General features: G+C 40.8%; 2 protein-coding genes across 4 annotated transcripts; one reads left to right on the forward strand and one right to left on the reverse strand.

Moving 5' to 3' along the window:
- Window positions 1-18723: 18723 nt before the first annotated feature.
- Window positions 18724-26125, reverse strand: HNRNPDL (heterogeneous nuclear ribonucleoprotein D like). Of its 3 annotated transcripts, none has more exons than XM_060113828.1 (8): window positions 24920-26121; window positions 23960-24128; window positions 23699-23860; window positions 23079-23210; window positions 22814-22928; window positions 22117-22287; window positions 21684-21776; window positions 18724-20528 (listed from the first exon to the last, which is right to left on the reverse strand). In XM_060113828.1, exons 1-7 carry the CDS (start codon window positions 25360-25362, stop codon window positions 21706-21708), a joined length of 1263 nt encoding a protein of 420 aa, XP_059969811.1. In that variant the 5' UTR covers window positions 25363-26121; the 3' UTR covers window positions 18724-20528; window positions 21684-21705. The 3 variants fall into 3 exon arrangements, with proteins under 3 accessions (XP_059969811.1, XP_059969801.1, XP_059969821.1); XM_060113818.1 differs by lacking the exon at window positions 18724-20528 and adding an exon at window positions 20535-21311; XM_060113838.1 differs by lacking the exons at window positions 18724-20528; window positions 22117-22287 and having other exon boundaries at window positions 20535-21776; window positions 24920-26125.
- Window positions 26126-26243: 118 nt separating this feature from the next.
- ENOPH1 (enolase-phosphatase 1) lies at window positions 26244-60013 on the forward strand. The gene is made up of 6 exons (XM_060113847.1): window positions 26244-26587; window positions 47036-47137; window positions 48579-48781; window positions 51083-51215; window positions 53134-53257; window positions 58900-60013. The coding sequence occupies exons 1-6, from the start codon at window positions 26504-26506 to the stop codon at window positions 59037-59039; spliced, it is 786 nt and encodes a 261-aa protein (XP_059969830.1). The 5' UTR covers window positions 26244-26503; the 3' UTR covers window positions 59040-60013.
- Window positions 60014-60948: the final 935 nt, after the last annotated feature.

A 60948-nucleotide genomic window follows, 5' to 3' on the forward strand; every position in this document is an offset into this window, starting at 1 on the left:
TCGCAAGCTCTACAGTGCAGGCTCAGTAGTTGTGGCGCATGGGCTTAGTTGCTCTGTGGAACGTGGGATCTTCCCGGACCAGGGCTCGAACCTGTGTCCCCTGCATTGGCAGACAGATTCTTAACCACTGCACCACCAGGGAAGATCCGATGATGAAGTGTTGATATTTTTTTCTTTCAGAAAATATTTTTATTTCACCTCCAATCTTGAAAAATTTTTGGCTGATAGAGAATTCTCAGTTGTGGTTATTCTCTTTTAGCATTTTTAAATATACCATTCCACTATTAGCTGGCTTCCATTGTTTCTTTTTTTTTTTTTTTTTGTGGTATGGGGGTCTCTCACTGTTGTGGCCCCTCCCATTGTGGAGCACAGGCTCCGCACACGCAGGCTCAGAGGCCATGGCTCACGGGCCCAGCCGCTCCGCGGCATGTGGGATCTTCCCTGACCGGGGCACGATCCCGTGTCCCCTGCACGGGCAAGCGGACTCTCAACCACTGCGCCACCAGGGAAGCCCTCCATTGTTTCTTTTTTAAAAAAAATTATTTGCTTTATTTATTTATTTTTGGCTGCGTTGGGTCTTCGTTGCTACATGTGGCCTTTCTCTAGCTGCCGCGAGCGGGGGCTACTCTTCGTTTTGGTGCTCAGGCTTCTCATTGCGGTGGCTTCTCTTGTTGTGGAGCATGGGCTCTAGGCACGTGGGCTCAGTAGCTGTGGTTCTCGGGCTCCAGAACGCAGGCTCAGTAGTTGTGGCTCATGGGCTTAGTTGCTCCGCGGCATGTGGGATCTTCCCCCACCAGGGCTCGAACTCGTGTCCTGGCAGATTCTTAACTACTGCACCACTGGGGAAGCCCACTTCCATTGTTTCTATTCAGAAGTCAGCAATAAGCCTTACTACACCTTTGGAAATAATGCTTCTCTCCCCAGCTGCCTGTTATCTTACTCTCTTATTAGTTATTTTTCATACTTTTAAGTGGAACTTTGCAACATACACTAACTAAATAAGAAATAATCGTATTTTGAACTCATGTACTCACTACCCAATTAAAAAATTATCAGTGTCATTCTGTTACTTTTAAGTGGAAATTTCCAATATACACTAAATTAGAAATAATTTTATTATGAACTCATGTACCCACTACCCAATTAAAAAATTATCAGTGTCATTCCAAACTTGTTTTATTCTACCTCTTTCTTTTTATGCTGTAAGTACCATATACCATATCATTTTAGCATAAATATTTTTGTATGTATCTCTAACAGGTAAGAACTTTCTTTAAAAGATAACTAAATACCATTGTCATGTCCATGTTTAAATTTCCCTTAATGTGTTTAAAAACTGTCTTGTCAGAGTTGATAGTTCAAATCTGTTTTCAGTCAAGGTGTATACTTTGTATTGGATTGATGTACCTTCTTTTAGTCACAACTTTAAAGAGATATAATTCACATAACATAAAATTTATTTTTTAAATGTACAATTCAGTGGTTTGTAGTAAGTTTACAGAGCTGTATAGTCATCACCACTTTAGAATTTTTTCTTCAAAAAAGGCTTCCCTGGTGGTGCAGTGGTTGAGAGTCCGCCTGTCGATGCAGCGGACACAGGTTTGTGCCCCGGTCTGGGAAGATCCCACATGCCGCAGAGCGGCTGGGCCCGTGAGCCATGGCCGCTGAGTCTGCGCGTCCGGAGCCTGTGCTCCGCAACGGGAGAGGCCACAACAGTGAGAAGCCCATGTACTGAAAAAAAAAAAAATTAAAAAAAGGAATCCCATACACATCAGCAGTCATTTTCTACTGTGTCTTCTTCTAGCCCCTGGGCAAGTATTAATCTATTTTCTGTCTTTATGGATTTACGTATTTTGGACATTTCATATAACTGGGCATATAATGTCATATAACTGGGCATATAATATCATATAACATTTTCATATTAATATTTATATAACATGTGACCTTTTGTGTCTAGCTACTTTCACTTGGCATGTTTTCAAATATCATCCATGTTGTATTATGTGTCAGTACTTTATTACTTTTGTGGCTAAATAATATTCTATTGCACAGATATACAACATTTTGTTTATCCATTCATCAGTTGTTGAACATTTGGATTGTTTCCATTTTCAGCTATTATAAATAATGTTGCTATGAACATTTGTGTACAAGTTTTTGTGTGGACATGTTTTCATTTTTCTTGGTATTTACCTAAGAGTAAAATTGCTGGGTCATAAGATAACTCTATGTTTAACTTTTTGAGGAAATGTCACATTGTTTTCTAAAGTGGCGCCACAATTTTACATTCCAACCAGAAAAGTATGAGGATCGATTTCTCCACGTTCTCACCAAAACTTGTTATTGTCTGTCTTTTTGATTTGGCCATACTAGTATGTTCAAAGCAGTATCTCATTGCACTTTTGATATTTGCATTTCCCTAATGACCACTGATATTCAGCATCTTTTCATGTACTTTTTTTTTTTTTTTTTGGCCACTCCGGGTGACTTGCAGGATTTTAGTTCCCTGACCAGGGATTGAACCCAGGCCCTTGGCAATGGACGTGTGGAGTCCTAACCACTGGACCACCAGGGAATTCCCTTATGTACCTTTCGACCATTTGTATATCTTTTTTGGAGAAATGTCTATTTGGATTCTTTGTCCATTTTATAATTTGTCTTTTTTTGTCTTTTTGTCTTTTTTTTCTTAGTTGTGTTTCTTTTATATTCTAGTTATAAGTCTTTCATCAGATGTATGTTTTCCAATATTTTCTCCCATTCTGTGGATTGTCTTCACTTACTTGATGGTGTACTTCGAAGCACAAATGTTTTTAATTTCGATGAAATCCTATTTATCTGTTTTTTTTGTTTTTTGGTTTTTTTGCACTTGTGATTTTGGAAAACATTGCCTAATCCAAGATGGCAAAGATTTACTCCAATGCTTCTATATTTTCTTCTAAGAATTTTAGTTTTAGCTATTACATTTAGATCTTTCACCATTTGCATATTTGCATACAATTTTTGTATATGTTATAAAGTAGGTGTCCAACTTCATTTTTTTGCATGTAGATATCAAATTGTCCCAATACTGTTTGTTGAAAATTCCACTCTTTCCCCATTGCATTGTGTTGGCAACCTTATCAAAACTCAATTGATCATAAATTTAATAATTTATTTCTGGACACTCAAGTCTATTCCATGGATCTATGTCTGTCTTTATGCCAGTACAACACTGCCCTGATTACTGCAGCTTGTAGGAAATTTTGAAATCAGGAAGTGTGAATACTCCAACTTTCTTCTTTTTTCCCCAAGATAGTTGGGCTATTCTGGGTCCCTTAAATTTCCATAAAAATTTTAAGCTCAGCTTGCCAATATCTGCAAAATGTCCAGCTGAAATTTTGATAGTGATTACATTAAATTTCTAGATCAGTTTGGAGACTACTGCCATTTTAATGATATTAAGCCAAATCCATGAACATGGGCTGTATTTCCATTTATTTAAGTCTTCTTTCACTACTTCTATCAGTGTCTTATAGTTAGCTATTTACAAGTCTTACATTTCTTTTCTTAAATTTATTCCTAAGCATTTCATTCTGTTTTGATGCTATTGCAAAAAGAATGCTGTCTTAATTTCAGTTTTGGATTGTTCATTGCTAGTGAATAGAAATAAAACTGATTTTTGTACATTGATCTTGTATCCTGCAACCCTGCTGAACTAATTTATTCTAATATTTTTGTGGATTTTCCATATACAAGATCATGTCATCTGCAAATATAGTTTTATTGATACTTCTTCCTTTTCAACGTGGATAAATTTTACTTCTCTTTCTTGCCTAGCTGGCCTGGCTAGAATCTTCAGTACAAGTTTGAATAGGAGTAACAAGAGCTGACATCCTTGTCTAGTACTTCATCTCAGGTGGAAAACATTCAGTCTCTTACCATTAAGTACGATATTAGCTATGCGGTGTTTTAGACAGTCTATCAGGTTGAGGAAGTTCCCCTCTAAATTAGCCTGCTTAGGCTGCTATAACAAAATACTAAAGACTGGGTGGTTTAAACATTAGGCATTTAGGGACTTCCCTGGCAGTCCAGTGTGTAAGACTCTGTGCCTCTGATGTAGGGGGCCCGGGTTAGATCCCTGGTCAGGGAACTAGATCCCGCATGCATTCTGCAACTAAGAGTCCGCATGCCATAACTAAGAAGTCTGCATGCCACAACGAAAAGATCTTGTATGCTGCAACGAAGTTCTTGTGTGCCCCAACTAAGATGTGGTGCAGCCAAAATAAATAAATAAATATTAAAAAAATAAACAATAGGCATTTATTTTCTCATATTTCTGGAGACTAGAAACCTAAGATCAAGGTGCCAGCAAGATTGGGTTCTGGTGAGGCCTCTTTTCCTGGCTTGCAGGTGACCTCCTTCTTGCTGTGTCCTGACATGGCCATTTCTGTGTGTGTGTGTGTGTGTGTGTGTATGTGTGTGTGTGTATGTGCATTTAGAGGGAGGGAGAGATTGATCTCTGGTGTCTCTTCCTTTTCTTATAAAGACATCAGATTAGGGTACTATCCTATGACTTCATTTAACATTAGTTACCTCCTTAAAGGCCCTATTTCCAAATACAGTTACATTGGGTGTTAGGGCTTCAACATGAAAATTTTTTTTGGTGGGAGGGGACACAATTTAGTCCATAACACCTGTTATTCCTAGTTTGTTTAATTTTTTTTTAATCATGAAAGTGTATTGGATTTTGTCAAGTGCTTTTTCTGGTGCATTGAGGTTATTATCTAGTTTTTGTTCTTTTGTATATTAATATGGTGTGTTACATTGGGATTGATTTTTAGCTGTTAAACCAACCTTACATTCCTGGGATAAATCCCACTTAGTCATAGTGTATAATCCTTTTTACATGTTACTGGGTTCTGTTTCCTAGGGTTTTGATTTTTTTCTTTTTTTTTCTTTTTGAAAGAATGTGTGTGGGGAATTTCCTGGCATTCCTGTGGTTAGGACTCCATGCTCTCACTGCTGAGGGCCCAGATTCAATCCCTGGTCAGGAAACTAAGATCCCACAAGCTGCGTGGTGTGGCCAAAAAACGAACAAACAAACAAAAAAAAACCATAAAATAAAGAATGTGTGTGTATATATTTATAAGAATTATTGGTCTGTAGTTTTCTTGTTATATCTTTGTCAGGTTTTGATATCAGGGCAATATTGGCCTCATAGAATGAGTTAGAACGTGTTCCCTTCTCTTTTGTTTTTTGGAAGATTTTGTGAAGGGTTAGTGTTAATTCTTTAAATGTTTGGTAAAATTCACCAGTGAAGCCTATAGTTCTAGGGTTTTCTTCATGGAAAGTTGTTTTTTTAAATTATTAATTCAATAGCTTTATTTGTTCCGTTTTTCTGTTTCTTCTTGAGGTAGTTTCAGTAGTTTTTGTCTTTCTAGGAATTTGCCTATTTCAACTAGGTTATCTAATTTGTTCATTGTATTTCCTCATTGGGAAGTTACAATGTCACAAAGCTTAGTGTTCTGAGATTCAGTCATTAAAAAAAAAAAAAAGCTCCTTGGACTGTTGCAAAACTTTATTTCCAGAGTTATGAAAAAGTTGATTTTGACAATTTTTTTGCCACTGTCCTCATTCCTTTTATGGAGTAGTGAAATTTTGGATGTCCTCAGTCTGCTATTCTGGCACTTGCTCTGATTAATTCATCTATTATGTATCCATTCCTCACCCTCTTGAGGTTTTTTTTTTGAGCTAAAAATGAATTTAATAAAGACTATTTTAGTACCTTAGCCTCTCCAGGAGAGTTGGAGAACCACACTTGGGAACTCTCATCCAGGAACCATTTCCAAAATCACACCACAGAACTGGCTCCATAAAGCCACACTGTTTCTACTGCTTCTGCTCCTGCTATCCACAGATCCTGCTGCTTTCAGCACTGACATCATCAATGCTAGATACTGGATGCTGCTGCTAGAACATAACTGCTCCTTTGGAAAAGTAGCTACCACCGTGGCTGCCACCTGCCCTAGCACTGATTCCACTAAATCAATTTGATTCACTAGTGTTTGTCTCAAAGTCTAATGTAGGAGAATTCTGATTGATAGAGCTGTGGTCATGTATCTGTGCTTTGGCTGTAAGAAAGGCTGAGTAAGTTGATTTTTAAAATATTATGTTGGGTGGTACTCTTTGCTCCTTACCAAGACTCGTATGATGGGAATTTCCCAAACATGGGATGGTAGTCTCCATTTTCCATAAAATACTTGCTATGTCATAATTAAAGAAAGAATAGTGACTTGCACTTTAAATGCTTGCTTACCATAAGTCTTTTAATCTTAAACCACCTCCACTCCCCACTTATTTCATGTCATTTATTTTTTGAAGAAGTGGGACATTCTAATAGTTGAATTTTCCACATTCTACATTTGGATTGTTGCATCCTCATGGTAGTTTAACATATGTCTCTATTTCTTGTATTTCCTGCTTATTTGTGGTTGGATATCTAGATTTAGCTCCTTTAAAGATTTTGTCTTTGTGGTTGAATATTTCGGTTTCACCATGATGTATTTTTGTAAAGATTTCTCTGTATTTTTCCTACTTGCAGTTTGTTGGTATACTGAATCTGCAGATTGTCTTCCATCGCTTCTGAAAAAATTTCAGCCATTATCTCTTCAAATATTGTCTCTTATTCTGCCTCTTCTTCTAAACCTCTAATTAAATATGTTATATCTACCCACTGTATCCTTTATGTCACTGGTTCTCTATGGCAATTTTCATGTTTTTACCTTTTCATGCTGCATTTTGGATAGTTTCTTCTCATTTTTCCTTCAGTTCTGCAATTCTTAAGTTGTGTCCAATCTGTTGTTAGACCCACCTATCTTTTGTTTTTAATTTCATTTATTGTATTGTTTTATTTGTATAAGTTCTGTTTGATTTTTTATCAGATCTGCTATGTTGCTTTTATAGTTTCCTCTTCCCTGGAGATATTTTCAAGCTTATATATTATTTCAACATAATAAGCATGGAGACTTCCCTGGTGCACAGTGGTTAATAATCCACCTGCCAATGCAGGGGACACGGGTTCGATCCCTGGTCTGGGAAGATCCCACATACCATGGAGTAACAAAGCTGAGAGCTACAACTACTGAAGCCCTCGTGCCAAAAGCCTGTGCTCCACAACAAGAGAAGCCACTGCAATGAGAAGCCTGCACACTGCAACGAAGAGTAGCCCCAGCTCGCCGCAACTAGAGAAAGCCTGTGCACAGCAACAAAGACCCAAGGCAGCCAAAAAAACCCCAAAAAACATAATAAGCATGGAGGCCTGATATCTCCTGGAACTGTTCATCGTGTGTGTTGATTCTCACTTGTGTTGGCTTTAATTTATTTATGTGCTGGTCATCATGTTTTAAAAAATATCTGTAGAAACAATCAGAAACCTAAGATGAAATAATGATTTTCATCTGATTCTTCCAGGCACTTGAGGCCCTTTACCTTTCTAGGACTATCTTAATCTAAATTCTGAGATTGAAGTTGCCTTAACCGCCCAGGTGAGGAATCTGGGTTATCTCTTGTCTTGAGAGTGTAGCCCTTTGCAAGACCTTAGTTTAATGGAGTAATGAGGTATGAGAGTTTCCGCCTGGGGTTGGACCTATGTTTTTGGCTTCTGTGCCCTTTGTCCAGTAAGTCCATTAAACCCAGCTAGGTTTGCTTCTCCAGGTTTTGACCTTCTCTCAGATTTTAGCCAGGTAAATTTCTCATTATCTTTTAAACTCTTTCAGTTCTTTTAAGAAGATTTTAAAAAATATTTCATCCTGCTTAATTTTCTTCAGAAGGATTGGTTTGAATTATTTAGGCCATAGTTGCTGGATGCAGAGGCAAGTAAATATATTTTGAAAAATTATACAGGAATACCTCATTTTATTGCACTTCACTTTATTGTGCTGCCAAGATGTTACTTTTTTTTACAAATTGAAAGTCTGTGGCAACCCTGCATTGAGCAAGTCTATTGGCACCATTTTTCCAATAGCATTTGCTCACTTAATGTCTCTGCAACACATTTTGGTAATTCTCAAAATATAGCAAACTTTTAAGTTATTATTATATTTGTTATGGTGATCTGTAATTAGTGATCTTTGATTTACTACTGTAATTGTTTTGGGGCACCGTGAACCATGCCCATTTAAGAAGGCAAACTTAATCGATAAATGTGTGTGTTCTGACTGCTCCCCTGTCTCTCTCCATCTCCTCAGGCCTTTCTACTCCTTGAGACACAACAATATTGAAATTAGTCTAATTAATAACTCTACAATTGTCTCTCAGTTTTCAGGTGAAAGAGTCACATATGTCTCACTTTAAATCAAAAGCTAAAAATGATTAAGCTTAGTGAGGAAGGCATGTGCAAAGCTGAGATAGGTTGAAAGCTGGGCCTCTTTCACCAGGTAGTTAGCCAAGTTGTGAATGCAACAGAAAAGTTCTTGAAGGAAATTAAAACTGCTCCTCCAGTGAATATATGAATGATAAAGTGAAACAGCCTTATTGCTGATATGGAGAAAGTTTTAGTGGTCTGGACAGAAGATTAAACCAGCCACAACATTCTCTCAAGCCAAAGCCTAATCCAGAGCAAGACCCTAACTTCCTTCAATTTTATGAAGGCTGAGAGAGGTGAGGAAGCCACAGCAGAAAAGTTTGAAGCTAGCAGAGGCTGGTTCTTGAGGTTTAAGAAGCCCTCTCCAAAACATAAAAGTGCAAGGTGAAGCAGCAAGAGCTGATGTAGAAGCTGCAGCAAGTTATCCAGAAGATCTAGCTAAGGTAATTAATGAAGGTGGCTACAGTAAACAACAGATTTTCAGTGTGGATGAAACAGCCTTCTACTGGAAGATGCCATCTAGGCTTTCATAACTAGAGAGAAGTTAATGCCTGGATTCAAAGCTACAAAGGACAGGCTGACTCTCTTGATAGGGGCTAATGCAGCTGGTGACTTGAAGTTGAAGCCAATGCTCATTTACCATTCCAAAAATTCTAGGGCCCTTAAAAATTATGCTAAATCTACTCCACTTGTGCTCTATAAGTGGCACAAAGCCTGGATGACAGCACATCTGTTTACAACATGGTTTGCTGAATATTTTAAGCCCACTTTCAGAACTACTCCTCAGAAAAAAAGATTACTTTCAAAATACTACTGCTCATTGAAAATGTGCCTGGCCACCCAAGAGCGCTGATGGAGATATACAATGAGATTTATGTTATTTTCATGCCTGCTAACACAATGCCCATTCTGCAGCCCATGGATCAAGGAATAATTTTGACTGTCAAGTCTTATCAAAGAAATACATTTCGTAAGGTTATAGCTGCCATACATTGTGATTCCTTTGATGGATCTGGGCAAAGTCAATTGAAAACCTTCTAGAAAGGATCCACCATTCTAGATGCCATTAGGAACGTTTGTGATTTGTGAGAAGAGGTCAAAATATCAAATATCAGTTTGGAAGAAGTTGATTCCAACTCTCATGGATGACTTTGAGGGGTTCAAGATTTCAGTTGGGAGATGTGGTGGAAATGGCAAGAGATTTAGAATTAGAAGTGAAGTCTGTTATTTGTTTCTATGTGTCTGAATTGCTGCAATCTCATGATAAAACTTTAATGGATGAGGAATTGCTTCTTATGGATGAGCAAAGAAAGTGGTTTCTTGAGATGGAAACTACTCCTGTTGAAGATTCTGTGAAGATTGCCGAAATGACAACAAAGAATTTATTTTTAAAATTTTATTATTATTTTTTATTGGAGTATAGCTGCTTTACAATGCTGTGTTAGTTTGTGCTGTACAATGAAGTGAATTCACCAGCTATACGTATACATATATCCCCTCCCTCTTGGACCTCCCTCCCACCCCCACCCCCATCCTATCCATCTAAGTCATCACAGAGCACTGAGCTGAGCTCCTTGTGTTATACAGCAGGTTCCCACTAGCTAGCTATTTTAACATGGCAGTGTATAAATGTTAATCCTAATCTCCCAGTTAGTTCCACCCTTCACTTCCCCCACTGTATCCACATGTCTTTTCTCTAGGTCTGTGTCTCTATTCCTGCCCTGCAAATAGGTTCATCTGTACCATTTTTCTAGATTCCACATATATGCATTAATATACGGTATTTGTTTTTCTCTTTCTTACTTACTTCACTCTGTATGACAGACTCTAGGTCCATCCACATCTCTACAAATGACCCAATTTTGTTCCTTTTTATGGCTGAGCAATATTCCATTGTATATATGTACCACATATTCTTTATCCATTCATCTGTAGATGGACATTTAGGTTGTTTCCATGTCCTGGCTATTGTAAATAGTGCTGCAATGAACACTGGGGTACATGTGTCTTTTTGAATTATGGTTTTCTCAGGGTATATGCCCAGTAGTGGGACTGCTGGGTCATATGGTAGTTCTATTTTTAGTTTTTGAAGGAACCTCCAGACTGTTCTCTATAGTGGCTGTCTCAATTCACATTCTCACCAACAGTGCAAGAGGGTTCCCTTTTCTCCACACCCTCTCCAGCATTTATTGTTTGTAGATTTTTTTGTTGATGGCCATTCTGACTGGTGTGAGGTGATACTTCAGTGTAGTCTTGATTTGCATTTCTCTAGTAATTAGTGATGTTGAGAATCTTTTCATATTATTTGTGATTGGTCTGTTTATATTTTCTAATTCTTCCTCATTCAGTCTTGGAAAGTTGTACCTTTCTAAGAATCTGTCCATTTCTTCCAGGTTGTCTATTTTATTGTCATATAATTGCTTGTAGTATTCTCTTATGATCCTTATATTGCTGCAATGTCAAGTGTAATTTCTCCTTTTTCATTTATAATTTTATTGATTTGAATCCTCTCCCTTTTTTCTTGATGAGTCTGGCTAAAGGTTTATCAATTTTGTTTATCTTCTCAAAGAACCAACTTTTAGTTTTATTGATCTTTGCTATTGTTTACTTCATTTCTATTTCATTTATTTCTGCTCTCATCTTTATAATTTCTTTCCTTCTACTAACATCTTTGTTTTTTGTTCTTTTTCTTTCTCTAGTTGCTTTAGGTGTAAGGTTAAATTGTTCATTCGAGATTTTTCTTGTTTCTTGAGGGGAGATAGAATTGCTATAAACTTCCCTCTTAGAACTGCTTTTGCTACATCCCTTTAGGTTTTGGGTTGTCATGTTTTCGTTATTTGTTTCTATGTATTTTTAAAATTTCCTCTTTGATTTCTTTAGTGATCTCTTGGTTATTGAGTAGCATATTGTTTAGCCTTCATGTGTTTTTGTATTTTTCCTGTAATTGATTTCTAATCTCATAGCATTGTGGTTGGAAAATATGCTGGATACAATTTCAATTTTCTTAAATTTTCCAAGGCTTGATTTGTGACCCAAGATGTGATTTATCCTGGAGAATGTTCTGTGTGCACTTGAGAAGAAAATGTATTCTGCTGCTTTCGGGCGGAATGTCTTATGAATATCAATTAAATCTATCTGGTTTATTGTGTCATTTAGAGCTTGTGTTTATTTATTTTCTGTCTGGATGATCTGTCCATTGGTGCAAGTGGGGTGTTAAAGTCCCCCCACTATTATTATGTTACTGTCGATTTCCCCTTTTATGGCTGTTAGCATTTGCTTAATGTATTGAGGTGCTCCTATGTTGGGTGCATAAATATTCATAATTGTTGTATCTTCTTGGATTGATCCCTTGATCATTATGTAGTGTCCTTCTTTATCTTTTTTTTTCCTCCACTAAAAGGATTTTTTTTTTGAATTTTATGTGAGCAAACTTTTTTTTTTTTATTAATTAATTTATTTTTGCTGTGTTGGGTCTTCATTTCTGTGCGAGGGCTTTCTCCAGTTGTGGCAAGCGGGGGCCACTCCTCATTGTGGTGCGTGGGTCTCTCACTATCGCGGCCTCTTGTTGCGGAGCACAGGCTCCAGACGCGCAGGCTCAGTAGTTGTGGCTCACGGGCCCAGCCGCTCCACGGCATGTGGGATCCTCCCAGACCAGGGCTCGAACCCGTGTACCCTGCACTAGCAGGCAGACTCTCAACCACTGCGCCACCAGGGAAGCCCCCTTCCTTATCTCTTATAACAGTCTTTATTTTAAAGTTTATTTTATCTGATATGAGTATTGCTACTCCAGCTTTCTTTTGATTTCCCATCCACTCACTTTCAGTCTGTATGTGTCCCTAGGTCTGAAGTGGGTCTCTTGTAGACAGCACATATACGGGTCTTGCTTTTGTATCCATTTATCCAGTCTTTTGGTTGGAGCATTTAATCCATTTACATTCAAGGTAATTATCAATATGTGTGTTCCTATTACCATTTTCTCAATTGTTTTGGGTTTGTTTTTGTGGTTCTTTTTCCTCTCTTGTGTTTCCCGCCTAGAGAAGTTCCTTCAGCATTTGCTGTAAAGCTGGTTTGGTGGAGCTCAATTCTTAGCTTTTGCCTGTCAGTAAAGCTTTTGATTTCTCCATTGAATCTGAATGAGATCCTTGCTGGGTAGAGCAATCTTGGTTGTAGGTTTTTCCCTTTCATCACTTTAAATATACCATGCCATTCCCTTCTGGCCTGCAGAGTTTCTGCAGAAACATCAGCTGTTAACCTTATGGGGATTCTCTTGTATGTTATTTGTTGCTTTTCCCTTGCTGTTTTTAAACATTTTTTTTTCTTTGAATTTAATTTTTGTTAGTTAGATTAACATGTGTCTTGGTGTGTTTCTCCTTGGGTTTATCCTGCCTGGGACTCTCTTCACTTCACTTCCTGGACTTGGGTGGCTATTTCCTTTCCCATGTTAGGGAAGTTCTCAACTATAATCTCTTCAAATATTTTCTCAGACCTTTTCTCTTTCTCTTCTTCTTCTGGGAACCCTATATTTCGAATGTTGGTGTGTTTAATGTCCCAGAAATCTCTGAGCCTGTCCTCATTTCTTTTCATTCTGTCTTCTTTATTCTGCTCCTCAGCAGTTATTCCCACCATTCTATCTTCCAGCTCACTTAACTATTCTTCTGCCTCAGTTATTCTGCTATTGATTCTTTCTACTGTATTTTTCATTTCAGTTGTCGCTTTGTTCATCACTGTTTGTTTGTTCTTTAGTTCTTCTAGGTCTTTGTTAAACATTTCTTGTATTTTCTCAATCCTTGCCTCCATTCTATTTCCGAGATTTTGGATCATTTTTACTATCATTACTCTGAATTCTTTTTTAGGTAGGTTTCCTATTTCCTCCTCATTTACTTGGTCTTGCAGTTTTTTACCTTGCTCTTCCGTCTGTAATGTATTTTTTTGTCATCTCATTTATTTTGATGGGTGGGGCTTTGTTCCTGTCTTACTGGCTGTTTGGCCTGAGGTGTCCAGTACTGGAGTTTACAGGCACTTGGGTACAGCTGGGTCTTGGTGCTGAGATGAGGACTTTGGGAGACCTCACTCCATTTGATATTCCCTGGGGTCTGGGGTTCTGTTAGTCCAGTGGTTTGGACTCAGTGCTCCCACCACAGGAGCTCAGGCCTGACCCCCAGCCTGGGAACCAAGTTCTTGCAAGCCATGCGGTGTGGAAAAAAAAAAAAAAGAAAAAGAAAAAGAGAGCAGAACAATAACAAAGAATAAAAAATATATTAGAAAGAAAAAAAATACGAATGAAATGACAACAAGGCAAAACAGAACCACAACAGCAAAAAAAAAAAAAAAAAAAAAAAAAAAAAGACCAGAAGCAGCCTTGGAGGTGGGGTCTAGGCTCAGGACCCTCGTGGCCAGAAAATTCCTTGTGGGTTTGGGGTCGTGGCTTAGGCTCAGCCTAGACAGTGGGGGCCACGGAGAGTGGAGGTCGAGGCCTGGGACCCCAGCAGGCTTGCTGGGCCCGAGCAGTCAGGGGAGATGCTAGCTGCGTTCCCCTCTGATCCCCCAATCCCCCAGAGGTCTCTCTCTGTCCCCACTCATCCCTGCACCATGGGTGGGCTCCCCCTCTGGTCATGGAACCCCTCCCCTCCCCCAGCCACCCCTCACAGGTGCCGGTCCCCTGCTGCCTCCACTTTCTCTCCCCCCTCCTTCCCTGCCACGTCCTACCTGGTTGTGTGGGTACTTTTCCTGTCCCTTTAGGTGTCCGATGTCCCCCACCAGAGCCTGGGAGTTGCCCTAGTTGTGTCAAGAATTTAGAATATTACATAAATGTAGTTGGTAAAGCAGTTGCAGAGTTTGAGAGGGTTGACTCCAATTCTTAAAGAAGTTCTACTGAGCAGGGTAAAGTGCCATCAAACAGCCTTGAACGCTACAGAGAAATCCTTCATGAAAGACAGACCTCCTTGCTGTCTTATTCAAGAGACTGCCTCAGCCACCCACCTTCAGCAACCACCACCCTGATCAGTCAGCAGCATCAACATCAGGGCAAGACTCCCGCCGGCAAAGATTTTGACTCACCGAAGGCTCAGATGATGGTTAGCATTATTTAGCAATAAAGTATTTTTAAATTAAGGTGTATACATTGTTTTTTAGACATAACACTATTGCACACTTAATAGACTACAGTATAGTGTAAGCATAACCTATATGTACCGGGAAAACAAAAAAAATTTGTGTGACTCACCTTATTGCTTTACTGTGATGGTCTGGAACTTTACCTGCAATATTTTTAAAGTATGCCTGTATGCCTTTTATCTTATTAGGTATATATGTACACCTGAATACTCTTACACTATATGTAGGACTGCACTAATGCACGGAAATGTAAATATGTAATGCAAATTTAAAAAACAGGGCATGATCTTAGCAGTGATTTATCGAGTAATTCTGAAAACCTTTGACATCTTCATGTAATGCTTTTTTTCCTTTCTTATGCAATAAATGGAGTTAATAAACTGTGACCGGTGTTCTTAATCAAGTTATACTAAGAGTCTGCATTCCTTTCCCAGGAGAATTGTCAAGAGAACAGTAGTTAATGCCTGTATATTTCCTGGTTAAGAGTGTCTGCTTGATTTTTTCTATTAAAGGCAGAGAGAGAAATTTACTCCTTGGTCTTTAATGAAGTAAGAGAAGAATGATTTTATTTCACCAAGTGGCAAGTATTTAACACCAGGAGAATTTTAAAAGATTCAGGTTAAAGAAAATACAAAACCAAAACCCTACCATGGTAGTATCATGAATCTTGGCTATGGGTTGGTGAAAAATCCCTGTACCTGTCACCAACACCAAGACCCTCCTCTCCTGGGGTCTGGGATATGTGGGAAAAACAAACATATAAACAAACAAAAAAACCAAACTCCACAATCAGTGAATTGGTAATGGAATGTTTTCTGAATTCGTTATTGTCTTGGATGGAGAATCAAGGGAAAATAAAAACCCTTTTGCTATGTCTATATCTTGGTGTTCTAAAGCATCATGTTAATAGCAATTAAAATAACTTTAATTAAATGAAAAAGGGAAGAGAACTTCCTGGCGGTCCAGCATTTAGGACTCCTCGCTTTCACTGCAGAGGGCCCTGGTTCAATCCCTGGTGGTCGGGGAATTAAGATCCCACAAGCTGGGTGAGTGGCGATGATAGGTCAAAGTGGAGTTATTCTTAGTTTGGACAGGCTCTTAAGTCCTATTTTTACATGGATTGTAACTAAAGAATAAATACATGAAAAAATAGACATATTTTAAATGAGATCAAAGGTGTAATTTGGGGGTCTCTTTATTTCTGATGAAGTCATTCAAATGCATAATTAAAAACTTATATCCATAAAAATATTTTAAAAATCACTTTTCCAGATTATGAAAGTAACACACACTCAAAAATGCCTTTTGTTTTTCCTTATCTCCAAATGATGTGCTAGTTATAGTTCTAAATTCCTAGGAAGAAGTAATAAAAATTCTTGGACTTTTTTTCTGTATTTTAAGTCTGACAGAAATCACACATTAAAAAAAATCTGTACAAGCTAATGAAAATATTGTTTCTTAGATTTTAGCTGGCATCATTAAGTTGATGGTACAATGCTGATTATCACTGTAGACGTTCTGATTGACAGCTATATGCCTTTGATTAATAGAAATGTCACTACATAATGAGAGCAATATATGTGATGTGTACAGCCATTCAAAATATACAGTTATGGGGAGAAAATACCTAAAGTGTTTCCTGGTAATGAAAAATATTGGAAGTACCCTAAAATACTTCAGTCCCCACTGTCACACCCTCCCTTCACCCCTCTGCCTGTATGGTGGTCTAAAGAGCTTTTATGTCCCATACGTCTCATCGTTCAAGGGTAAACAAAGTAATCACTCAATTCCATAGGACAGGGACTTCCCTGGTGGTAGAATGGCTGAGACTCCACGCTCCCAATGCAGGAGGCCCAGGTTCCATCCCTGGTCAGGGAACTAGATCGCACATGCCGCAACTAAAAGATCCTGCAAGCCACAACTAAAACAAAGAAACCCGTATGCTGCAACGAAGATTCCGCATGCTGCAACTAAGACCCGGCACGGCCAAATAAATAAAATAAATACCACAGAAAAGCTCACGGGCATGAGTAGTTGCTTCAGATTATCTAGGCTCCAGTTTCATCAGAGGAACAAGAATAAATCAATTTTTTTTAATACTTACTTGGTTGCACTGGGTCTTAGCTGTGGCAGGCGGGCTCCTCAGTTGCTGCAAGCATGTGGGATCCAGTTCCCTGACCAGGGATCGAACCCGGGCCCCCTGCATTGGGAACTCGCAGTCTTAACCACTGCACCACCAGGGAAGTCCCAAGAATGAATGAATGATAATAAAACGCTTTCCTACAAAAGACTTCAACACTCACAAATTAAAAAAGACTGTTGACCAATCTTAATGCTTAGAGATCCCTCCCAGAAGTGGCAAACACTGAATCTAGTCCTCAGAGATGCTTGATAGACTCCAAAACGTAATGAGTTACTATCAACTAGGTAACTTCCTCAATTTGAAAAATCAGGGGATTATAGTTTTCCATAATTCCTTTTATGGGGTTGGCCCTTCCTGTCTCATCCATAAAACAATCACCCTGTATTTGTTCACCAGCCAGCACTGAGAACATTTAAGAAACTCCCTTTGGGTAACCGCATCAATGATAGCAAATTCAATAAATTTTGGAAATGCCCTGACAGTCCAGTGGTTAGGACTTGGTGCTCCTTACTGCTGTGGGGCCGGGTTTGATTCTTGGTGGGGGAACTAAGATCCCACAAACTGCATGGTGTGGCCTAAATGAATGTAGTCAATCTGTCACCATAAAAGCCAACTTCGAGTCTTTTAAACTAGATAGCTTTCAAAGTAGTTTATAATTTTCTTGAGACTACATTTATGTAGACATGATTTTTTTGTCTTAAGAAAACTCGTTTTAGTCAGATTCTCAAAAGGAGATAACCATTGGAACAGTATGAGAAAACCTGTCTGCAGTACAGTGCTTCTCATATTTATAACACATGCTAGTCTTTGATAAACCAAAATCTTGAGCATTGTTATTAGAAATTTTTAGATTTAGGTAATCACAGACTGTTGAATATCCCTTCCCCAATCACACTGAGATCAAGATGTACCTCCTCAAATGGGGGTACTCCTCTTGAATGAGTAGACCAAAGAATAAGGTCAGGAATTAAACTGCCACTTAAAAGTAACAATCCTTAGGATGTTCAGCATTACCCTCTAATCCACAGAATACCACTGTATTCTTTCCTACAGTTTATAAAACAGTGGTTAAGTCAAAGTTTCCACTTTTTTCTATTCAACCAAACTCACTGAAATCCCACATCTGACTATTTCAAGACAAATAAAAACCCTCAACCAATCCTAAAGGAACAGCCCATTTTTATGGCAATACTTTTTTTTTTTTTTTTTTGCATTACGTGGGCTTCTCACCGCTGTGGCCTCTCCCGTTGCGGAGCACAGGCTGTGGACGCGCAGGCCCAGCAGCCATGGCTCACGGGCCCAGCCGCTCTGCAGCATGTGGGATCTTCCCAGACCGGGGCACGAACCCATGTCCCCTGCATCAGCAGGCGGACTCTCAACCACTGCGCCACCAGGGAAGCCCATGGCAATACACTTTTGAATGACTTTACATGAAAACAAAGTTGTATTGCTTTTGCTCAGAAAGTTGAGACCACAGTAGATGGCAATTCTGTTAAGTTGGAAAATTTGAGAGATTTTTACAGAATGACATTTCCTGACTTCGCTTAACACTAGGAGCAATTCAAATGGCAGAAACGCACATACACACACACCTTTAACTAAAAATTGCAGTTTATATAAAATCATTTAAAAATGCAATTATAATTGCAGTGTCCTTGAATCACCTTTTTAATAGGTGAAACATAGTATCCTGTGGTGGACATACTATCAAATACTTGCAACATATAGCAATTAATTTCTCAGGTTTCTTTGTATTGAAATTTGTAAGATTGGCAAAGGCTCCAGTTACTGTCACCATTACGAAAAAGATGCATGGAAGAGAATGAAATAAATGCTCTGCTTATCCAAGTTAGTATCCCAATGACATTTTAACTCTTAATCCCTAATCTTGTAAATGTAGCCATCAGACTACAGAATACTAATGTGTTAACAAAACTGCTAATTAGGTTTCTTTCAGGGTATTAACACATAGAATTTGCTCAAAACTCAGGAAGCATATTTAAGAATATACACGTTAATTATGTTTGTCATAGGTACTTCAGTTTTTCTAAAAGACCTCAGACAATAATCTCCAGATGTAGTATTTCTTCAAAGTCATGTATATCAAGACTTGACTGAAGAGTTTGGATTTTGTTTAAAAAGCCTTTATTCATTTTTGATCAGGGAAAGGACAATCTCAACTTGTCACCTAATCATAAATTTGAACTTACAGGATTCACTGTCCTAAAGACACTGCACCTACTGACTTTGACAACATAACTTAAAATGAAAATCTCCTTTCTGTTCCCTAAGGTTGCATGTTGAAAGAATCAAACAATCCCTTACAATAGCCAACATTGGTACTTGGCCTAGGTGTAAGGTCAAATAGCAAAACAGGAGCAAAAGGCCAAAAGCATTGTAACTTGATAGCCCAGCAAGTACAAACATCATTGGAACAAAGAAAGTTGCAGGCACCAAATAAAACAAGGCAGGTTCATTAGCATAAAAAAATTTACACTTGCTTTAAGGTGAGGTCAACTATTCCACATGTGAACATGTATGCCAATCCTAATGGCTAACATGGAACCACAGAAATGAAAACAAAAACCTTAAATTCAGTAACTACACTGAATGTAAAATTCAAAACTTGAATTTATCCAGGACATCCTCCAAAATCTAGAGCTAAAACTTTTTTTTTTAATGCACCAGAAGATCTGTTGTAATGACATGACTTGGTCACACTTAGATTTGCATTTACATAAGATTTAAGGGATACCTTTCCCCACTATTCCTTTTACGTTTGAACATGGATATGCTTAACTATTCAGCTCATGCACTAACTGCGCTAAAAATGATGAAACTTACTGCCATGATTTTTTCTAAGAACTCACACCACGTAACAGTTAACACCCAATACAGCTTCCTAAAAATGCCCCAACAGAAACATTTTGTTCAGTTTGGTGCTTGCTGTGACATAATACCAACAGAATAGTATACAATTAATTTAGTTACTCATCCACTACGTCATATATTTTAATGTAACTTTTGTTCAAACTTTAGTAACTTCATACCTGTTTGCCAAAATCCTTGTGTTAAATGCAATTACATCTGATCTTCTTAAACTGTGGCTCCTATAACACAGTTCAAGTGTTTTTTCCCCTGGTTATATTTAGACAGTTTAATCAAGAAAACAAAGTTATGGTATTATGATTAGCCAAAGCTCTTTCTAGCAGACCACTGAATACAGCAAGTCATAACAAATGCCTTTCCAGAGACAAGAACAAAGCAAAATATTTTCTATTCATAAAAGGAGCTACCAGCATGCTTTGTGCCATTAAAAAGTTACTTTTCAAAATATAACCAGAAGACTTATGGTCTACTAGAAAGCTTCCACTCATCACAACACTATAACTACGCCACAGAAACTTTCATGACAAAGTCTCCAGATATACAAAGAGAAAACATTACTTAAAGGTATGTGGAAGCCTCAGTTAACAGGGAAATGAAGCCTTAGAACACAGAATACATCTAACAAAAAGAGAACAGAGTAGACACTGTAGCTGGCTATTTGTAAAGGACCACAGTTTCTCCCTATGGATCAACACTCCCTACAAAATAAACTGTGCCTTAATTATTGCTTATTTAAAATTATACTTTTACAGGGCTATTTAGTACCTGACGCAGAAAAACAATCACATAAGGAAGCATTTATTTGAGGTTTAACATGAAATCATACAAATAAAATTTGTATAAACACAAATCCACGTCGAGTCGTAACACAGGTAGCAAAAGACAAAGTAAAAACAAAAACTAATTGGCGGCTATATACAGTTGGACACAGTTGTGTCTTGTACACTAGAAAGTCTTTTACAAAATAATCATCTTAGATCAACAGAAGACCAATCTTCAATGTCGTCCTGCAAGATGGATTACTTTAGCAATCTCTTCCTAAAAACAAAAACAAAATGGCAATTAGATTTGTGCAACTCTGACAAGCTTTCAAAGGTCCACTTTCATGAATTGTTTTAAGTTCTCACTTTATTCTTTTCTTCAATTAAAGATCACATGCAAATTCACTGGCAAAACGCAGTTCGGGTAATTAATAAATTCACCCTGGAGTTCCCAAATGATATTAAAGTAAAATTTACTTAGAAAATCTGGGAATGCAGTCTTCCCATATTCACAGGTTGAACTGTGCTAGGTTCAAGGTCTACTAGAAACATCTCTAGTAAGCCACGTAAAATGCTATTACAAACATGAATTTCTAATAGGCTTGTATTGCAAGAAAACAAATTTCTGTGTGCATATGATCTTTAATTTGTATCCCAGATTTTAAAGTTCTTGTTTTGGTTTGTAGATTTCACTATTAGCTATAAAAAGAAAAAGCAAGCATTAAATCTTAAAGAATGAACACTTAAAATGAGGCTCCACAATTGAAATACAACACTAAACAGAAGACCAAAATGATTAAGCTGTAAAAAGGCATTTATGTACTTTAACTCCTGTAAAAAACCATTTAAGTTAAGTTTAGACACTTAATCTTCAAAAAGATTAAAAAAGAAGCCAAAGTCTGAAGTTTTCCACTTTAATCTTTACGCTGGTACATGAAGTTGGAAGAGACCATACCACAGGACAGCGTTTTCTGGTGTATGCCTTGCGCTCTGCCCGCAACGTGCGACCCCCAGAGATAGACGTGGTCAGGGTGACACACGGCCTGCAATGAAGTTCCCGCTGGCGGGTACAAACAAGGTATAATGTCAGAGTTAGAAGACAACATTCCTGTTTTCCTTAAGTTGTACCCATTTCAGTACTTTACCTGTTAATAGTTCTAAAAAAGTTTAATTATTCCTCTAGACCACCTGGTACACAAAGCAAACAGAAAAACTCTTAAGTTTTTCTGTAATACTAAAGAAAGTGAGATAAAACTTTAAAGTTAAAGATCTATAGACACTTTAGGCAAAACAGGTTCATAAAGCAAGTAAAAAATTAACAATTTAGTAAAAACAGGCTACATGATATTTTGTTTTCACTTATTTTTCATTTGTCTATTGATCTTTAAATTAAATTAGAATTTCCACTGGTGTCTTGAACTCTTATACACACCTGTTTTCTCCAACGTCCCCTTTTAGTATGGTTGGTAATTATTTTGGTGATTGCCACCCCCTCGAGATGCCTTGCCGTAAGTGCTCTGTTGGCCTATTTTGGAAAAACAAAAAAATATGCTTAGCTTTTAATGAAATGGTTTCACTGTACATTTAAAAACCATTAAATATGCAAAATCCTCCATGGCAATTAAAATAACCAGAAACTTAAAAAGTCCTTATAAACTAGTCACATATCACATTCCAGAATGTTTGTAATGACTGAAGTCTCTGTATCAGTATAAGCCCCTATGACTATTAAATGTCTCAAAAATTTAACTCCAAACACTTCAAGAAATAGGAAACACCCACACACAGAGTCTCAGAATGGGATTGTACTTTAAACACTGAATTTTAGTACCATTGGTTTATGAAATTAAGTTAAATATTCTTACCACTGTAGTCTGTATATCCCTGTCCATATCCATAGTTCCCATAGTTATACCCAGTATAATCATAGCCGCCATAGCCACTATAGTTTTGATCACCACCATAGGCACTATTGTAATTTCCATATCCTTGATCATAATAGTTATTAAATCCTTGGTTCCAGTTTTGGCCCTGACCTGAAACAATGCACAATGATTGTTAGGAAACAACTTCTGACCCCCAATCCTAACATAAAATGATGCGTTCCTGTCCCTCACTCTGCAAATCTTAAAAAGGCAGAATGGATACCTATATTGCTATCTGACCAAGAAAGTATTATTACAGTTGGCATAAAAAAGGGGGCAGAAAGTCCAATTGTGCCAGTATCAGGCTTCCTAAATTCAATGAAAAATCAGGACAAAGGAGAAGACAAGAGTGTTTATCTTTAAAACAAGGACTCCTGCCCTAGAAAACCTATCACACCAAAGTGTTCCATGTAATCTTAATTACCTTTAATGGTGTTATTTTCCCATCAGTAATGACACTGTCAGAGTGGCCATTTTTGAAGAGGTGGAAACCAGTAAAAACAAAAGCCCACCCACTAAGCTGAGCAGTTTCCATGTTGTAACAGTTTAAATTTGGCTTCACTTTCCTATGGGCTTATTCATATTCCGCAGTTTATAGCTTACAGCATTGAGTCACTGCCCAGGAATTACGTCTCACCTCGGCCACGACCCCTAGTACCACCTCGTCCACCAGCTGCAGCACCTCTTCCTCCTTTTTGTTGTTGCTGTTGCTGCCTATATACCTCTTTGGGTTGTGCAACTTTGATTTCACACTAAAAACAAAATTTAAAAAGCAAACAGAATTATTACCAATATTCTAATGTCAAGCCATTGTTTTTCTTCTCAAAACAGGTTGAGAAATTTCACTTTAAGAAAAAAAAAAAAAGCATATTGTTCATTTACTATAATCAAAATGGCTTTACCTTCCCAGAACCAATTTGATGGTATCTGCTTTCTAACAATTTCTTTACTGGCTCTTCGTCTGTATATGTAATAAAACAAAATCCTCTTCTCTCATTTGTTTTTGTATCCATGGGAAGTTCAATATTTTCAATCTGAAATCAAGATACACACTCAAGGTCACCCACTAATGGTAAAAAGCTACCAAGATGTTTTAGAATGCCACAAGTCCTTTTCAAGCTTCAACCTAACATGTCATTCTAACAGAATAACTTCTATATAAACTACTGCTTTATTATCCACATCAAACTACAGTCATCTGTTTCATCTATGGAGCATTGAGAAGGGAGAGTAAAACCTTATTTAATACCATTTCTTACCCCACAGATGCCACTAGTTAATAAATCCAAACCCTAACCACACCAAAGCATCCATCTTTTTGCTGAATTAGTTTCCATTAGACACTAGTTTCCATTATAACACAGAAAGCACTGATTAAGGTATGGTGACTGGAAGGGACTTGAGCAATAATTTAATCCCACCCTCATCCAACCTGAGTTTGCTCTGTAAGAACTGGGCCAGGGATAAACATTATATAAACATATCAAATGAAAATACACGTAAACGTAAAAGCAGAGCGCACCTCTCCAAAGGCTCCAAAATATTCTTTAATTTGTTCTTCTGAAGTATCTGGGCTCAATCCACCCACAAAAACCTTTTTAGGGGGTTCCTTCCCTTTTAAAGCTTTGGCTCTTTTAGGGTCTATCAATTTGCCATCCAGCTTGTGTTCTTTCATTTCCAAAACCTAGAAGACAGATTTATTTAATCTGACAACATACAAGAAACCCTCTGAACAATTTGCAAGAAACACACAAAAGCACCACAATGCGAAACATGTTCCTACCTTATCAACACTAGCAGCATCTTTGAAAAGCACAAATCCAAATCCTCTTGATCTTCCAGTGACTGGATCTGTTTTAATTGTGCAGTCTACAACTTCCCCAAATCGAGACAAATATTCAGTCAGATCTTTCTTGCTTGTATCCCAGCTCAAGCCTCCAATAAACATTTTACTAGAAATAAAAGTTGTTTTTTAAGGTTAGCAGCAACTACAACGATTACTTAAATTCTGAAATTACGAAATTTACGAAATAAAACTATAAAATAAGCATGGGGAAATACATCCTTATGTACAAATAATTTAATCCGTTTACAGACACACACGAACAAAAGACCACAAAGATCCCCAAGTTCTTCACTTATTCAAAACGGTGGACACCTTGCTCTCCTCACTGCACAATGCCAAGTTTAAACGAGGCCAACAATACATGGTAAAGATTGTTCCCGACTAGAAAATCCAACTTTCTATACTGATCCCACACAACTTAGGCTCACCGACTTCCTCAACTATCAAGCCAACGTTCCACCTAAAGAACTCATCATCACACGTACTGGGGATCTGGGTACCAGTCGCCTACAGGTTCCCAAACCAGGAGTTCCCTAAATCCTCCCCCTGAAAACTGCGCGGAACCGTAACACAGACACAATGAAGAGGCGGCTGCAGCTGCAGCATGGGGTACAGCGAGGCCGGCCCCTCCCCCTCGGGCCCCACGCGCGCCTGCGCACTCGGGACACAGACGCCACCGCCCTCCGCCTCCAACCCCTCCGCCCTTCCCCCACTTTCCGCGGGCCTCTAGAGTCACCGCCCCACCTCCGTCTCCTACTTTCCTCTTCCCTCCAACCTAGTGGGGCCCAGCGGGCAATCGACTTGGGGAAAGAACAGGGGCAGCGCGCGGCCCCCGAGGGACGAAGGGGCGCATGCGGAGCGCTGGGGGAGGGGGGGAAGAGGAAAAGCGTGCAGTACCCGTCATCCTGCTGATTCTTGCTCGCGTTGATCTTAGATCCCTCTGCAAATTCCTCTATGTTGCTGTACTCGTTCATGTCTTCCATAGCGGCTGAGGTGTCGGCCGGGAAGCGCTGGCGTGCAATCCTTGTCGCGACAGCAGCGGCGGCAGAACGTTGTATGGAGCTGGATTTAAAATGGCGGCGGAAGAGATCCGGGCGCCGCCTGCGCCCACCCTTTATAGCCGCCCCGCCCGCCAATCGGGAGGGCTGCTGGGCGGTGACGTGGCGCTGGGCCCGGCGCGCCCCCTGCCGGGCAGAGCTGGGAGCGAGCGAAGGGAGGAGCGGGGCGAGCTGCCGCGGCGCCCTCGGCCGCCAATGGGAGAGGCTGCGGGAGGCTAAAGTAGCGGGAGCGGAGGGGAACAATGGCGGCGGCACATGGGAAAGCCGGGGCGGGACCTCCATCGCGGCCCTTCCGCTGAGGAGCGAGGTCGCGGGTGAAGGGACGCGGGCTTGGGAAAAGAGCGTCAGAAGAGAAAAACGAAGGGGCGAAAAGTCCTGGGTCAAAAATCCCGAGCAGCGTCACAGCCCCTCTTGCCTTGAGAGCCTTTGTCTCTGGCGTCCGGTCCAGCCCACTCCCAGCAAAGAGCCGTCAACCCCGCCTTTTTCCGCCCTCGGTCCCCCAGTGCGGAGCTGCCGTTATCGATTGGCACCGGGGCCGCGCTGCTCCGGAAAAAGGCGGACTGCGCCCAACGCCGGTGGCTGAGGCGGCGAGCGCGCCCTGCCGTTCGTCGCGCGCACGCGTGTTTTGTCCTCGAGCTGGCTGGAAGCAGCCGAACAGGAAGCGGGTGCGCGTTGGCCCCTCCGGACAGCGGCGCGGCGCGGGCGCCTCTTCCGCTGCCGCTACAGGCGCGCGGGCCGAGGGGGCGCGGCGGGCCTCCCTAGCCAATCGGCCGGAATCGCGGCCAACGCAGTCAGGCTGACCGGGATCCAAACGGCCTCTTTCGCTGGCTGACGGGAGGAGGGGCGCGGGCCCGGTCGGATTACTGTAAAAATGCAAAAGCGGAGGCAGTGGGCGGGGAGGGGGCTAGGTGCCGTAGAGGGCAAGGGGCACTCACATCCCCGGCGCGCCACTCGCGGGGCTCCCGTCTGCACGTGCCCCAGGCCTCTCCCGCTCGCTCAACCAGCCTGCGGAGAGCGCGCGCCCGCGCACCGGGCTCCCGCGTTCGTTTCTTTGTTCCCGCCCACGCGAGGCCCACTTTGACGGATCGGGTTAGAGGCCCTCTAGCGGCCAATCGACGTCGGTGCCATTACCTCTCCCCGCCCCATCGGAACCTCGTGAGGACCGCCCCTTTTCCCTGCCCACGTGGTCTAGGCCTCCAGGCCCGGGCAGCTTGCGAGTTCAAGGTCCCTGTGCTGCCGGTTTCTCTATTTTCAGGGGCGCCGACGTGTCCTCTCCGCCTCGTGCGTCAGGCCGCTCGCAGTTGTGCGCTCCGGGACTCTTTTCGGGGCTGTCGGAAGCCCAGCAGGTTGCTGGGCGCAGCCGGCACGGCCCTCCGCCCTCCCTACCAGTAGGCCGATTCTCGTAGTAGCAGCCGGTGGGGAAATGGTTGTGCTTTCGGTGCCCGCCGAAGTCACTGTGATCCTGTTAGATATCGAAGGTACCACAACCCCGATTGCTTTCGTGAAGGTGAGGGGCGGAAGGGAGCGGGGAAGTTACTTGTGCTTTAAAACAAAAATTTTAAACTATTGCAGACCTTGCACTAGAGACACGAGGCGTGGGAGAAACGGTGTGGCTTTGCAGCGGCTCTGGGATGGGAGGAGGTAGTCTGCGACGGATTGCGGGCATGCTTTTCCTCACCATCTTCACCTTCCCGCGTCCCTACCCTCGGTTATTTGCAGGTGGGAAGGGATGGAGGTGGTGGTGAAGAAGGGCCGAGGAGGGCAGGTCCGCCGCGGCAAGGTTAAGCGTTGTGGGCGCCGCCCGCCGGCAGGTGTGCGCCCCGTGGCCCCGCTGGTGAGCTTCCGCCTTGTGCCGGGTTGGACCTGGCGAGGCGGCGGCCGCGATCTAGTGGTCCTTGAGGCGTCTAGTCTCGTAAAATGGGAAGGCTGAAGGCTGAAGATGACTTTTCAGGTACCCCTGGTGATAGGCGGTAATGGTTGCTCTTGGCCCTTTCCCACTCCTGCTCTTAGTGGCCGAAATGCACACTGTATGTTACTGGACTAGGCTAGCAAACGTCTAGATTCCGTTCATTTTCTTCGAAAAACTATGGAAGCTTAAAGTTCTTACCAAAAGCTTTCCTCCTAGGATGTCAGTGCTAACCAATACTTGTCTACACCTAGTTCACAAACTTACAACTTTGCATTAGAGCGGGTTCCTTTTTTATATATATTGTATTTGCCAGGATAGTAAATATCAAATATTAATATAATTTTTTAAAGAATTCCTCGGGCCTGGTCTTCTCTTTATTTGACTTCTAGAGGTTTAAGATAAAAGTATTCACTAGAAGTGCTTGCGTGCAGTAATAACCGAGAAAGGAGGGAAAGTACAAAGTAGGAAAAATAATAACTGCTTTCTTGTAGTTTTCAAAGAAAAAAAGGATTCCTCATCATTGTGGTTTATAGTTTACAAGTCAGGGTCTCCATTCTGGCTTTCTCTTGCTTGCCACTGTTATCAGGAGACCAGGGATAATGACAGGACAGGTAGTTGTTATATGGCATATGTAGCGTTCTTGGAAAGTTGATTTAGGGAGTAAGATACCTCATGTAAATCAGTTTTGTAACAAAACATGTGTCTCTTTCACCTTTTTTACCCACTATGTCTTCTGTAAGATGACATGAGCCACTCCTTGGAATCTTTGTTTATGAAAGACTTATACTGAGATCTTTCTGAGAATAAAAATGCCTTGATGATCTAAATAGATTTTTTTGTTTTTGTTTTGTTTCTTTTTTTTTTTTTTTTTTGCTTTTGGCGGCGCTGCGCGGCTTGTGGAATCTTAGTTCCCCAACCAGGGATCGAACCCAGGTCCCTGCAGTGGAAGCCTGGAGCCCTAACCACTGGACCGCCAGGGAATTCCCAAATAGATTTTTTTTGGATTTAACACCAGACTGCCAAAAAATGATTTGGGGTTTTGTTTAAAGGGTAGTTTCTTGTGCCTTGTTCTATAATCTGTTATTATTTTTTATTAATATTAATCTATTACAATATAATCATCTGTTAGTTTGTTATACATTAATTTATCAAAACCAGTGTTTCTAAAAGTATGTTCAGAAGAACATTAGGTTTGTGTGGCTGTTTATAGTAATTATGCAGAAAAGGTTTCCATTATTAAATCCACTTTGGGGGAATGTTCTATATGTATTCAACCAGGTTTTTTTTATTGCACACCTTCTCAGAGCCTTTATATCCTGTACACACTTGCGCACACACACACGCATTGTGAGCCTTCAAGAGACTAGCATGTCACAGATTTACTTGAACCAGAAAAACTTTTAGCAGAATATCTCTATCTTTTCGAACACCTTTTAAAGAGATTCCAAGTTATATCCTTCTTGGGCCTCTGAGCGTGGAGCTGGGAATTGGGAGATGTTTGTTCTACTTGGGCTTTATTAGTCACATTAGGTGTGTGAACTTGCAGCCCTCCTTCCTGTGGAATGGTGTAAGGAAACATTGAGTAATGTATACCTGCAGCTTGTATACTTGACTCATCCTCAAAAACTTGGTGAGGTGTGTGTACTCTTTGCATTTTACTGATAGGAAACTAAGGCTCTGAAAAATTGAACAGTATGCCTGGGATTTGAAACCAAATTGTCTGACTCAACAACTCTTACTCTTTCCATTATTGCACTCGATCTCTGAAATGGGAACCACAGTGCTCGTTCCATTTTCTTTGCCTGGCCTTGTGGGTGTTAAATGACACAGCTGGTATGAGAGCACTAATCAGCAAGAAGTACCATAAAAGTATATGGCGGCAAATTTCAATATACACCACCTCTAGGTGGTAGGTATAAGAGTGAGCCCTTGGAACAGAATAACTATAGTTGAGTCTCACTTTATCTGGGCGGTTGCTTCTACAGTCAGCGTACACTGTGAAAGCTGAGTATTTTCAAAAATTGCCCTTGAACTACCTGCAGGAAGTCAGTTCTCTTTGGAGATTGATTCCGTCTTTCAGTAAGTCATATGCAATCATTTTTCCTTCAGGGTTGAAACGATTCCCTGCTTCTTCCTTTGAGTATCAGAGGAAGTTGGTTTGGGATTAGGTGATGTAGATGAAAAATATACTGTGTCAAACTTTAGCCTCACAATGAACCATTCATGCTGTAAGAGACACTAAGGAACTGAGAGACTGTCCAAGGGAACAGAACACCTTCATTGAGTAGAATGGCAGACAGATTGCCAGCACTGGTTATGTTTTTTTTTTTCCCTTTCTCTCTTTCTCTATATCTCTTTTTTTTTTTTTTGCTGAGCACTTAGAGTTGAATGTGTATATGATGCAACTTAACTATATAAGATGACACTAACAGTCCTGGATATCTTATGGGATACCATAGAATTCTCCCAGATTGGGTGCTCTGAGGACAGGCTGTTGCTCTATCAGGGCATGCCTTCAGCCTTTGGGCTCCGGGCAACAATAAACAATGTTTTTACTTCCTGCTATTATGTCTTATTTTCTTTGGTCAAATTTCTAGAGAGGGAAGGGTTCCTAGCTTGGATCATCTAATCAATGTCACAACCAGCTAATTAATTTCTCATATGAATCACCTGATGCCTGGAGGGATGTCTTGTGAGGATCATCACACTATGTTGGGGACAGAGCAGCCATAGATGGTTCCCAGTGCATGTGAGTCCTCAAAGCCACCAGCCCACTGCAGGACGTGTGCTTCTGGAGTTTCTTTTCTTTTCAAGCGCTAACTTTGATTCTCTGCAGTGGTGATCTCCCAACATTTTTTGGTCATGTAGATCATCAGCAGGATTGGAGCAGGCACTACCAATAGAATTTATTGTGTACACGTATTACTGTAGTATTATTAAGTTGTAAAGTAAATTGGAATTTAAAGATGAGATTTAAATAATAAGTGTAAATGAATATTATTGTATTCACTTCCCTTCTCCCCTTGAATCATCTTGCATGCACCTCACAGAGCCACTGCTTGATCTTTGTCCGTGTGATGTAATATTCATTTTCTGACTTTGTGCCTTGTATTATTCCAGTGTTTTTAGTCTGTAAGCTATGAAATAACACCATTACCAGTCCTTGTGGTTATCCTGTCAAGAACCTTCAACTATTGTTTTTGAGTTGGAGAAAATGGTGTCTTGTTTCTGAAAATGCTCTGTAATTTGGTGCCTTTCCTGCCATTACATGTCAAGTTAGTACATGTAACAACAGTTGCGGCAGTTATGTTCTGTGAAGTTACTGTGAACACCATCTTAGCAAACACTGAATCATTGCCCCTAGAGAAGATGCAGGGTTTGGTTCCTGTGAGCCTCTGGTCACAGCATATTTGTCAACTGATCAGTACATAACCTTGTTTTATGTGTGTTTCTGTTTGCCTTATTTAATGTATATCATTGATCCATTAACATTGAACTCACTGCCAGTAGTGCTATAGCTTATGCTTCAGCGAAGCTTATGTAACACATTTGTTTTCTCTGTAAGGCAGCTTTCTTGCCTTTAGGAACACTAGATAGCACTTTGCTTGGGGACCATTTTAAACTGCACACTCACCAACAAAAAGCACAAAATGCGAAAAATGTGGCGCTAAGTAGACCTTGAAAAGGATACTTGTTTAAAATATGAGAGGTGAAATAAGGCAAAGCATCACATACTGGGAACGTGTGCATCTGGTTTTTCACAATTTTAGCTGTTCTGCTCATGTATGTACCTGTCCTCAAAAAGTTGGGAAAGTGCAGTGAGTAATGATTTTGGGGTTACAAATAAGTTTTAGTGAGTAGGAGAATTTGAAAATACAGAATCTTTAAATAATGAGGATTGGCTTCGTAGAGTAGTATTTATAAGGATGGGCTTGGAGACTGCAAGTCTTGATTAGCATTCTGGCTCTTTCCTAAATGATTTATGGCAAGTTAGTTAATGTTCTGAGTCTAGGTACATATTCCCTCAACTGTACTTTGGGGATATCAACCTCATAAGGCTACTGTGAACATTTAATGAATGTTTAGCCCTTGAAAAAACTTTATAAAAATAAATATATTTCCATCAATATTTCATCCACCGTCTCACCAAATCTTGTCAGGGAGTAGTGGGCAGGGGTACTAGCAGGGGCGAGGGCATGTTTTTCACTTATGCCTTAGGAAAACTTTTTGTGCTTGGTAATCAAATCTTTGTAATAATTAAGAACCTCTCATTAACTGAAAGTATGAATCTGATTAGAATATTTGTCCCTAAAATATAGTAAGTGGGTCATGGTGAGTACCCTTGCCAATGGCTCTTTGTATCTGTGCTTCTCAGACTTGAATGTGTTTACAAATCATCTAGAGATCTGTCATGTCTAAAATGTAATTTCTGATTCAGAAGATCTGGGATGGAACTTTTTTTTCATTTTTAATGACATTTATTGTTTTCTTTCTAATTTTACAAGCAATATATGTTCATTGCAGACAATGAGAAATACATAAAAGCATAAAGTAAAAATTAACAATCACCCATAATCTCCACCCCCCTGAGATAACCATTGTTTGCATTTTGATGCATTTCCTCCCAGTGTCTACATATTTTTTTTAATGGAAGTATAATTGACCTACAATATTATGTTAGTGCCAGGTGCACAACATAGTGATTAGATATTTCTATACATTACAAAATGATCACTGTGATATGTCTAGTTACCATCTGTCATCATACAAAGATATTACAATATAATTGACTATATTCCTCATGCTAGACGTTTCATCCTCATTTATTTTGTAACTGGAAGTTTGTACCTCTTTTTTTTTTTTTTTGCGGTACGCGGGCCTCTCACTGTTGTGGCCTCTCCCGTTGCGGAGCACAGGCTCTGGACGCGCAGGCTCAGCGGCCGTGGCTCACGGGCCCAGCCGCTCCGCGGCATGTGGGATCTTCCTGGACCGGGGCACGAACCCGTGTCCCCTGCGACGGCAGGCGGACTCTCAACCACTGCTGCACCAGGGAAGCCCTGGAAGTTTGTACCTCTTAATCTCCCTCACCTATTTCACTAATCCCCCAACTCCCTCCCCTCTGGCAACCACCTATTTCTTCTCTGTATCTATGACTCTGTTCTGTTTTGTTATGTTTGTTCATTTGTGTTTTAGATATGTGAAATCAGATGGGATTTGTCTTTCTCTGCCTGACTTACTTCATTTAGCATAATACCCTGTAGGTCCATCCATTTCACAAATGGCAAGATTTCATTCTTTTTTATGGCTGAATAATGTGGAACAGAACTTGATGCTGAATTTTGAACAGGTTCCCAGGTGATACTGTGGTCCATGGACTGAACTCTGTAGTTAGGCTTTTTTTTTTCTTAATAAATCTATTTTATTTGTTTATGTATTGGCTGTGTTGGGTCTTCGTTGCTGCACATGGGCTTTCTCTAGTTGTGGCGAGCGGGGGCTACTCTTTGTTGCGGTGCACAGGCTTCTCATTGTGGTGGCTTCTCGTTGCAGAGCATGGGCTCTAGGCACATGGGCTTCAGTAGTTGTGGCACATGGGCTCAGTAGTTGTGGGTCTCGGGCTCTGGAGTGTAGGCTCAGTAGTTGTGGCGCACGGGCTTAGTTGCTCCGCGGCATGTGGGATCTTCCCAGACCAGGGATCGAACCCGTGTCCCCTGCATTGGCAGGCAGATTCTTAACCACTGTGCCATCAGGGGAGTCCCTGTAGTTAGGCTTTATACAAATTCGTAAGTTCTACCTGTGCCGAGGTCTGTTAGCGCTCCTCTTTTCCAGTGGCTCAGAGGAGGTGATAGAGCAGACCAAAGATGTAGGTGAATTAGGGGAGGTCTGTCATCATTAACAGAACCAAAACCTCTCAAAAGTCAAGTAAATTGATAAAGGAGAGCAAGATGATGAAATAAGCTAGTAGACAACAAAGCATTAAGCAAGTGGCCGCTTCCCCAGCTTTTGCAAATTGTCTTCCAGAAACTGAACTGTAAAAACAACTTTCTTAATAATAGAAATAGAAAGGAGTTATGTGTACTTATAGGGAAGCAGGATAATAGGCCTGAAAATTCCTGACAGATCTCCAAAATTCCTCTGCGGCTCCCTCTTCTCCCTCACTACCACCATCTTATGTCATTTTCTAGATAATTTGTTAGTAGAAACATTTCACTGAATGTCTGTACAACAGGGACCTGAAGATTAAGGCTTTAAGTGTCCTGGCAGATGGGCGGGTGAGTAGTGCCTTGCTTTAACCTGCTGTATTAGTTCCTGTGGCTGCTGTAACTAATTGCCATGAGTTTAGTGGTTTAAAACAGTACAGATTTATCATCTTACAGTTCTGGAGGGTCACAACTCTGAAACAGGTCTCAGTGAGCTAAAAGGAAGGTGTTGGCATGGTGTGTCCCTTCTGGAGACTAGGGGAAAACCTCTTCCTTGCTTTTCCAGCTTCTAGAGGCTACCCACATTCCCTGGTTCTTGGGTCCTTCCTCTGTCTTTTTTTTTTGGCTCACAGGCCCAGCCGCTCCGCGGCATGTGAGATCTTCCCGTACCGGGGCACGAACCCATGTCCCCTGCATCGGCAGGCAGACTCTCAACCACTGCGCCACCAGGGAAGCCCCCTTCCTCTGTCTTTAAAGCCAGCAGCGTAGCATCTTCAGATTGATCCTTCACTCTCTGACTTTGACACTCCTACTTCCCTCTTTCACTTGCAAGGACTTTGATTATATCAGGCCCAACCAGATAATCCAGGGTAATCTCCCCATCTTGAGATCCTTAATTTAAATCATGTCTGCAAAGCCCCTTTTGCCGAGTAAAGTAACATAGTCATAGGTTTTGGGGATTAGGAACATGTACATTTGACGGTAGGGGGCAGTTTCCTCTCTACCACACTTGGCTAGCATCAGCATTTCTGACTAATAGATCCCTTTACAGGTTCTTGGCTACATCAGAGTTCGGCTTTATAGTAGCTCCAATTTTGTTTTGAAATTTATTATTTATGGTACTGGATAGGATCTATAAATTTTTTTTAAAATTGACCGTTTTTTTTTTTTTAAGATTGTGTTTCTCTTAAGGATTGTGGTGGTGTGGAGGTTGGTAAAGACTGTTTAAGGGACTGGAGTTTTACTTTAAAGAACAAGATATTTGGCAAGGTTCGAACAAGACTAAGGGAAAAGAAGAGATCTGAAACTGAACGTCCTATGTTAGAAAATATGAATTAAGCAGACAAATCCTTGATCCTATAAATAATATTTATTTGAAGTAGCAGATACTCATTTAATTGAAAATCAAAATGATAAAGATATTGATTCAATTAACAGCAGAGTCATGTTTGTATGCTTTTCTGAGGTTTGTTTAATGAATTTCTTTGGAATATCTTGATATTTTATGTTAAAGCACTTTTAGAAATAGCTAATACATTCTTTTTTTTTTTAATTAATTTATTTATGGCTGTGTTGGCTCTTCATTCCTGTGCGAGGGCTTTCTCTAGTTGCGGCAAGTGGGGGCCACTCCTCATCGCGGTGCACGGGCCTCCCACTATTGTGGCCTCTCTTATTGCGGAGCACAGGCTCCAGATGTGCAGGCTCAGTAATTGTGGCTCACGGGGCTAGTTGTTCCGCGGCATGTGGGATCTTCCCAGACCAGGGCTCGAACCCGTGTCCCCTGCATTGGCAGGCAGATTCAGGGAAGCCCAATACATTCTTGATTGTTTAACAATACTTGTAATTTACTCTTTTACGTTCCCTTATATTCTAACGATATATTTTGGAAGATAATAATCAGGAAATGTTGAAATTAACATTTTTTTCTTATGAAAACGGTTATGTTAATTTTATGGTCTTTCTAAGAAGAGAGCTTGTGTTGTTTGATAGTATCTCCCAACTTTAGTTAAATATCCATTTGGTTAAGTTTTATCATTCTGCTCTCAATATGAAACTGCTAGAAGACTACCCGCAAGGGACAGCAACCAGGCGCTTGCTTCCACCTGTGCTGTTTATTATTGATGCTAGTAACTGTAATTGTGTCATTTCCCCTGGCTTCATTCAGTCTCGGGATTTAGGCTTTTTCATCTTCAAGAATGGGGTAGTAGGATCTGTCATGCTTATAAGGTAGTGATGAAGATTAAGATAGAGTGCAAAGACCTTTGAAAAATATAAAGCCTCATAGAAACACTGATTATAATGCAGGAAATATCAGACTGTTTGGTGGAGACAGAAAGTGCTTATGAAGGGTCAGTGTGGAAAAGGGGGAACTAACATTTACTGAAACCCGCTGTGATTACCTCCGCCTCTCTCCTTATGGCCCTGGCCAGAAATAAGTTAAGAGTGAGATGCAGAACTTGGCTAACCTCAGAGAACTTGAGGAGGCACTGGAATGGCAGGACTGCCTTGCTAAGTAGCTGTTGATGGGTTGATTAACATTCCCCAAACCTTCCCAGTTGCTCAGGATTCCTAAAGGGAGATATACCCATGGTGGTATGTGAGAGGAATTTTGTTGATTCAACTTGAGACAAAGGGAGGAGCCTTTGGACAATCACTGTATTGGGTCTGAGTATATCATGAGGTGGATTAGAAAACACCTCCGGCCTTAATTTCTGGTCTCTTATTCGTCTCCCGCCTTTTGTATCATGGCACTTGCATAATCTTTCCAGCCTAATCAATCTTCCCTTCTTTTCCCTCACATTTATTTGAATACCTGTCATGTGCCAGGCTCTGCTGGGCAACCAAAATCTTTAAAGATGCTGCTGCCCACCCTTAAGGAACCTAGTAAGGAAGACAGGAACATTAACAGGTTGTCTTTGCACCATCAGAATCCTTTGTGGTTTCCTGTTGGCTCAAAGATAGTTTCAACTCCTCAACTTCAGTGAATTGGGTTTTCCAACTTTCTATTCCTCTATTTCTTTACACTTTTTTTTTATAGCTGAACATGCACATTTGGGTCATGCCACACTTTCATGCCACCACCATTCCTCCAGCTTGGGATGTCATACTTTTTCCTCTCCAAGTGCAAGTTGGTTCCATGTACTTATTAATTTAAAACATATTTATCACGTTAGGTTACGGGAATACACAGGTAAGACCTGCTTCTGCTTTCAAAGGACTTCTGTTTAAGCAGGAATTTCAAAATCCTCTCTCTCCCTCCTTTGCAGGGCCATGTATTTGCCACTGTAGCAGATGCTGCCTTGTGGTGGTGTCTGTGTGTGCTGTCTTCCAGCAATGCTGAGAGAGCTCCTTAAGGGCAGAAAGCAGAGCCTGGCATAGTACTTGCACATAAGGCATTCAGCAAATGCTTGTTGATGGTGATATGATGCATTCCAGAATGGGCCTGGGAGGGGCTGGTATTGCTTCTCCCACTTCTGCTATCCTTGCTATTTCAGATTTCCTCAAGGTGATACTTTATCTTATTTGCACAGTATGCAATTTAACTGATGTATTTCTAGAGTCTCATTAGAATATTCATTGACCCAAGATTTCTAAAACCTCTTAGTTTTAGAGAAAGAAGTCAGTTAACAATGGATATTAAAAACCATAAAAAATTTTTGATTAACAATTGAAGTATTTAAAGAGCTAAATACGTTATTCTGTGGAAACTTCTATCAGTTAATGTGAGGATAGAGGGAAGTGTTTTTTACCCAAAATTTTTCCTCAGAAATTAACTCGCACTTGTTATGAATTGCAAACATTACAGAAGAGTATAATGTAGAGAATGAATGCCCTTTCTGCTCCTACCACCCAGCAATAGTCATTAAGAGTTTGGTGAACATTCCTCCTGATTTTTTTCCCTATGCATACAGTAAAGTCACTTAGATCCTTGGAAGAAATGTAGTCACATTGACCCCCAAAAAGGTACCAATTCTAATAAATAACCCCTGTTTTGAAAATACATAGATAAGCCTTTATCTTGCTCAGATAAACTTTTAAAGGATATCCTGTGTTTAGCTCTGAAAAGTCCTACCTTGTCTGATGGTTCTTAAAATTTTCCATCCTTACAGCTCACCCCATGTCACCCCTTCACTAAAAAAAAAAAAAAAGTATTCTTTTTACCGTAAAAGCTTATTTTTGTATAAAACTTTAGATTTTCACATTTATTAACTCACTTAATTTTCAAAATTGGTTTTGGTGGAGGTAGGGGTCATAAGAGGGGTGGAAGCCAAGCCACCCTGACCCTCTTGCACCTGGTTCTCCATCACCTTTCTGCATTGTGTGGAAAGTTAGTAGCTCTGTCCTCAGAGGCCCTACTGGAAACTCATTGGACCCTTCCCAGGGGACTCCATTTCAGAAGCATGGATTTCTTTTCAAACAGAATTCTTTAATACAAAAAAGGGTTCTTTGTCTTCTGGGTATGTACGTGAGCGGTTCATTTCTTAACTTGATTTTCTTTTCAATGATTCATTATGTGACCTTCTAACAAGTTCCTTTTCTTAAGTCTAAAAAGTGTGGAGCTGATACCCTTTACTGAGTAGAGAGAGACTAGCACATGTGGTTTGGAAACTAGTGGTAATCCTGGCAGTGGGGCCTGGGTGGGTCTTCAGAGAGGAGCTCGTGGTTAGATCGGCGTTTGGCAGCTAACCTGTTGTGCTCCGAGAGGCTGGCTGACTCCTGCCCCGGGCCTTGTGTGGGTCCAGTAAGCTAATTAGATCCCTTCTCCTGGGATGATCGGGTTCTGGGGATCTGACTCTTCAAACTAAAATAAAGACCTGTTTGATAAACTATAACCATAGTTTCTTAATTTATACTTAGCCTTTATGTGCCTCTGTGAAATGGAGGAAATAAGGGCACTTGTTTCATAGAGCTATTATGAGGATTGAAATGACATAATTCAGGCCATTCATTAATCAATTCATTGAGTAAATTTGGAATGCCTTGGGAACAGTGGCAGATGGTGAGAAGTGATAAGCTTATGGATGTTTTTTATGTAGGTAGGGCTGACTCATTTGCTGATGAATTGGTTGGATGTGGCATGTGAGAGAAGGAGTCAAACACGACTCTAAGGCTTTTGGCCTGAGCATCTTGGCAGCATGGAGCTGCCACTTACTGAGATGGGGGAGATGTGGGAGTAGGATTAAGGGCTAGAAGCAAGAGTTGAGTTTCAGACATCCAAGTGGAGATCTGGGGTAGGCAGCTGGAAAAAATCAGTCTGGAGTTCAGGGAAGAGGTCCAGGCTAAAGCTATGGATTTGGGGGTCATCAGCAACAGATGGTATTTAAAATCATGGATTAGATGAGATCACTAAGGATTCACTGTAGAATGAGAAGTGCCTGGAATAGTGAGGGCTTAGTCAGTGTTGGCAGTTATTCCCACTATTACTACGATTACTCATATTATTCCTACTTATTAGAACTGTTACAGAACTGCCAGGTGAACCAAAATCTCTCATTCTTTTTAGTACAAATCTCTTTGAGAAAAGTGATATTAGAAGTTTCTGTAGAGAATATAATATCAGCATACAGGGATTTGGGTGATCCTAATGAGTTGTGCTCCCCGAAGTCATTCACCCACAGAGCTGGATAGGCTCAGGCATTAGAATTCAATAGACCTGGGTTTGAGTCTTGGCTTTACTTTGTACCAGCAGTGAAACCTTTTTTGTTTTTTTGGACAATAAAATGATTTTATTTTATCAAGCAATATTCTGTTAAAATAAAACAGCATTCAAAGAATTTAATGTAACCCAGTAACATACTTCATATTAGCATTCATCCTCAATATTAAAACGTGGCATTATTATACAGTCTTCAAATATACATCATAGTCACTTAATCTGTCATGTCTTATTAGAATCTGCTTTCAAAAATGGTGTTGTTCCTAATTGGAAATATAATATTGATTATACGATGATAAAATAAGCCAGCTGTAGTGGGCTGAATGATAGCCCCCCAAAAGATATCCATTTCCTAATCCCTGGAACCTGTGAATGTTAACTTACTGGGAAAAGGGAGTATTGACAGAGATGGAGAAATCACCCTTGATTATCTGGTGAGCCCTAAGTTCAATGCCAAGTGTCCTATAAGAGACACAGGGAAGATAGATGCACAGAGAAGGAGGAGGCAGTGTGAGCACAAAGTCAGAGATCGGAGCGATGCAGCTACAAGACCAGAAAACGGAAGCGGCGAGGAATGGAACCTCTCCTAGAGTCTTTGAAGGGAATCAGGCCCTGTCAACATTATGATTTCAGATTTTTGGCCCCCAGAACTGCAAGAGAATAAACATCTGTTGTTTTCAGCCTCACAGTTTGAAGTCATTTGTTACAGCAGCCATAAGAAACTAATACAACACTATTTAAGAGGTGCTTTTTTCAAGTTGAATTATTTTTAAACAATATGAATGATAAATAAGAACTTTAAAGAGATCTCCTTTCTTTTTTCATGGGCAAACCACATACATTTATTTCATTGGATTTTAGATTTTTGATTTTTCAGATCAGCCTCTTCTATTAAATAGCATCATGATTTAAAAAGTATAATAGATTAAATTAAATTAATTAATTAATAATTTTGGCTGCGCTGGGTCTTTGTTGCGGCGTGCGGGCTTAGTTGCGGTACGTGAGATCTTAGTTCCCCAACCTGGGATCGAACCCGGGCCCCCTGAATCGGGCATGAAGTCTTGACCACTGTACTACCAGGGAAGTCCCAAGAATTGTGATTTGTTCTTACGATCCATCAAGCTACTTGATTTTCTTTTGCTTTTTTAAAAAATTAATTAATTAATTTTTGGCTGCGTTGGGTCTTCGTTGCTGCGCGCGGGCTTTCTCTAGTTGCGGTGAGCACGGGCCATTGCAGTGGCTTCTCTTGTTGTGGAGCACAGGCTCTAGGCACACGGGCTTCAGTAGTTGTGGTGTTTGGGCTCAGTAGTTGCGGCTCACTGGCTTTGTTGCTCCGTGGCATGTGGGATCTTCCCGGACCAGGGATCGAACCCATGTCCCCTGCATTGGCAGGTGGATTCTTAACCACTGTGCCACCAGGGAAGTCCGTTCCTTTGCTTTTTATCCTTTGAGATTAATACGGAAATAATAGCCCACCAATATTGCCTTTGTGTTGTTTAATTTTCTGGCTGGAAAAATATTAATTTCTCAAATACTGTAAATCATTTGCACCGTGTGGTTCCTTTGGAAGCCTTTTAAAATAGTTTCTTTAAATAGCAGTAGTATTACCCATTACTTTTTTTTTTTTTTTTTTTTTTCTTTTTGCGGTATGTGGGCCTCTTACTGTTGTGGCCTCTCCCGTTGCGGAGCACAGGCTCCGGATGCGCAGGCCCAGCGGCCATGGCTCACGGGCCCAGCCGCTCCGCGGCATATGGGATCCTCCCAGACCGGGGCACGAACCCGTATCCCCTGCATCGGCAGGCGGACTCTTAACCACTTGCGCCACCAGGGAGGCCCTCCCATTACTTTTTTATTACCCATTTTCTTCAAAGGAGACTTGAGTAAATATTATAGCAACAATTTTATTTTTATTGATTCTATGACATTTTCATTAAAACAGCCACTCAACCATAAAGCAGATCCATATTTGGACTTCTGAACATTTATGAGGCAACTTCTCTAATTAGATCGTCAGAAATATTGTAGCACTAATGGAGCTTTTTCAGAATGCTGTCGTTGAGCTGTGTAGAATAATAAATTTCTGTTTGCAGAGTATCCCATCCAACATTTAGTGGAATTTAATCATAGTCCCCTGAAAGACAAGTACTCTCATTTAGTTCTGTGGCCTTTTGTTATATGTACGACTGTAACAACCCCGTAGGTGACTGGTGAACTAAAAATATTTACACGCTTATAGAATCCTGGGTTTATTGTAGCATTTTTATATACTAGAGAATTCTGAAATTATCTATAAATGGATTATAACTATAAAGTTAAAGTATTTATCATCACAGTTATTTCTGGAATTAATTTTAAAGCCTGAAAATTTTCAATGGGCAGGTTTGGGCAATAAGTACTAACTTTAAAAAGTCTATTTTTAGAGCATTCTTATCTGGTATCATAGTACATATCAGGCTATGATATAATTATTGGCTTTTAAAAATAAGCAACTTGAAGGCATTTTTTTTTGCATGATAGATGCTCAATAAGTATGTTTAAAGAATGGATAAAATCTTCACAATTTAGTTATTTGCCCCAGGTACTTTTATGTTATGCAGTAACATTTTTGCACTAAAATAGACTGTTCGATCTGCTAGCATGCCAATTCCAGTTATACTAAGTTCAAGCTTCATTGCCTGCCTTTGTGTATTAGTGCAGAGGGGAGTTTTATGGATAGAGGAAAGAGGCAAATTGGATGACCAGGAGTTCTAAAGTAATTTCTAAAGCTTTTCCTAAAAGTTTAGAATTGTTTGAAATCTTGACCTTTTATTTCTGTGAGTTCTCTGAGGAGACGGTCTCTGGTTTATAAATCTGTTATCAGAAATGTCTGGCACTCAATAGGTCCTCAGTAAATGTTGTAATGAATGAGTTGGTTGTCTTTGTGATTTATCCTCTGGGGACTTCTCTGCAATTATTTATCACTAAATTGGGGTAAAGGTGATCCTTGCCCAGTTTAAACGTTTGTGCTGGAGTATATAATTAGTGGTAAGGTACTGGGTGCTTTCATCTGATTATCTCTAATGACTGCAGCGACTTTGCTTGGTATCGTCATTGCCGTTTAGCAGATGAGAAAACAGGCTCAAAGAGGATAAATTACTTGAACACAGCTAGTAAAAGACAGAGGTAGGACCCCAGCCTGGCATGCTGCCTGTAGTCTGTACTCTTTATCTGCTCTCCCACAGAGATTAAGGACCTGGGCTCTCAGGATTAACAGGCTCTTCATGAATTGTTCTTGGTACCAATAAAGCTGGATATAGGAAATTCAACTTTGTGAAGCACAAAGTAAATAATACAGCACTGCATGCGTTTAGAAATTTTTTGAGTACTTCAGCTCTTCAGTCACTGGGTAGCCCTGAATCTGACCAAAAGTTTTCCCTGGGGAATATTCCAGTTGCTTAGGAGTTGGGGAGTAATGGAGGCTGGACGCTGGAGGAGAAGGACCAAATGAGAAAGGTGTAGGACGAGGGATCAAAGGTGGCCTGTTTGTTTTTTAATTGTAACCCATTTAAAACAAGCAAGGATAAAGATTAATGTAATGACTGTGCACCGACCACAAAGCTAATTAATTAAACCTTCATATTATGTTTGTTTCAGGTCTTAAAGAAATAGAACATTACAGCTATAACCGAGGCCCTGAGCACATTCCATTTTGTATTAGAGCTTTATTCATATGTTAGAGTTTATATTCATGTTGATAAATACAATTTTAGTACATTCATTTTTAACTGCTATGTAATGTTTTAGAGTATGAACATATCCGTTTATTCTCTAGCTGATGACGATTTAGGTTGTTTCCAGTTATTTTGCAGCATACCCGGTGGGACAGTAAACTTTTTTTTTTACTTCCTTCTCTGCACATGTGTGTCTGCCTAGGAGAAGAAGCGCTGTGTATGTGCGCCTTCGGTTCTGCTGCATCTTCTCAGATAACACTCTCAAGTGGGGGCGGGTTTGCAGTCCTGCCACAGTGCATGAGTGCAGGAGAGATGCTAAGTGGGAGAAAGCAAGGAATGAGGAGGGGCATGCTGAGAAAACCGAGTATTTCAAGAAAATCCGAAGTATATCAGCCCAGTAAAAGGAATCTCTTGCAGAAAAGGAAAGCTGTCAGTCTTGGCTCTTCATTTTCCTTCTTTAAGATCAAATATGAGTTTTTATTGAGCTTAAACAAAGCTTTTGTTTCAAGTATGCTGAAAATTTTGCCTGATCACACTGTTCTGAATCTGCTGAGTGATCCATTACTTACTGGAATGCACCATGAGAACAAGCAAAATTGAATGGCTTCTTTATTTTTACTAGGACAGGTGAAATTTGAAAAACGTATTGTGAAGAGAGGTAAACGATTCAGTCCTACCATTTAAAAAAAAGCCAAAATAACTTTCTTGTGTTGTATATTTTCATTTGGGAGTGCAATTTAAGTTGAACTTAGAATTGGGTCTTCTGAAGTGTTAAAAAATTCTAATTATGGAGCCAAGCCTTTGTTCCAGTCAGGGAAATTCTATGCACACTAAAAAACATGGTTTTATTCATAATGTTCTATTAACTATGTCCTAACCATGTCATCCCTCAGGCCTGTTAGCAGGAAATAAAATAAAAAGTTTTCTGTCAGCTTCCTCTTTTTCTTTTTTTTTTTAATTGAAGAATCGCTCACTTACAATATTAAATTAGTTTCAGGTATACAACATAGTGATTTGATATTTTTATACACTACAAAATAAGGATAAGTCTAGTTTCCATCTGTCACCATACAAAGTTATTACAGTATTATTGACTATATTCCCTATGCTGTACATTGTATCCCTATGACTTTTTTTTTTAACCTTTAGCCCTTTCCACTTTATTTTTTTTTCCTATGACTTATTTTATAACTGGAAGTTTGTACCTCTTAACGCCCTTCACCTATTCTGCCCATCCCCCTACCCCATCCCCCTACCCCCTCCCCTCTGCCAGCTTCTTTCTTCTCTCTTTGCCCTTGTTCACTCTATTGTAATAGTAGTTAAGAAAATCTTATGATGCAGAAGCTTGTAATAAGGAGGAAGCGGAAAGGGAAGAGAGGGAGAAGACACAGATAAGTGGTTTTCAGCACAAAGCTGGGTGGTGGGCTGCTACTGGTTAGTACTAATCAGAAGACGCCGGGTGTGCCGTTTGGCACAGATGACCCTGCGAAGCTGGCGCTTCGTGAATTGGAGCCCATTCTTTTTTTTTTTTTTTTTTTTGCGGTACGCCGGACTCTCACTGTTGCGGCCTCTCCCGTTGCGGAGCACAGGCTCCGGACGTGCAGGCTCAGCGGCCATGGCTCACGGGCCCAGCCGCTCCGCGGCATGTGGGATCCTCCCGGACCGGGGCACGAACCCGTGTCCCCTGCATCGGCAGACGGACTCTCAACCACTGCTCCACCAGGGAAGCCCCCCATTCTTATTTTTACATTTAGTGAGCCCTCTCTGCAGGGAAGAGGATTGCTTGTCTCCAAGGCCTTTTGCACACTACGGGAGTCTTTCCCTACCCACACTGTTCTCTCTGTGTGTAACATTCTCTCCTCTAGTCTTCTCCAGGTTAGTCCTATCCACCTTTGGTGGTTTTCAGACTTCTTATTCTCAGGATTCCTTTACACACTTAAAAATTTCTGAGGACCCAAAGAACTTTTGTTTATGTGGGTTATATATATAGATATATATATTTTTAAAAAATAGATTTATTTATTTATTTATGGCTGCATGGCTGCGTTGGGTCTTCGTCGCTGTGCACGGGCTTTCTCTAGTTGCGGCGAGCAGGGGCTACTCTTCGTTGCAGTGTGCAGGCTTCTCATTTCAGTGGCTTCTCTTGTTGCGGAGCTCGGGCTCTAGGCACGAGGGCTTCAGTAGTTGTGGCTTGCAGGCCCTAGAGTGCAGCCTCAGTAGTCGTGGCGCATGGGCTTAGTTGCCCTGCGGCATGTGGTATCTTCCTGGACCAGGGCTCGAACCTGGGTCCCCTGCATTGGCAGGCGGGTTCTTAACCACTGCGCCACCAGGGAAGCCCTATGTGGGTTATATTGATCAACATTTACCATATTAGCAATTAAAACTGAGAAATTTAAAAATATTTATTCATTTTAAACAATAAACCCTGTTACTTTGTTAACATTAATAATATATTTTGGGCTTCCCTGGTGGCGCAGTTGTTGAGAGTCCGCCTGCCGGTGCAGGGGACACGGGTTCGTGCCCCGGTCCGGGAAGATCCCACATGCCGTGGAGCGGCTGGGCCCGTGAGCCATGGCCGCTGAGCCTGCACGTACGGAGCCTGTGCTCCGCAACGGGAGAGGCCACAACAGTGAGAGGCCCGCGTACCGCAAAAAAAAAAAAAATATATATATATATATATATATATTTTTTTTTATGAAGACTATTTTGTTTGTTTTGGAAAACATGGTTAGAAGACTGTTTTAGACATTGTTTTACATATTATAAATGGACTAGGAAGATGGCTGGATTCTCATATCTGCATTGGGTCTGTTGTGATATCACACCTGTGTAGCCTCTGGAACACTATTGTACACTCCTGAAAGAATGAAAGTGAAAAAGGCAAATAACATCTTAGTATTTTTTTGAAAATAGTTTGACCTCGTGGAGCCCTCTAAAAGGGTCTCTCTCAGGACCTCGGGGGTCCTGAATCTCACTTTCAGAATCATTGCTTTAGATCTCAGTTCTGTTGTCACTTCTCCAGCAAAGCCTTCCCTGACCTCCCTCACTAGGTCAAACTTTCCTATTTTATGCCCTAGTAGTACTATGTACCTCTCGTCTGTACCATTTATTAAAGTACCACCTTAACTTTAATGTCTGTTTCTGCTACTTGGCTCCTTGAGATTAGGGATCACGTATGGGTTTTGCTCACAGTTACATCCTCAGCCCTTGCCACAAAGGCCTGCCCTGTACTGGGCATTTGGTGCATATTTTAATAAATAAATGAGTGAATCAATTTAAATAAACAGACTTCTTGGATTCCACTTGATTATAGACTTTCCCTTAAAATGTAAGTCCTTCTCTAAATTGTATACCTGGTGTCTATATTCATAGCATATATTTATTTTCTGTTTTTTCAGACTGATTATTGCTAAGACTGTTGCAGGGCCATTACGCCCTGGATCTGTGCAGCATTCTGCTCATACTCTGTCTCACCCATTGCACCATGTTACAATTCTTTGTTTACCTTCCATTCCCCATCCCCCCCACTGGATTCTTCAGAAGCTTATTGAGAAAAAGGATTGTGACTTGTTTATCTTTTCAATCTCCTTATCCCTGCCGCAGTAGCATATCTTAGTATATAGTAGACACTAATATTTTCCTGAATGTGTCAAATTGGATTTGAAAAGATACATACACTACCACTGCAAGTAAATGTAAAAATTTTGACCTAAGAAAAATCATGTTCCCAATGCATGGATTACTGACAGGTTATTTATTTCTGAATTGTTTTGCACATCAGAATACATAGGGTAATTCTGTAGGTATTCTGATTTCCAAGAAAGAATCATGGTGATCAGGTGTTTTTTTAAAAACATTTGTGGACTTCCCTGGTGGCTCAGCCTGCCAATGCAGGGGACACGGGTTCGAGCCCTGGTCCAGGAAGATCCCACATGCCGCCGAGCAACGAAGCCCATGTGCCGCAACTACTGACCCTATGCTCTAGATCCTGTGAGCCACAACTACTGAGCCCACATGCCACAACTACTGAAGCCTGCGCGCCTAGAGCCCGTGCTTCGCAGCAGGAGAAGCCACCACAATGAGAAGCCCGCGCACCGCAACAAAGAGTAGCCCCCAGTCACCGCAACTAGAGAAAGCCCAAACACAGCAGCGAAGACCCAACACAGCCAAAAATAAATAAATAAATTAATTAATTTAAACAACAACAACAACAAAAACATTTGTTATACGTGGTCATCATTCTGTCACAAGATATTTGAGTTATGTGCATGTCCCAAGTACTGTGGTGTGCAATGGGGATGTAGCTGTGAGCAGGGTATACTTGATCCCTATCCTCAAGGATGTATAGCCTAGCCATCTGGTTTGAGTCAGCAAACTTTTTCTGTAAAGGACTGAATACTAAATGTTGAGACTTTGAGGGCTATATGGTCTTGGTTACAAGTCAGCTCTGCATTGTGGCCCCAAAGTGGCCATAGACACCCTGTAAACAAATAAGTGTGGACACATTCCAATAAAACTTCATTTACAAAAATGGGAGAAGATTGGATTTAGCCCACAGGCTGTAGGTGCTGACTCTTGATCTAGTTCGTTTGTTTCTCAGTCTCCGTCTGACTCCTATATCCGAGCACCAATTTTCATATTTTCAATGAAATTTTCATTGTCTTATTTGCTAGAATTAGCTAAGGTGAGATTGTTGAAGAGCTTGATCTCATGCAAACCACTAAAGCTAATTCTTGTTTTTTTCTTTTGAACTTTTATCCAGGACATTTTGTTTCCTTACATCAAAGAAAATGTTAAAGAGTATCTGCAGACACATTGGGAAGAAGAGGAGTGCCAGCAGGATGTCAATCTTTTGAGGATACAGGTTGGGATATTTCTATTCCATTGCTTCTACATTCCCAAGGGTGTTAGAACTGAGGATGCCTAAAGACTTAGAGTATTCTCTGAGCATATTTTAAAATAAGTGCTCTGGATTCACAGGGCACGGACGTTGTAGTGACTTGCCTGCTTAGGAATTCACAGTACCTAATTAAAAGGCCAGATATAATGACATAAATGGCAGTTTTTTGTCTCTACAATTGCCTCTTTCTGGAGCTATTTCAGTTGCATAAAATATCATGTATTTATAAAACTAAGTCATTTCTGGGTGGAATGCAAAAGGGTCTTGTGCCATCTCATCACATTTTTCATTAATGTCTCCAAGTGATAACAGCTCATCACCTCATTCTCCACTCTCTCCTCCTCATGGCGTGAGCCCCTGCTGGCCCTCCACAGAGTTCCTGGGCCCTCACACACCTCTCTCCCCAGCTCACATTCAGCCCAGCCTTCATACCCGCCTTCGCCTTCGTTACATGTACTTTGTTCTGCTTTGATCCCTCCCCAGTTTTCAGTCTTTCTCCTTCCACATTGTGTGCTGTGGAACTCCTGATGTGTTGTTTTTCTTATTAAAATTGCTTCATTGGCAAAGGTCTTACATGCTATGCAGAGCTAACTCTCTGGCTTTTTTGAGTTAATTTTCTACATTGGACAATGTGGAAGGCTTTCTGTAAATTCTGTAATGTTAGAAGTTAGGATTGGAAAGAGAGTCACATCCTTTAAGGCATGGGGCATTTGGGTTTGTTGAATTTTCTAGATAACTCAGGGTTAGTCTGAAACACTCCCTTCTTTACCTTTTTTTGTTGTCTCAACTCCTGTTGTTGAAACATACATACATATTCCCTCATTGTAGCATATAAATCATTGAGTCTTTAGGGATTGGACATACACATCGTCATAGGCTAAACAGCTTCTGAATAGCTATTAAGGTTTTGCAAGATGTGGGAGATTGCAGGAGACTGAATGTAAACCAACCCCAGACATTGCTTCACTAGCTTCTTTTCATTGAATTCCAGGCATAAACTAATTTCACTGAGATTTTCTTTATTTCTTCCTCAGTTAGTTATAGTGCAGAGAAAAATGATCCGATTTAATTGAAGTCCTGGTTTGTTGATCCTAGTAAGTGAATCAACAAACCAGGTCTTATTATAACATTTTATCATTTTGTGCTATCTCTTTTCTCACACACAACATGCCTCTTGGTTTAAGTTTCAGCTTTAGTGATACAGGAAAGGTAAATTTATTGATTATAATCCAGTTTTTTTTAGGAATCATTCATATCAGTCCCAAAGCGTAGGATACTTTAATTTTAACAGGGCTCAGTGCTGAAGGTGGTTGGAGAAAGTTGGTCTGCTAGTTTTCAGGTATCCTTTAAGGGATCTTTTTAAAAATGAGTAAGAAACAAATTTTGTATTGTTTATGATTTAAAGGCTGAAGAGGACTCCCAGCTGGATGGGGCTGTTCCGATCCCAGCAGCATCTGGGAATGGGGCGGATGACCTACAGCGGATGATCCAGGCTGTGGTAGATAACGTGTGGTGGCAGATGTCTCTGGACCGGAAGACCACGGCGCTGAAACAGCTGCAGGGCCACATGTGGAGGGCGGCATTCAAAGCTGGGAGCATGAAAGCAGAGTATGTAGCTCCTCAAGTGACTCTAAACACTTCAGTAGCCACCAAAGCAAATACATTTTCCACTAGTCCCCTCTCTCCAGTGTAAGTTGCATGATTTGCAAAGTAGATAAAGTCAACATTCTTTTTATTCCAACGAGTGAGTGTTCTATTTTGTTTTGTTTCTTCAAAGCTGGGATAAAGCATTTCACCCAGATAAATCCCCCAGGCCCGTGTCTGGCTTTGTGTGATGGTTGGAGACTTTTTTTTTTTTTTTTTTTTTTCTTTTTTTTGCGGTGTGCGGGCCTCTCACTGTTGTGGCCTCTCCCGTTGCGGAGCACAGGCTCCGGATGCGCAGGCCCAGCGGCCATGGCTCACGGGCCCAGCCGCTCCGCGGCATATGGGATCCTCCCGGACCGGGGCACGAACCCGTATCCCCTGCATCGGCAGGCAGACTCTTAACCACTGCGCCACCAGGGAGGCCCGGTTGGAGACTTTTAACCCAAGTCTAAAACAGCTTCCTAGGTGTAAATCAACTGTACTCCAATTAAAAAACAAAAAAAACAAAAAAAAAAACAACCCCCCCCCCCCAAAAAAACAGCTTCTTAGAAAATGGCGACTTCCTTGAACTGAGTCATATCTGACCCTTAGTGTATGAGTGACAGCACGGTTGGGCTGCTTCCCAGGACTGATAGTTAGATTACCTGCTTTCTGCTCTGTTAGAGAAGTAAGAATGCTACAAAATTACGCACCCCGTCACTGTGGGGTTACTCGGTCAGCAGTGCCACTCCGTTCTGTGCTACTGCAGCAACTTCCAGACCTCGGAGTCTTGATTGTGGGGTTCCGAAGAGCACTCCTGCCGAAGGAGACTCGTGAGTCCTATATTGCCATATCAAGAAATCTTAATAAGCTGCTGCCACTAAGGATTTCAGGGCATTGCCTGATGTAAACCCTAAGATCCAAGACTGTTACTAGCTGCCTATATTTCTTTTGTTTTTCTGTCAGCTGAGATGCCATTCCGTTATGTACTTTACAAGGGGCTTCCACCGTTTAAGGATGCTTTAGAATTTCAGGATAAGCTGGTGATGTGGAAGTAAATATCAGTTAGTTCACGTGGTAAAACACTCAAAGTATTGGAGTCAGGAGATGATGCTCACGGGAGTTAGCCCATCCTTCTCCTGGTTTTAGTTCCTTAATTATAAAACCAAGGACTTGAAATAAATCATCTTTGACTTCTAAGCCCTGCTTTGGAGCAATAACAATCTGCAAGTTCAACATGGACTAATCCTGTCTCTGAGTGCAAAGTAACACAAAGTAACTTACAGTTACTGCTTGTTTTGAACTAGTAGGTAATCCCTTTTCTTCAATTTGTTCAATATTGTTTCATCCAGTAGACGACTTCTCTGACATTTTCCAGTTAATCTTTTATAGGTGACTGGTTCCACATCCCAAGATTCTTGTACTTCTCTTTTCACCCATCTCCTGTGATGTTGTCTACTGTAGAGTTGGTGAACAAGACTGTCAGGAATCATTGCTGATTAGCTAATGTGAAATGGTACATGTCTGTTAACTGATCTGTTACATAATTTTTTTTCTGTATAGTAAAACCGAAGGTTTTCTTAGTTCTCAAGAAATGTAGTTCTGTTTTCTAGCTAATCAAAGATTAATAGCTTTGAGCCTCCAAACATTTTTTTAATTGTTTGGGTGTAGATCTTTCTAAAAGCATTAACATGCTCTCTTAAGGCACACTGGATATAATTGAACCTTTTCTCGTCATGAATTATATCAAAGGCACACAACAGTAAACTAGTATTGTTGCTTGCTTTTTTGAATTTCTTGGGAATTCAAAAAATCCCTTTCTCAGGGAACTGTATTCAATATCTTGTGATAAGCTATAATGGAAAAGAATCTGAAAAAGAATATATATATATATATATATATATATATATATATATATATATATATGACTGAATCACTTTCCTGTACACTAGAAACTAACACAACATTGTAAATCAACTATACTTCAATTAAAAAAAATTCCTTTCTTATTTTATCTCTTTATCTGTAATCACTTTTTACTGCCCTTAGTGTGGCTGTCTGTCAAAAACTTTCTCCCCTCGACCTAAATTACTGCTTCTAATCTACTGTGACCCTGGAACTCTGGGGACACGCTCATTAGATCTGCAGGAGTTCACAGTCTCATGGAGGTGCTTTTCCTGGCGACCATTTGGACACAAATAGAGAAACTTGTGGCAGCTATTTGACTGGTTTTCATTTGGCTGGATAACGTGTTCCTTCATTTCACCTTGGTGGTCTTCCCTCTAGGTTCTTTGAAGATGTGGTTCCAGCAGTCAGGAAATGGAGAGAGGCTGGAATGAAGGTGTATATCTATTCTTCAGGGAGTGTAGAGGCACAGAAACTGTTATTTGGGCATTCTACAGAGGGAGATATTCTTGAGGTAGGTTACCCGGTTACTTTGTTTTTTTGACACCATCAAAGCATAAAACAGTGAATGTGAGTGCTACAGTTATAAGCTAAGCAGCATTCAGATAATTGCATTTACATATGCTATGCAGGTTGTAAAAAAGAAGTGGAAAAACTGGGGAATACATTGTGGAAGGATGAAATGTAGCTGTGGTACCAATCTTTGCATCAGAGGTTCTTAAACTCTGCTGTGCATAAGGATCACCTGAGGAGTTTATTAAAAATGTAGATCCCTGGGCCCTGTTTCCTGGCAAATCTATATCAGCAGGTCTGGGCTACGGTTGGGAATCTGCATTTTCAAATATCTACCCTAAGTGATTCTGATGACAGTAGTATTAGAACCATATATATATCTCTCACAGATAAATAAGACCTAAGCTAGCTTGTAAATCAGCTATCTTGTCAGTATTAGAAAACCATCAACCCAAAGGAAAGGAAACTAATGGCTTCTTTTGGTTGTTTAAAGTATTAGGTAAGATGTAAAAGAGTGGCTCATGCCACTGTCCCTCACAAAAGGGCACACAGACTTCTTGAATGCAGGAGAGTACATGGTGGATTCATTTGTTTCTGGTACTTTGGAGAGAGACAGATTTTATTTTAGCAGAATCAGCATTCTTCTGTAAGAGAACTGCGCATGTTATTACACGGTGATTACTTAAGGCCTCCTATTAACATTCCTTGTACCTGAGAAAAGTCCTGCTAGCTTTTCTGTCCCACAGTCCCTACGTCCCCTGGAAGACAGGGTAGTCATTGGAAAAAGGGACTACATTTATGATTATAAAAAGAAATGCTGACTAACTGAATACAGGCTGAAATTAGTGATTCACAGTAGTTTACTCAGCCAACTGTTTTTTTAAAATAAATATTTATTGACCCTCTACCATGTGCAGAGAACACTTTGACTTTGGAGATTGTCATAGTCTCATTTTACCTTCCTGCTTTTCCTCTTAGTTCTAAGTCAAATATTAAATCAGTAGTAAAACCCTTTAATTGCTTGTTAACTATTCTCCTCTGAACAGATTAAGCTTCTTTTCTGCTCTCTCTGATGAAATAGACAATAAGGTGATAGTAGACAGGACACAGTAATTACCCTCCGAGTTCAGTAATAAAACTTTATTCTACACTTGCTTAGTGTGAGGCAGACTTGAGAGAGAAAGAAAATATGCAAAACAATTCTTAACTTTAAAAATCACAATATTAATATTACCTTAATTTATCTTTGTTAGGCTTATTTTTAGTTTGTGAAAAGTTCTGAAAATATTCGAAAGATCACATCGTAATAGCTGATCCTAAATGTGAACTTATTTTAATGACTGTTGGTTAAATTAGTAAGTTATATATTTGACCCCAATTATTTCTAAGATGTCAAGGGTATATATGAGCTCTTGGGTAGAATTTAAAAATGTTTTAATTAGAAAATAAAGGTTTCTTGGAAGTAAAGTAATAGCTTACTAATTAGGCAGTTTAGAGAAATCTGGTCATTCTGGGGTCAAAAGGACAATGTTGAGAACCTTTCATCGGGTGAAACCCAGTCTAATAAGTAGTTTGAGTGAATATAGTGTTTTAAGGATAGGAAGTGGGGCATATGTATTTTAAAAGATTTTGGATATAAAATTAATGCTAATGGAAGAAGACCAAGATTATAAAATGATCTTATATACATTGAATTGGTAGTTTTCTTTTTCCAAATGTTTATTTCTATAAAACCTTAGTTTACATTTACTTTTTGTAGCTTCCATAAAGTTCTCTATGAAGTAGACTTACAGGGAATATTTGTCGAGTGGATGAAGTCACTATGATTATTGAGTTGTTCAGAGAAAAGGGATGAGAGACAGAGGGGCTGGGTTGCGTGTGTGTTTGTAGCATCGTTCTTTGCCCTTCCCTGTGTCCAGCTTGTGGACGGTCACTTTGATACCAAGATTGGACACAAAGTGGAGAGTGAGAGTTATCGAAAGATTGCCAGCAGCATTGGGTGCTCAACCAACAACATCTTGTTTCTGACGGACGTCACCCGAGGTGAGTAATCTGACTTCTTGCACTGTACACTCCAGGGTGGGAGCCGAGCCTGGCACTGCACACGCTTTGCCTTCGTAAAGAAAGTTTATGTGGGTAGCCCTGGAAAATGAAGCAGGTTTATAAAAGGAAACAGTGAAACAGCCAACCCACCTCCCTCTCCATCTACCCATCATTGGGGGAAGTGGCATTGGAAAGATGAATTCTTCTCCTTTTAACATGAAATGGGGAGATAACAGAGGCAGCCAGCCATAAGGGTGGGAAGGAGCATGCAGCCAGGAGTATGAGGGTGGGTGCGTGGCTAGTCCAGCACAGGCAAGTCACAGCGGACCTGCATCAAATGTACTTAACAGCAGTGAGATCAGCTATACACCCTCAGCAAAAAAAAAGTGAGAGAGAGAGAGAGAGAGAAGTCTGTAGTTGGAGCGATTTTGCCTCATTGTCCTGCTGGCTGATGAGCACTGCCCCTCAGCGAGGAGGAGCCTCATTTCTCCTTTCCCTCAGATGGGCTCAGGCCCCGGGAGCCCCTCAGGTTGTAAACCTCAGCCTCACTGCACACGGATCTCATGTTTAAAGATTGGCATCTTTTTTAGCCAGCATGGCCCTCTTTATATTATATACAGTGCATTAGCACATGCATTATCACTGTAAGCAGTGAATGTATGAAACAGCACATACTGTACTTTATCGGCAATTTAAGTGATTTCAAGAGCAGTTTTTTTTTGTTTGTTTGTTTGTTTTTCGGTATGCGGGCCTCTCACTGCTGTGGCCTCTCCCGTTGCGGAGCACAGGCTCTGGACGCGCAGGCTCAGTGGTCATGGCTCACGGGCCCAGCCGCTCCGCGGCATGTGGAATCTTCCCGGACCGGGGCACGAACCCGTGTCCCCTGCATCGGCAGGCGGACTCTCAACCACTGCGCCACCAGGGAAGCCCTCAAGAGCAGTTTTGACCAAACGTAAAGCATACGCTCAAGCATCTATCTGTGTGAGAAGATGAGTCCTCCAGAGAATTACAGAAGGAACCGGTAGTGAAGAAGGAAGCAAGCAGCAGCAGGCAAAGAGGCTGGGGGGTGCTGGGGGAGGTGGGTGGTCTCTGTCCCTGGCTGGCGAGGCTTTCCCAGACTCCCCCAGCTGGCTGCAGCCTTTGATCTTGTGGTCATTTTCCTTAGAGTCTGTGCATCTCTCGGGGTCCTACTTTGGTGTATTTGTAATTGCACTTGTGTTGGAGGATAGTTTTACTTATTTGTGTTTCTTCCACTCATCTTGGATCGTAAGTTTTACCCTTCGTTTACCCATAGAACAGGGCTTTGTGTACTGTGCAGCCGCTCTGATACACTACATCTATTTCACCAGGCTCAAGAAGGGAGTTAGGGAAAGGGGGTGGAGGGCAGGGGTGCTCTCCAATCTGGTGGCTCCGAGGGACTCCTGGGCCCTGTGGAAGCAGCTTCGGCAGTCTGTAGTTGACATTCCTCCCTCCAGCCCTTCTGTTCGTTGTCGCAGAACTAGAGTTACTCCCAGTCACTGGGACTTTTCAGAGATGTCACCTAAAGGCAAACCCAGGCTGCTAGCAAAGGCATCTTATCTGTGCTAGCGTGTGTGAGTATATTCTTTGTCTGCTGCTTTGGTTTATCATGTTAGGTATGATCTGTAGGCATATAAGCAAATATATACTCATTTGTGAAGCAGTTTAAAAAAAAATCTTAACCAGCATAGGTCATCTAATGCCTTCAAGAAGTCATAATGTGTTTTCCAGACAAAGAGTGGTAGACAGGCTTAATTTTACCTGACGTACAGTTGACATTCAGTAACCGCTAATAGCTTTGTTAAATTTCAATCCTCGGTGAATCTAGCCTGGAATTTTTGATCTAGGGAGATGGTAGCAAATCACAGCCATTTGTTGTTTTGAGTTTTGAAAGCTCAGTAGATTTAGCGGGGACCTGCCCCTGCTGCACGTCCTGATTTGGGTCAGCCTCAAAGTGCAAGGGTTCTACAGACTGTCATCTTATTTTTCTGCATCCTGGAAAGCTTTGCATTTGCGTGTCTAACTGCACTGAAGGTGAGAGACAGACGCGTGGACACACAGCTTCAAGGTTCACTGTGTAACCAGCTGGCCAGGCTACACCCTATGTACCAATAGCCGTTTCACCTGGCCTCTGCTTTGAACTCTCAGCGTACTGTAAATGTTTGCCTGTCATATTTCTGTGTATAAACCATTTACTGATTCAAAGCTACATTTTACCCTCTTCCTTGAATGGCTTTTTGGGGCTTTGAGTGGTGGGCTGGGGAGGTCACTTTACTATCTGTGTAGATAAAGGTGTGAGGAATGATAATTTCAAATGATAATTTGAAGACCTTTTGCTTTGTTTTGCTCCCTATGCAAAGGAAGTAGGCCTCTTTCTGGTGAGTTTAGCTGGTTTAACCCGTGAATTGCTTTTCTTTAATCATTCACGTAAACAGGGCTGTTGGAGATGAAAATCCATGGTTTGCCCTATATTTAATTCCGCTAGGATTTTGAACGGTGAGTGTCTGCTTAGAATTAGAATTAGGCTTAGAATTAGAGATCTGCTTTGTGGCTGGAGCTCCCGACAAAGTCAGCCTGTCCCAAGCATTCTGGGATTGAATGCATGATTCAACCTGTGATCCCCAGACCCTCGCCTTATTCCCTGCTTTTTGGTTACTGCTAATAATTGTAACCCCTGCCTGAAGACCACTTACAGTTTCTTCATATTCTTGTCTTTAGCCACATTTTTTTTCTAGTTGCCATCATAGTACATCTATAATTTCAAGTCTTTCTCTTTTCACTTAAGCCATATCCTTAGGTTGCAGTCCCAGAAATTATTCCTATTCTCTTTAGAGACTAGAGATAATCTCCAAGTTGTCTCTCCTTTGAGTCCTCTGCAAGGACGTTTTATTCCTGCCCCTCATCTTCTGCCAGCCCCACTCCTGCTTAGGCAGTAGGGCCAGACCTGGGCTCACCTGTAGCTGGGAGAGGGTCAGGCACCTGGCTGCCTGCCTTGCTCTTTCCTATTGTCTCTGATCCTGTGTTTTAGTAGCACGTGTCCAGACTTCCACTGCCAAGGCAGAGTGGAAGACTAAGTTGATATCCCAAATAATACTCAAATATAAAAGAGAGAACTGAAAGACTTTTTCCCTTTGAAGGGAAAGAAAAAAGAGGTCCAGGGTTTGAAGTCAACAAGTGTCTCAATCATATATGAAAAGAGCCAATAACTGCTTAAGGACAAAAACTTGCCCCATGGTGATCTTGGTAAGAGGCTGAATGTGGAACGGTCACTAACTAGTAAGTCCCACATGGATAGTGATGACTCAACTTGGTTGAGATCCTGGGTTGCTGGTCCAGAGGACTGTGCTTGAGGCAACCAGGCTGGGAACTTGGGGTGCGTGGAAGGCAATGCCTTTGCTGCTGGAGTGAATGGCATCTGCACACTTTGCCTGAGGAGGGGATTTTGGAGCACTGTTTTTGCTCTGGGAGGTGACAGTCCTTTCGTAGGAGGTGGGTAGGTGGAAGAGACAGCCCTGCCCCATTTACTCTTTCTTAGCACCTGCTGCCCTTGAATTAATGCATTCCATTGCTCTGGCTGTTTTCCACAGATTGAGAAACTACTGGGGTTTCTTATTACACCAGATCTGAATTGCAAAGAATGTGTTTCAGGATCTTCCCCAGTTTTGCTCTATCTGCCCAAGTATGCCCCATCTCTGTGACCACAGACCTGTGTCCTGTGTCCATTCTCCTACTGTTTGCACATGTACTTTATGGCTGCCTGCAATTCCTCCTTCCTTGAAATTTCTGATCAAAACTTAGTCTCTGGGCTTCCCTGGTGGCGCAGTAGTTGGGAGTCCGCCTGCTGATGCAGGGGACGCGGGTTCATGCCCCGGTCTGGGAGGATCCCACATGCCGCGGAGCGGCTGGGCCCGTGAGCCATGGCCGCTGAGCCTGCGCGTCCGGAGCCTGTGCTCGGCAACGGGAGAGGCCACAACAGTGAGAGGCCGGTGTACCGCAAAAAACAAACAAGCAAACAAACACAAACAAAATAAAACAAAACAAAAAAAACTTAGTCTCTGTGCAGAGGAGTCATTTGTTAAATTGCAGGTCCTAATTCAGTAGTTGCACACTGGGGAACCTGACATTCTGTATTTGTAACAAGCTTCCACGTGATTTCCACACTGCTGGTCCAGGGACTACATTCAGAGCAGCAATGCTCTAGAGCAGGAGTTGGCAAAATTGTTCGGTAAAGCAGGGGTCCCCAGCCCCCTGTTAGGAGGCGGGCCACACAGCAGGAGGTGAGTGGCAGGCGAGCGAGGGAAGCTTCATCTGCCGCTCCCCACCACTCGCATTACCGCCTGAACCGTCCCCCACCACTACCCGGTCCGTGGAAAAATTGTCATCCATGAAATCAGTCCCTGGTGCCAAAAAGGTTGGGGACCACTGCTGTCAAGGGCCAGATAGTAGCTATTCAACTCTGGTCCTTGTAATGCAAAAGCAGCCACAGATAGTACATAAGTAAGTGGGTGTGACTGTGTTCCAATAAGACCATGTTTACAAAAACAGGCGGTGGGCCATAATTTGCTGACCCTTGTTCTAGAGCACAGACCACAGAGTCTGACACACGATTTCAAATTTCAGTTCTACCACTTGCTAGCTCTCAGTTTCTGCATCTGTAGAATGGAGATAGTAATACTAACGACCTCAGGGTCGTTGTGAAGATTTAGATGGGAATGGAAGTTCCAGGAAAGCAGGAACTTTGTTTTGTTCACATATCTCTGGTCCTAGAATAGTACCTGGCACATAGTAAGTGCTAAATTAATACAAGGTATTAGCTATTATCTTTCAGATGGACACAAAATGAGGAGGGGTACCTAACCCAAGACATATTAGAGATATCCCCTCAAATACATAGCTTACTTAGTTTCATTTGACTAGTCCTGTTTTTACTTCCACGCAGTCACTGATCTTAAAACACTCTTAGTCCAATGAGGAGAGAGACAACAGGTAATAACATGTCAAATCATATTGTCTTGATAGGACTAAATACAGGGTGTTAATGGAGCACATAGGATGCTCTAATACAGATGGTAGTAGCTCTAGAAGATAGAACATTTGAGCTGAATTTTGAAGAGTAGGAATTTGCCAGACAAAAAAGATGGGCAGTCTAGCCAAGGGTTGTGACATGTTTGGGCTCCAGGTGTGAGAGTAGGTATTTCAGCCTGATTAGATCCTGGGATTCCATTTGCCCCATATCTACTTAATTGGTATTATTCCTGACAGCCTGTCCTTTGGGAAAGAGCTCAGTTCTCTGTAGGACTGATGGGAGGGAATGGAAGAAAGCTGGAGACATGGCTCTGTCTTTGTGCATTCATAAGTACTTAATAAAGCTTAGAAGTCTAGGACACACTGCCCTCCTTGTCTGTCAGTACAGTTAGTTATGCATTTGAAAAAAAATTTTATGGAAAAATCAAAACTTATATAAAAGAATAATAAGTCCACCCCCTGTGCTTGTCTTTTAGCTTCAACAGTTATCAAATCTGGACCAGACTTATTTCTTACATTCCCACATCCCTCTGATTATTTTGAAGCAAATCCCAAACATCATATTCTACCATTTCTGACACATATTTGGATTTTCGCAGAGGCCAGCGCTGCTGAGGAAGCTGACGTGCACGTAGCTGTGGTGGTGAGACCTGGCAACGCGGGGTTAACAGATGATGAGAAGACTTACTTCAGCCTCATCACGTCCTTCAGTGAACTGTACCTGCCTTCCTCAACCTAGAGGAGGAGTTCTAAGGAAGACCAAACTGTCCTCACAGAGTTGTCCCTGTAGTCTAGTTTTATTCTAATGGTAAAAGTAACTTACTTAAAAAATACATATATACACATACATAAGGTATGTAAGTGTGTGTATGTTCAAATTACCTTCCACAAGCACGTAAGTGGGAAAAAGAATCTCAGTTCAGTGAAAAGGAAACTTATTTAAAGATGATGCTTTATATGTAGAAATTGTTTGAAACCACAGCTCTAACCATTATTGAGGGCGAAATATAGTTGATAGAAGGAATTACTACTATACAGGTCAAATGTGTTATGTTTATCAAGTCATGTACCAAAATAGAAAGGTAGGTTTGAGAAGTTACTCAGAAGCCTGGTTATTTTAAAAACTAGAAGTATTTCGAAGACATTCCTAGTAATAATCTACTTCCCTTTTAAATTGTGAGTTAGAAGATTACAGCAACTGAATTTCAAGCTATTAACCTCCCTATTTACAAATGACAAAGCTATTTGTTTCTGCTCCAAAAGAGAGCAAAGTTGGGAAAGGAAACTCGTTTGAGTCTTGATTAATCATATATCTGTTACTTAAGAAACTTGCTAATCTTTGTGGTACCCACAGCAAGCAGTTGCCTTACCAGTGAAAAAGATGCACTAATGTAACAGCTAAAATAGAAATGTGCTTCCTAATGTTTAACAAAACAGTCCTAATCCTGTCACTTATCACAGATTTCAGAGTTAACCTTGCTAACTGCTTCTTAACACAGTTTGAGAACATATGTTAATTGCTGTTTACTATTAAAAAACGAAAGGTTTGCTGAAATTTGTCCATAAGACCTAGAAGAGCCCTAATATCTAATATTTTCTCTGAAATGGATGTGAGAAATGTAAATTTTATAACAGCATTATTTATCCTAGTTCAGCCTAATAGGATGTCATGTCAATTTCATGTGGTAATTAATAAAAACTTTTTCTTCTTTACTCAGTTGTTTTTTTTTTAAATAAATTTATTTATTCTATTTATTTATTTTTGGCTGCGTTGGGTCTTCGTTGCTGCGTGCGGGCTTTCTCTAGTTGCGGTGAGCGGGGTCTACTCTTTGTTGCGGTGTGCAGGCTTCACATTGCGGTGGCCTCTCTTGTTGCGGCACGTGGGCTTCAGTAGTTGTGGCTCGCGGGCTCAGTAGTTGTGGCTCGAGGGCTCTAGAGCGCAGGCTCAGTAGTTGTGGCTCACAGGCTTAGTTGCTCTGCGGCATGTGGGATCTTCCCGGGCCAGGGATCGAACTCGTGTCCCCCGCGTTGGCAGGCGGATTCTTAACCACTGCTCCACCAGGGAAGTTCCTTCACTCAGTTTTATGTAGGTTTGCTTACTGCCATAAGCAGAAGAGAAACTGAAGAGAGATTGGACAAATAAGAATTTTAGTTTAGTTTTTTGCCTTAATCTTGTGTGGGTTTGTGATATGTGTGAATATTCATGTGTGTGTTTTAATGGAATGCCAGTAGAAAACCACTGACTATCATTTGAGTTATATATACATATATGGCTAACCTTAGTGGTTATTATTTCATTTGGATAGTAAACATTCAAGATATGAGTAGATTCCTTAGTTTTTTGAGAATCTTATGTTTGAGGTATATAAGATAATGCTTGAAGGAGGCAATTATTCTCCTAATTAATCAAGAAAAACTAATGAATGCTGGAGGAATAATTTTGGGGATGCTTTGAATAAGGAAAAGGAAGTAGCCTTGCAAATGTGAGAGGACAGGGAATATAAAAGATTTTATGTTGACAGTTTTTATCTTCTAGTAGCTAATTAAGAAATATAAGGACTATGAAGATATAGAAGAGTAGTGAAAGGGGAATGAATTTAAGTAAATCTTAGAAATGGGGGTAATTTGTAAGTGATGGTAAAGCCACA

The sequence above is a fragment of the Mesoplodon densirostris genome, chromosome 1 (genome assembly GCF_025265405.1).
Source record: "Mesoplodon densirostris isolate mMesDen1 chromosome 1, mMesDen1 primary haplotype, whole genome shotgun sequence".
NCBI classification, from domain to species: Eukaryota; Metazoa; Chordata; class Mammalia; order Artiodactyla; family Ziphiidae; genus Mesoplodon; species Mesoplodon densirostris.

What these genes read in the sequence shown, in the direction of transcription:
- HNRNPDL (XM_060113828.1), bottom strand. Translation starts at nt 25,362, where the DNA reads ATGGAGGTCCCGCCCCGGCTTTCCCATGTGCCGCCGCCATTGTTCCCC. An exon ending in TACTAGGGGTCGTGGCCGAG is followed by an intron (nt 22,288 to 22,813) that starts GTGAGACGTAAT and finishes GCATTGTTTCAG; the next exon opens with GTCAGGGCCAAAACTGGAAC. An exon ending in GGGATATACAGACTACAGTG is followed by an intron (nt 21,777 to 22,116) that starts GTAAGAATATTT and finishes TTTCCAAAATAG; the next exon opens with GCCAACAGAGCACTTACGGC.
- ENOPH1 (XM_060113847.1), top strand. Translation starts at nt 26,504, where the DNA reads ATGGTTGTGCTTTCGGTGCCCGCCGAAGTCACTGTGATCCTGTTAGAT. An exon ending in TCAATCTTTTGAGGATACAG is followed by an intron (nt 47,138 to 48,578) that starts GTTGGGATATTT and finishes TATGATTTAAAG; the next exon opens with GCTGAAGAGGACTCCCAGCT. An exon ending in GCTGGGAGCATGAAAGCAGA is followed by an intron (nt 48,782 to 51,082) that starts GTATGTAGCTCC and finishes TCTTCCCTCTAG; the next exon opens with GTTCTTTGAAGATGTGGTTC.